The 72,089-nt window shown below is 35.4% G+C and overlaps 4 protein-coding genes across 5 annotated transcripts; 3 read left to right on the top strand and 1 right to left on the bottom strand.

Moving 5' to 3' along the window:
* Positions 1-21,956: 21,956 nt before the first annotated feature.
* LOC133311329 (deoxyhypusine synthase) lies at positions 21,957-25,642 on the bottom strand. 2 transcript variants are annotated; one of them, XM_061512352.1, is made up of 7 exons: positions 25,383-25,642; positions 24,864-25,031; positions 24,219-24,437; positions 23,515-23,601; positions 23,166-23,271; positions 22,842-23,077; positions 21,957-22,281 (listed from the first exon to the last, which is right to left on the bottom strand). In XM_061512352.1, exons 1-7 carry the CDS (start codon positions 25,626-25,628, stop codon positions 22,207-22,209), a joined length of 1,137 nt encoding a protein of 378 aa, XP_061368336.1. In that variant the 5' UTR covers positions 25,629-25,642; the 3' UTR covers positions 21,957-22,206. The 2 variants fall into 2 exon arrangements, with proteins under 2 accessions (XP_061368336.1, XP_061368337.1); XM_061512353.1 differs by having other exon boundaries at positions 24,864-25,027.
* Positions 25,643-26,906: 1,264 nt separating this feature from the next.
* LOC133311330 (large ribosomal subunit protein eL31) lies at positions 26,907-28,049 on the top strand. Its single transcript, XM_061512354.1, has 3 exons — positions 26,907-27,001; positions 27,122-27,229; positions 27,616-28,049. The coding sequence occupies exons 2-3, from the start codon at positions 27,147-27,149 to the stop codon at positions 27,893-27,895; spliced, it is 363 nt and encodes a 120-aa protein (XP_061368338.1). The 5' UTR covers positions 26,907-27,001; positions 27,122-27,146; the 3' UTR covers positions 27,896-28,049.
* Positions 28,050-42,881: 14,832 nt separating this feature from the next.
* LOC133311331 (probable ubiquitin-conjugating enzyme E2 25) lies at positions 42,882-56,007 on the top strand. Its single transcript, XM_061512355.1, has 8 exons — positions 42,882-43,103; positions 43,235-43,340; positions 50,683-50,823; positions 50,921-52,039; positions 52,119-52,182; positions 52,553-52,692; positions 52,785-53,096; positions 55,493-56,007. The coding sequence occupies exons 1-8, from the start codon at positions 43,048-43,050 to the stop codon at positions 55,802-55,804; spliced, it is 2,250 nt and encodes a 749-aa protein (XP_061368339.1). The 5' UTR covers positions 42,882-43,047; the 3' UTR covers positions 55,805-56,007.
* A 1,950-nt stretch (positions 56,008-57,957) lies between these two features.
* Positions 57,958-58,810, top strand: LOC133311337 (translation initiation factor IF-1, chloroplastic). Its single transcript, XM_061512365.1, has one exon. The coding sequence runs from the start codon at positions 58,075-58,077 to the stop codon at positions 58,522-58,524; it is 450 nt and encodes a 149-aa protein (XP_061368349.1). The 5' UTR covers positions 57,958-58,074; the 3' UTR covers positions 58,525-58,810.
* The last annotated feature ends 13,279 nt before the right edge of the window (positions 58,811-72,089 follow it).

The raw sequence follows: 72,089 nt of genomic DNA, 5'->3' as shown, positions 1-72,089 counted from the left end.
TCCCATTGCCCCTGACGATATCCAATTAAACTTCTACAAGGAGCTAAATCTTTATCTCCATAGAGCATGAGGTTGTTATGTTTGTTGTGCCCAAATTCATAATATTGCTTGCAAACTAAAGACTTCTTGAATGAAGGATCATTCAGCATGACATCTTTGGGTAGAACTTCTGCTTTGTTAGACATATTATAATTTCTATTAATCAACTTTCCACCGAAATCACTATAAGAGATTTCTTCCGCCTCTAGATTATCATCGTCTTGCTCTAAATTATACTAACTCGTCATAAACTAGAGCATCCATAATAGGATTAATCATCATCTTGCTCTTTATGGGATTCATCATAGATAGGGACCTTATAATAGAATGGATACATTGTTCTTCTCTTCTTTGGATTCATAATAGACAGTGACCTTCTGGTCTTCTGTCAAGTCTCTGGTGTCAGAGACCCTTTCGACGGTGTGTAGCCAGTCGATAAACTCATCTAGATGAGTGGTGCCCTCGAATTCCAGGATTTCAATCTTCAACTCACTTTTAGCAAAAAAGGATTTATTGTTAGCTTGACTTTGTCCTTGTCGCTCCTAGTTCCAGAATGAGTTTTCGCTCCTTTCCTCTCCATGAGATGATCTTTCAGACTCTCTTCCTTCATCTGACTCGTCCAACTGGGTTTGGGAAAGTAGTTGTTCGAGCTCCTGAATTTGTCTATCTTATTCTGCCATTGCAGCTACGATTATGACGTCTCGCACGTAGATGTGTGGTTGTTCGCCGTCCCCGTTAAGGGTGTTACCACGCCGTCACCTCGATCCCGTCATCCACGATCTCGACCTTGACCGTCATTGTTCTGTTCAGCCATTTATATGACAACCAGAGCTCTTATTATCAAATAATGCCGAAGCAGTACCATATTGGCTAAACATAAAGAAAGACTGAAAACAAGGATTGCGAGAAAATACTATTTCTCTTTTCTTAATTTTATGGGATAGGTTATTGTGCCTACTCCCATTTTACCTACATTTGCCTACCCCTTTCATTACCATCCGATTACGATCTAATCCAATGGTTCATATTTGCGAAATAAAATAAACATTTTTTCTCCTTTCTTTCCCTTCCTTCCTCCCACACATTTTCTCTCTCTTCTCCTTTCTCTCTTCCGCCGTACTTTTTTTTTTCCTTCATCGCCAAAAACACAGTCATGTTTCACTCCAATGAAGGCAGATAATCTATCAAAATTACTGCTAAAGCATAGGCAGAACTGCTTATATTTTCATATATGCTAATGCAAGTCCTCATAGTCCCCTAAGTAATTTCCATTTCTTTTCTTTTTTTGTCCCCATGTGTAAACCCTATATTAACACATGAATGAATAATCAATCAATGCTTTGCAGGATTACTTATTTTAGAAGTTTAGAACAGATGAAAAAGAATCTCTAGTCGACTAAGTTTACATGAATTGGGCTGTGTTAATTTCATCTTTACTTTTGTGGAAATAAAGGCTCCAAGATATATGAACATAACTTGATGTCACAAGCTATAAAAAAAATTGTTCGACAGACACAAGCGATTAACGGGTTTGAAGAAAAAGGAAGTTTTTTTTTTTAAATTCTTTTTTTTGAAGTTGAAAAGCTTCTCACTTGACGTGGAGTTGGAGAAGGTGGAGGGTTAAAGAGGTCCAGGCGGCAGACACCAATGATGAAGAAAAAAAAATAGGTATGGATAGAGGAAGAGATAAAGGGGAGGAGAGAGAAAGGGTGTGGGAGTAAATGAGGGGAAAGAAAAGGGAAAAGGAGTTTATTTTATTTCGCAAATATGGACCGTCGGATTAGATCGTAATCGGATGGTAATGAAAGGGGTAGGCAAAGGTAGGTAAAATAGGAGTAGGCACAATAACCTATCCCTAATTTTATTTAACCAAAAATAACCTAAAAGCAATAGTGTTCTCCAAGCCTTAAATAGGCAAAACAAAACAAAATAAAACGGAATCAGAAAGGAATCATGCGCAATCAAAGGAGATAACACACAATCAATGCACACTCAAACATAATCTTAAAATAACAAAAAGAAAAATAACTAGCAATTATTGAAAAGCCCTAAACTATGAGAAAAAATTATAGAAAAGTCCAATCCAAATCAATCAGCTCGGGTACATCAGTGTACTTGCCAATAAATTTGCCTCTATCTCTCTCAGCCTAGAGATGCATAAAGCACTTGAAAATATAAATTAATGTTGAAGTAAAGAGGCAATTTTATTCCAGTAAATATCCTACATTTGAAATTTAGTCTCTAAATTTATTTGTGTACATAAATGAGAGGAATAATGTTTCTCATAAAAGATAAATTTTATTTCCTATACACATACAAGTGTGTGCAGTCCATTTTTGTCTCTCCCATTTTCTCACATAGCCCCACATGGGCTCCACAAGCTCATTTTTTGTGCTCCAGGAGTACATGCTTCTTGCCCAAAAATGGATAAATGTGGTATATGGGTGAAAATAAATATAAAGGGAAGGGTAGTGTAAAAGTTTTACTTTTTACTATACTTGGTAAAAAGGAGTATCGAGTACTATGTGCTCATGGAGCATCGAAAATATTCCCGGGCTCCATATACTTGTACAAGTGTGTAAGATAAAATTATCTCTTATAATATGAAAAATATTAATCTCATAAGCAGATCCTTGAAAGTTTATCTTTCCTATGCATCTTCATCACTAGAGTCAACGGTAATCTTTGACATGGCAGTTTAAACACCTAAGTATACTCCTAAATGCAGAGTGGTTTGTTACTTGACCCTTCTTTTTGATAGCATATCATTTTATTTTATTGCCATAACAACAGTGTGGCGGAGCCAAAAAAAAAACTCCGCTAGTGTCAAAAGACTTAGAATCTAGTTAGTATCAAGGTTATATTTTATTTTATTTTAGTATCAAGGTTTTTATTTTTAAAAACCCAATAAGTGACAAGCATGTACCATAATTTAGGGTTGTTTTACGATGTTGAACAAGATACCAAAATCCAGCTGAAGATGATGACGACGAAGATATGCGCTCATAGTTTAGGGTTGTTTTACGATGTTGATGTATTTTGATATTTAATTTGTATGGTTTATACTAATGTTTATGTACTAATTTAGTGTTTAAAATAAAATATGTTAAAATTTTGATGAGACGTTAATTTTACAATTGTAGTTCATCAAAGCTCTCGCGCTCCTTGACAATTTGGGTTTGATTCATTTCCTCCAAATCTTCTATTTTTTTCTTGCAATTCATCATTCATTTCTTTTATCTTATTTTGGAAAGGTGCATCATCTTCATCTCCAAGATGCTTTATAACTTTCAATTTCCCTTTTATCTATTCAATTTCCCTTTTATCTATTCAATTTCCATGTTTGGCATCTAGCGCTTTTTTAAACTGAAGTAACTTTTTCAATGCCTCCTCTCTCTCGTTGAAAATTTCGAGATACACATCATCAGAAAGCACTCGCGCATAACAATTAGGGCTCATTTGGCCGAGGTTTTTTTTTTTTTTTCTAAAGCTGTTTTCTTTTAAGAAAAAAAATAATTTTTATTTTAAGTTCGTTTAGATGTCTGCTTTTAAAAAAAAAATATAAGTCATAAAAAAAGTTAAAAATTTACTTTTTTTTAAAAGCTAAATTTTTTAACTTCTAACAAAAGTAGAAATCAAAAGTCAAATTTTTTTTTAAAAAACTAAATATTTTTATAAAAACATAAATAACTTTAACTTTTATAAAAAATACTTTTAAAATAAAAAAAGATAAAAATTACTTTTTCTAAAAGACAAAACAAACGAACTCTTAGTGATAGACAACATATGCTACATCCGGGAGTGGATCCTCTCGTATGCTAATTAATATGACTATGTTATGTGGAACAATCATAACCATACATGGGTGAGTTAACGGTGATAAGAGAAGAGAGAAAAAAAATATAAAGATAAGAAATTACACAATCATCACCATTCATCGTTGATTTAATTATTAATAGTTAAAATCTTTCCACATAATATGATCATATTAAATTATACATGAGAGAATCCATTTCAGCTGCATCATAATCTCATGACCAAGACACTGAATAAGAGGCAAACCTTTTGCTCCTCAATAAGTCTTAAAATTTTCTCATGAGCGATCTTGAGCTCCTTTAAAGCCATACACAGTGAGTCAGTGACTCATTTCTCAAATCTTTCTAGAAGGACAAACAGACTTTATAATGAATCCTTTTTTTACAATCGACGCAAACATAGAATACCGTGTGGATGGTAATAAATTTTTGGTGCTACTGTGCATCAAGATTCAGTGTATCACACCAATGAGAGCATTATACATCATAGGAGAGAAAAAAAATTTAGCAAAAAAAAGAAAACTTTAACTGACATATAATATTTTTATTGGTGAGATGTACTGAATTTTTGGTGCAAAAGTAATATAAATTTTTTTTTCAGTCGCGTGACCCTCCTTCTTCAATTGAAAATAGAATATCGTGTTTTTCTCTTAATATACTTTATGCATTTTTCAATTTTTTATTTGTATGTTTTTTTCACCTTTCAACTTTTTTAATTAAGAGGAGAAAGGAAGAAGGAGGGTCACATAGTTAATTCCATTGAGAAAAATTATAATTTTTATTTTTTGATAAACCACATGTATTCTTTATGAATGACAATATTGTTCGAGGCGAGTCCAGGTGTAACACCCCGTATATGTCCGGTAATATTATCATACTATCGTATTAAGCTGCGCTTAATTAAAAAAGGCGGAATATCTTTTTCTTTTCAATTATGAAGTCATTATCATTACCAACTTGCTTATTAATCAATTAATAAAACACCGCCTGTATGCAATTGTAATAAAACAGTTAACTGAAATACCTCATTAATTAAAATAACATAATGTATGTCTCTAGTCACGGAACTACACACGTAGATCGGACCAACTAGCAGTTTATACAACTCGACTCAAGAGTACTAACAACATAGTAGCATGGACAACTCTCATGCTCACCCAAATAAGGCAACAAAGCCCAACATAAGTCTCAACTCAAAACATAAAGAGCAGGAAACATAAAGCATCCAATCCAGTCATGCTAGCAATACAACATAAATATCATCAACTAAGCTCTGGCCTCCTGCCGCCAGAGGCATCAGTCACCATACTACCTGAACCTGAAATAAGCATTCCCCAAACGTGGGGTGAGATCTCTAAACAAGAAATCTCAGTAAGACAAGGGGTCCTCAAGGATCTTCCACCCCAAGCTCACTTATATGCGTAATATAAGTTTAAAAGCAGTTCTTCAATATCATTTCTAAAACAGTACAATGAAGCAGATAATCATGTCATGTGTGTCAATACTATTCTACTGACCAGAGAAATGCAGGATTTATATACGTCTAATACCCACACATAGTGCAAGACGCCACTTGCATCCACCCCGGATCACCTTCTTGTATGACGCCACATACTCAGGCTTACCATCAAGATGGAACAACACATGCATACTTAAAGCCATTAACACATAAAGCTCAACAACATTTCATATATCAAAAGCATGTAACACAACATGCATATAACCATACCCCCATGGGACATGGTGGAATCACAACATGGCTAAACCGAGGGTACAAAAGCTTACCTTGCAAGCTAACACCCAAAGCCAAGAGTCCACAGCTCAAAGTCCAAACACAGCAGATTCACAATCTGTTATGGACCAACAATACATCAACAATCATACTCTACAAGTATACAACATAAAGACAACGCCTTTTCATTACGTTTTACGTCTTAAGGCTTCTCACCAAGCCATAAGCCCTTAATCACATGATTCTGACTTACATTAATTAATTACAGAAGTTCAACTTCCTCAAACTAGGGTCCCCAAACCCATAGATCAGTTCTTGATGAACAGTACGCTACTGTTCCTCGCAAACCCAGAATATCCGGATATTCCTCGGGGACATATCCGGATATCTCACAGGCAATATCCGGATATCAAATATCCGGATATCACTCTGGCAATATCCGGATATCCAGATCCCCATATCCGGATATTCATATCCGGATATCAATATCCGGATATTCCACGGCAAATATCCGGATATTTCGCGACAGAATGCAGTTTCTGCATTTCGCGAAGATATCCTTCCAAGGTTCCATTTTTAAGACTTTGAGAAGCTTAAACATGCATCTTAAGGTTCATTGAGGTTTATATGACAGTTGGTTACTTGTTTAACCATTAACATGCCAAGACTTCATCTTTAAGCAACAAAACTCAAGACCAAGGTTGGTACAACTCACCAAGGTTCAAAACAGAGGCAAATGGCTGCTCTTGGAGCTCACACAACAGCTCCAAGGTATTGACTTCAAGGGTGCACGAAAATGCTACCAAAGTTTGGCCCTTTCTTCACAAAGAAGGTTTCTTGAAGCTCCAAATGCCACAACAATGGCTCAACAACCTCAACCTCCCAAGTCAGCAACCAAAAGCACTCAAGACAACCCACCAACTCAGAAATGGGGCTAACAACACCCTCACCAAAGTATTTCCCACCCACCCAAGGTGTTTACAAGGAGAAAGTGTGAAGAAATCAAAGAAAAGAGGTGGCTTGAAGGTGTTTCATGCAAATGTGACCAAGGAGAAGGGTGGAAGCAACCAAGCTCTCAAAATGTCATGTAGGAGGCACCATTTCTGACCTAGAAATGTGTGCCATGGCCTTATATAGGCCCACTTAACCAATTAACACATAGTATTAGATTTAATTGCTACGCTTAGCATTTTAATCCCAAACTTTGGATTCTTAACCTACTCAATTTTACAAGAATTATCATATTTTTCTTATAATTTTTGGAGCACCTTTTCGGTAGACGCTTTTCATAGCCAGTACCATTTTATGGCACTAGTTCTCATAATTTTGACCTGAAACTTATTTTACAAGTCCTACATATTATTCTAGTAATTATCATGCACATATTATAATTTTTCGGGATACTTTTTCGGTTCGCATTTATACCGACTAGCAGGACCAGTATCTGCACTTTTCTTCCGAAAAGCGACTTTCAGCATTATTACTCACTTACTATAATATTAGAGACTCATAATAATGATTAGGGTCAATTATGGAATTATTTCCTAATTTCACATAATTAATTAATTAACTTCATTAATTAACGGTGCGGGTTCTTACATTCACCCCACCTTTTTAGGATTTTGTCCTCAAAATCAGAATATAACTGTCTCGGAAGTCGAGATATTGCCGGAGAAGCTCGTCCTCTCGCTCCCAGGTACACTCCTCAGGAGTCCTTCCTGACCATTGCACTTTGACCATCGGAATGATCTTGCTCCTCAGTTGCTTCTCGCCACGATCGAGAATCTTGAGTGGTCCGACGAGAGTTTTCAAGTTCTCCCGAACCTCCACATCATCCGGCTGCACCACGTGCGAAGGATCCGCTACATACTTGCGAAGTTGAGACACGCGAAACACGTCGTGGATGTTGGCTAGGTTCAGAAGCAAGGCAAGCCGGTAGGCAACAAGTCCTACTCTACCAACAATCTGGTATGACCCAATAAACCGCGGGCTCAGCTTCCTTACTCTGAGTGCCCGTCCAACACTGGTGACAGGTGAAAGTCTCACAAACACGTGCTCACCCTCACTGAACTCCAATGGACGATGCTTGACATCGTAGTAACTCTTCTGGCGATTCTGCACCTACTTCAGCTTTTCCCTGATCATCTGGATCTGCAGGGTGGTATCATGGACAAAGTCCAAGCCAAACAACTCTTTGTCTCCAACCTCAGACCAGCAGGTAGGTGTACGACACCTCCTACCGTAGAGCGCCTCGTAGGGTGTCATGCCCAGGCTAGCATGGAAACTGTTGTTATACAAAAACTCCACCAACGGAAGGTACCTATCCCATGCCGAGCCCTGCTCCAACGTGCAAGCCCGCAACATGTCCTCCAAGGTCTGGATAGTCCGCTCAGTCTTTCCATCAGTCTGACGGTGATAGGTTGTACTCAGTCTCAACTGAGTCCCAAAAGCTCCCTGCAGCGCCTCCCAGAACCGAGATGTGAACTTTGGGTCCCTATCACTGATGATACTCTCGGGCACCCCGTGAAGCCTCACGATCTCGCGAACATACATTTTGGCCAACTGCTTAGTAGTGAAGCTCACCTTCACTGGAAGAAAATGGGCAGACTTCGTCAGTTTGTCCACAATGACCCATATCGAGTCACAGCCAACCTGAGTCTTCGGCAAACCCACAACGAAGTCCATGAAAATGCTCTCCCATTTCCATTTCGGAATCTCAAAAGGTTGAAGTTTACCAGACGACTTCTAGTGTTCAATCTTTACCTTTTGGCAGATCAAACACTTGGACACATACACAGCTATGTCCTTCTTCATTCCTGGCCACCAGAAATTCCTCTTCGGGTCTTGGTACATCTTTGTAGCACCAGGGTGAATAGTAAATTGTCCCTTATGGGCCTCCGCCATAACCTCTTCGGTCAAAGGACCTCGAGGAATCACAACACGCTTCTGAAACAACAGAAGTCCATCCTCATTCCAAGACACAATGTCTTGGTTCTTCACGTAGTCGAGACACTCTCTCTGCACTTGCGCCTCTTGGATCTTGTCCATAAGCCCATTCCTGACTCTCACAGTCTCCATCTCGAGAAGTGAACCCCCAAACAAGGTTGTCACCTTCAGATCTCTAAACTTCTTTATGAGGTCGAAGTCACCCATTGTCAAACTGGATAGACTCACACATTTCTGACTCAAAGCATCAGCTACCACATTGGCCTTTCCAGGATGGTACTTCAACTCAAAGTCGTAGTTCTTCAGAAATTCCATCCATCTCCTCTGCCTCATGTTCAGCTCCTTCTGATCAAACAGATACTTCAAGCTCTTGTGGTCACTGAACACCGCAAACTGCATACCGAACATGTAATGCCTCCAAATCTTGAAAGCAAACACAATCGCAGCCAACTCCAAATCATGAGTCGGGTAGTTCTCCTCATGAGGTTCAACTACCTCGAGGCAAAAGCAACAGCTCTACCAGACTGCATCAACACACAGCCCAACCCCTTTCCAGAAGCATCACAGTAAAGCTCAAACTGCTCCTCAGGATCAGGAAGAACCAACACAGGTGAAGTAGTCAATCTCTCCTTCAACTCTTGAAAGCACGCCTCACATTCGTGAGTCCACACAAATGGAGTCTCCTTTCGGGTAAGGGCAGTCAAAGGGAGAACCATCATGGAGAAACCCTTGATGAACCTCCGATAGTAACCTGCCAAACCTAAGAAGCTCCTCACCTCCGTAACTGTCTTGGGCCTCTCTCAATCCAGCACGGCCTCAATCTTGTTGGGATCCACTGCAACTCCATCCGCTGAAATCACATGTCCCAGAAACTTGACTGATTTGAGCCAAAACTCACACTTAGAAGGTTTAGCATAAAGCTTTTTCTCCTTCAGCACTTGCAGAACAGTCCTCAGATGCTCCGCATGCTCCTCCTCAGTCTTGGAGTAAATCAGAATGTCATCAATAAAGACGATCACAAACTGATCCAGATACGGCTGGAAAATCCTGTTCATGTAATCCATGAACACTGCCGGTGCATTGGTGAGTCCAAACAGGATCACCAAATACTCAAAGTGACCGTATCTCGAACGAAACGCGATCTTAGGGACATCCTCCGGCTTCACTCGAATATGATGGTATCCGGACCGGAGATCAATTTTTGAATACACGCAAACACCCCTGAGTTGATCCAATAGATCATCAATCCGAGGAAGGGGATACTTGTTCTTGATCGTCACCTTGTTCAACTGCCTGTAGTCGGTGCACAATCGCATTGTCCCATCCTTCTTCTTCACAAAGATGACCGATGCTCCCGAAGGAGACACACTCGGCCGGATGAAATCTTTCGCTGAAAGATCTTCAATATGCTTCTTCAGCTCAGACAACTCCGGTGGCGACATCTGATATGGAGCTAAAGAAATCGGCCCCACACCAGGCAACAAATCAATGGAGAACTCTATCTCCCGCTGTGGCGGAAACTCAGGAATCTCCTCAGGAAACACCTCGAAGAACTCCCCCACCACAGGAATGCCAGTGATATCCTCCTATGTCCCACTCACCAAACCTCCCAACATGACATACCCAAATGCCCCTGCTCTCAAGGCCTTCCTAGCCTGCAGCAATGAAATATATGGTGAGGAACTAGCTGTGGAATCACACTGAGACATCACCACGCGCTGTGCACAGCAATCAATCAGTGCACAGTTTCTAGACAACCAATCCATGCCCAGAATAATCTCTAAGTTGGCCATCGGCAATCCTATCAGATCCATCGAGAACTCACGGCCATCCCACTGAAACGCTACATCACGATGTACAGTGGTAGAATCACATATTTCTCCAGTGGCGGTAGTCACCCGCAACGGTGGAGAAAGCACAGACATGGGCAACTCAAGTCCCAAAGCAATCGGGGTAGCAACAAACGAATGCGTAACCCCAGAATCAAACAATGCATCAACAACAATACCACCAATAGACACAGTACCTCTAACAAGGTTCGGAGCGCGGTCCGAATGCTGCCTATCCAAGGTGTACACACGCCCAACAGAAGGTGGCACCGCAGGTGCCGAAGTAGAAGCCATCGGACCATCTGCAAGGGATCTGCCTGAACAGATGCAGCTCTCACCGTCGACGACGGACAGTCTCTAGAGAAGTGGCCCTCCTTGCCACACTAGAAACAAATCAACTGACCTGAAGCACAACAACCAGCATGCTCCTTTCCGCACCCCGCACATCTCGGAGTGGAAGGAGGCCTAGCAAAGCTTCCTTGCTGTGAAGCAGTCCTCTTGAACTGACCAGACGCCTGCCTAGTCGCCAACTGTTTACCTTTGCCCTTTCCAGCAAACTTCCTGTCCTTCCAAGAAGTAGGAGCACGAGTGGAACTAACAGTCCCCTTGGTCTCGTCGACCTTGGCCCTCTTGGACTTGCTCGCTATGCAGACATCTTCAATATCCTTACACTGCTGAACCAGTGTACCAAAATCCCTCGAAGCAGCTCCAACAATATGCTCAGCAATCACCTCACTAAGTCCTCTGCGAAACTTAGCAGCCAGAAACATTGGAGTAGGAGGAACCATCCGGAAGTGCGCAAACTTCACCAACTCATTGAACTTGGCCAGGTACTCGTCAACAGACATCGAGCCCTGAACCAATCGATCAAACTCCCCTTGCTTCCTCTCATGTGCATCGTAGGGAAAGTATGTGCCCAAGAAGCATTCCTTGAAGAATGGCCACGTCAAAACACGACCCTGCATCCCAAAAGCACGAGAGGTGTTCGTCCACCACTCATGGGCATCGCCCTCTAGCATGTAAGTCGAGAACATCAGCTTCTGTGGGTCTGTACACTGCATGACCCGAAATATCTTGTCCAGTGATTCCATCCATCTCGCCGCAGCAATAGGATCCAAAGACCCTTCAAACATAGGTGGCTTATGCTTCCTGAAAGCATTCAGCCGGCGATATAACACATCACGATACTCAGCAGGCTCTACAAGAGTCTCTCTCGTCTCAGCGACATGAGCAGCACTGCCAATGTGAATCAGGCTCTCATCCTGAACACTAGGTGGAGGCGGCGGTGGTGGTGGCGGTGGTAACTGGCCTACAGCAGGACCAGCCCTCAACTCCTCCAACATGACTCTCATCATCGTTATGTTCGCAATCCTGTTCGCCTCGAGGACATCATCAGTGGTCCTCTGGTTCGCTTCACGAACCTCCTCTGCGGCTATCCGGTTCGCCTCGCGAACAGCGTCCATCATTGCCGCGTTGGCCAATCTAGTGGCCTCCTGATCGGCTAACCTAGCCGCCTGCATCTCAGCCAATGCAGTCAAGATAGGATCGGGTTGATCCTCAGAAGTCTCTCGTGTTCTCCCGGACCTTACCATGACTCTGCACAAGTTACACAAATTATGAGTTGATCAGGCCCACACAATGTGATTACATATGCATTATCAAAATAAAATTCGACGGAGTAAACACACAAGACATACGCAACCAAACATCCTAGCTCTTGCAATACATACAGGCTTTTCCCTCGAACCATTGCTCTGATAACATAAATGTAACACCCCGTATATATCCGGTAATGTTATCATACTATCGTATTAAGCTGCGCTTAATTAAAAAATGCAGAATATCTTTTTCTTTTCAATTATGAAGTCATTATCATTACCAACTTGTTTATTAATCAATTAACGTATGCAATTGCAATAAAACAGCTAACTGAAATATCTCATTAATTAAAATAACATAATGTATGTCTCTAGTCACGGAACTACACACATAGACCGGACCAACTAGTAGTTTATACAACTCGACTCAAAAGTACTAACAACATAGTGGCATGGACAACTCTCATGCTCACCCAAATAAGGCAACAAAGCCCAACATAAGTCTCAACTCAAACATAAAGAGCAGAAAACATAAACAGCATCCAATCCAGTCATCCTAGCAATACAACATGAATATCATCAACTAAGCTTCGACCTCCTGCCGCCAGAGGCATCAGTCACTATACTACCTGAATCTGAAATAAGCATTCTCCAAACGTGGGGTGAGATCTCTAAACAAGAAATCTCAGTAAGACAAGGGGTCCTCAAGGATCTTCCACCCCAAGCTCACTTACATGTGTAATATAAGTTTAAAAGCAGTTCATCAATATGATTTCTAAAACAGTGCAATGCAGCAGATAATCATGTCATGTGTGTCAATACTATTCTACTGGCCAGAGAAATGCAGGATTTATATATGTCTAATACCCACACATAGTGCAAGATGCCACTTGCATCCACCCCGGATCACCGTCTTGTATGACGCCACATACTCAGGCTTACCGTCAAGATGGAACAACACATGCATATTAAAAGCCATTAACACATAAAGCTCAACAGCATTTCATATATCAAAAGCATGTAACACAGCATGCATATAACCATACCCCCATGGGACATGGTGGAACCACAACATAGCTAAACCGAGGACTCGAAAGCTTACCTTGCAAGCTAACACCCAAAGCCAAGAGTCCACAGCTCAAAGTCCAAACACAGCAGATTCACAATCTGTTATGGACCAACAATACATCAACAATCATACTCTACAAGTATACAACATAAAGACAACGTCTTTTCATTACGTTTTACGTCTTAAGGCTTCTCACCAAGCCATAAGCCCTTAATCACATGATTCTGACTTACATTAATTAATTACAGAAGTTCAACTTCCTCAAACTAGGGTCCACAAACCCATAGATCAGTTCTGGATGAACAGTACGCTACTGTTCCTCGCAAACCCAGAATATCCGGATATTCCTCGGGGACATATCCGGATATCCAATATCCGGATATCTCACAGGCAATATCCGCATATCCAATATCCGGATATCACTCTGGCAATATCCGGATATCACTGTCTGGATATCCAGATCCCCATATCCGGATATCCATATCCGGATATCAATATCGCGAAGATATCCTTCCAAGGTTCCATTTTTAACACTTCCAGAAAGCTTAAACATACATCTTAAGGTTCATTGAGGTTCATATGACAGTTGGTTACTTGTTTAACCCATTAACATGCCAAGACTTCATCTTTAAGCAACAAAACTCAAGACCAAGGTTGGTACAACTCACTAAGGTTCAAAACAGAGGCAAAGGGATGCTCTTGGAGCTCACACAACAGCTCCAAGGTACTGACTTCTAGGGTGCACGAAAATGCTACCAAAGTTTGGCCCTTTTCTTCACAAAGAAGGCTTCTTGAAACTCCAAATGCCACAACAATGGCTCAACAACCTCAACCTCCCAAGTTAGCAACCAAAAGAACTCAAGACAACCCACCAACTCAGAAATGGGGCTCACAACACCCTCACCAAAGTATTTCCCACCCACCCAAGGTGTTTATAAGGAGAAAGTGTGAAGAAATCAAATAAAAGAGGTGGCTTGAAGGTGTTTCATGCAAAGGTGACCAAGGAGAAGGGTGGCAGCAGCCAAGCTCTCAAAATGTCATGTAGGAGGCACCATTTCTGACCTAGAAATGTGTGCCATGGCCTTATATAGGTCCACTTAACCAATTAACACACAGTATTAGCTTTAATTATTACGCTTAGCATTTTAATCCCAAACTTTGGATTCTTAACCTACTCAATTTTACAAAAACTATCATTTTTTCTTATAATTTTCGGAGCACCTTTTCGATACTCGCTTTTCATAGCCAGTAGCAGTTTCTGGCACCATTTCTCATAATTTTGACCTGAAACTCGTTTTACAAGTCCTACATATTATTCTAGTAATTATCATGCACTTATTATAATTTTCCGGGATACTTTTTCGGTACGCATTTATACCGACTAGCAGGACCGGTATCTGCACTTTTCTTCCGAAAAGCGACTTTAACATTATTACTCACTTACTATAATTATTAGAGCCTCATAATAATGATTAGGGTCAATTATGGAATTATTTCCTAATTTCACATAATTAATTAATTAACTTCATTAATTAACGGTGCAGGTTCTTACACCAAGATTAATGCTTTAAACCTCTCTCCAAAATAGTATTGAGAAGGATCTAACACATATTTTTACCCTCACCTGCTCAGTACTTATGCGGCAACTAAACTATTATCATTTGGTTATTATAATTGACAATGTAGAAAACAATTTCAGCGTTATGTTTGTCCTTTTCGTTGGATACTTGAGGATAAAGAGGGGCTAACGATTTTTTTTGTTGGAGTTTAGTATAGTTTTGCATATATAATCATGTGGCTATGTATGTTTTGTTGGGTTTCCTCCTTCAATGCTAAGCCCAAGCCCATTGAGGGATTTTGCAAAAACCCTAAACCTAAATTCCACCTCCTATATATATTTATTAGTAGAGGGTGGAGGCTAAGTTAGAAGAAGAATTGAGAGAGAAAAATTTGAGAGATAATTATTTGATTGTTTGAGCAAAGCTTTATGCTTTTTATTTAAGAGATCTCTAGAGAGAGTTTGAGTGAAACATCTCTAGGGTAGTTTGATCTTCACCATTGTTGGAGAGGTTGAGTTAATCACCACATTGGTGTATTTGATTCTTTGTAACCATTATTTTCATAGTGGATTCTTGATCTGGACTAGGTCCCGTGGGTTTTTACTTCTTCATTGAAGAAGGTTTTCCCACGTTAAATCTGGTTATGTTCTTCTTCTTCTTCTTCTTCTCTCTCTCTCTCTCTCTCTCTCTCTCCTGTTTTGTGATTTTTCGTTTTGATTTTCCGCTGCGCTGCCTGACCTGGTGAAGTTCAGGCCGAGGTATTGCCGAGATCCGAGATCAAGGATCTTGTTGATTGACTTCCGCACAAAGGCTGTTTAGCCGAGCTTGAGGGAACCGAGTTCCCAACAGTGGTATCAGAGCCCGAGTTCGACGGGTTCTGAGGGAGACGAGATGGAGACCAGTGGCATAACCAATGATGGTGACATGTTCAAGTTGACCGCAGATAATTTCACCTATTGGAGACCGATGATGGAAGATTATCTCTACTGCAAAGATTTACATGAGCCTATTATCCTTGATGAGAGACCGACAGGAAAAACTGATAAGGAGTGGGAGATCCTGAGTCGGAAGGCGGTAGCCACGATCATAAAACATATTGATAAAAGCCTCTTTGAGCACGTGTACGAGTTCACGAACGCGTATGAGTTATGGACGAAGCTGGAGTCCATGATTCAGAAGAAGACTCCCAGGAATAAAGCATACCTGGTTTGCCGACTTGTGAAGCTTGAATACAAGGACGACATGAGCATGATTGAACACCTCAACACCTATAAAGGTATTGTGAATCAGTTGTCAAAAGCTGAGATGAAAATTGATGATGAGATGCAGGCTTTGCTGCTGTTGAGCTCGTTGCCAGAAAGATGGGATACTCTGGTGGTGACTTTGAGTAATTCAGCTCCAGAAAGAAAGTTGAAGATGGATGTCGTGACGACAGCCTCCTGAGCGAAGAAGTCAGGAGAAGAAAACGAGGTGTTTCAAGCACGTCTGAGGCCAACATTGCTGAGAACAAAGGGAAATCCGACTCCCGGGGTAGAAGCAAAAGCTGGGGTCGAGATCGTGACAGAAGAGGAAAGTCTAGAGGTCGGTCAAAGCCAAAATATGAGTTGAAGTGCTTTTACTGTGGAAAGACATGCCATAAGAAGCCAGACGGCTGGACCCTGCAGAATGACAAGAAGAAGGGCTATGTGAAGCCGGATCAGATTATTCCCAAGAAGAGGGAAGACAAGAGCACCACTGCGGTGGCTGCTAACCCGGATGCCGAGATATTCCTCCTTGGTGAGGATAATGATTTGAATGTTGCATATGATGACTGCACCTGGATTGTTGACTCTGGTGCCTCCTTCCACGTTACTCCACATAAAGGTTTTTTCTCCTCTTATCGAGGTGGTAATTTTGGAGTCGTGAAGATGGGAAATCAAGTGACCAGCAAGATTGTTGGTGTCGGTGATGTAACTCTGACCACAAATGTCGGATGTCGACTTGTATTGAAAGATGTAAGGCATGTTCCTGACATGCGATTGAACCTAATCTCGGTAGGCAAGCTTGATGATGTCGGGTTAGTGAACTATTTCGGTAGTGTTAGATGGAAGCTGGCCAAGGGAAATTTGGTCGTGGCCCGAGGTAAGAAGAAAGGCTTCTTGTACGTGATGTAAGGAAAGATCAATGGCGGAGAAGCCAATTCTGTCCGAGATGAACCTAGCTTGGAGCTATGGCACAAGCGCCTCGGCCACATGAGCGAGAAAGGGCTCCAGATTCTGAACAATAAAGGATTACTGACCGGGTTGAAAGGCCAAGCGTTGGAGAGTTGCACGTATTGCCTAGCTGGAAAGCAGCACCGGGTTTCTTTTGTGAGACCGGATCAACCTAGACGCAGGTATATTCTTGACCTCGTCCATACTGATGTCTGCTCCATGTCGGAAAGATCCCTTGGAGGAGCTCAGTACTTTGTTTCATTTATTGATGACCATTCCCGCAAAGTGTGGGTATATTTGTTGAAGTCTAAAGACCAGGTACTCCAATCCTTTAAAGAATTCCATGCAATGGTTGAAAGGGAGAATGGCAAGAAATTGAAGGTGGTCCGATCTGATAATGGTGGTGAGTATTGCGGCCCATTTGATGCATACTGCAGAGCGGCTGGGATCCGACTTGAGAAGACGCCCCCCAAGACTCCACAGTTGAATGGACTGGCTGAGAGGATGAATAGAACTATTGAAGAGAAGGTACGAAGCATGTTATCCAATGCCGGATTACCGAAATTATTCTGGGGAGAAGCCGTCAAAACAGCTGTTGACTTGATCAACCTCTCACCATCACAGCCACTTGAAGGAGAAATTCCAGAAGAAGTCTGGACAGGTCGGAAAGCGGCCTATAATCAACTGAAAGTGTTTGGATGCCGAGCTTTCGTGCATATCCCTAAAGATGAAAGTGAAAAACTTGATGCAAAGACAAAAGAATGCATCTATCTTGGTGATGACCAAGACATTGAGGTCCGAGTTGATGATGAGATCCGGGATGAAAATGATGAACCGGCTTCTCAAGCTGAAGAACAGCCAAGATATCCAACTCGAGAAAGAAGACCCTCTAAGAGATACCCATCTGATGAATACATTGTTGTTGCTGAAGACGGTGAGCCTCAGAGTTATGATGAGGCTGTAACGAGCTCAGAGAAAGAAGAATGGAAAAAGGCAATGCAAGACGAGATGAAGTCTCTGCACGAGAATCAGACTTATGAGCTGACCGAGTTGCCTAAAGGAAGACGAGCTTTGAAAAATAAATGGGTCTACAAGATTAAGAATGAAGAGAACGGGAAAAAGCCGAGATACAAAGCCCGGATTGTAGCGAAAGGCTGTAATCAGAAGAAAGGAGTAGACTTTGAGGAGATTTTTTCTCCTGTGGTGAAAATGACCTCGGTCCGAACTGTGTTAGCCATGGCGGCTTCGATGGACCTCGAGGTAGAACAAATGGACGTGAAGACGGCATTTCTTTACGGTGATTTAGAAGAAGAAATATATATGGAGCAACTTGAAGGATTCCAAGCTTCAGACCAAGAAGACTTGGTATGCCGATTGAAGAAGAGCCTCTATGGCTTGAAGCAAGCACCTCGGCAGTGGTACAAGAAGTTTGAATCATTCATGACTGATCATAAGTTTGAAAAGAAAGAAGCTGACCACTGCGTATTTGTGAAGAGGTATGAGGTCGGAGATTTTCTGATATTGTTATTATATGTTGACGACATGCTTATTGTAGGGAAAGACAAATCGAGGATAGCCACCCTGAAAAAGGCGTTGAGCTCGTCCTTCGCAATGAAGGACCTCGGCCCTGCAAAGCAGATTCTTGGAAGAAAGATTATCCGAGATAGACAGAAGAAGCTACTGTGGCTGAGTCAAGAGAAGTATATTGAGAAGATTCTGAAGAAATTCAGCATGGACAAAGCCAAAACAGTGAGCACCCCCTAGCCGGACACATAAAGCTGAACCAGAAGTAATGTCCGAGATCTGATGAAGACAAAGATGAGATGATGAAGGTCCCGTACCAATCCGTCGTCGGAAGCTTGATGTGTGCTATGGTTTGCACTAGACCTGACTTGGCGTATGCTGTTGGAATGGTAAGCCGGTATCTGTCAAACCCCGGCAAAGAGCACTGGGAAGCAGTGAAGTGGATCTTCAAATACCTCCGAGGTACGACCGACTTATGTCTCTGATTTGGAGAAGGCAAAGCCGAGTTGCAAGGCTACTCGGATTCTGATTTAGGGGGAGACGCCGACTCGAGGAAGTCGACTACAGGATATTTGATGAGATTTGCCGGAGGAGCTGTCTCTTGGCAATCAAGACTTCAGAAATGTGTTGCACTATCGACAACTGAGGCTGAGTACATTGCCGCTACTGAGGCAAGCAAAGAGATGCTATGGATGAAGAAATTCCTCATGGAACTCGGCCATGATCAAGATAAGTACGAGCTGGGTTGTGACAATCAAAGTGCAATCTATCTTGCGAATAATTCGACCTATCACTCCCGCACTAAGCATATTGATGTCAGGTATCACTGGATCTGGGATGTAGTGGAAGGTGGAGAGCTCGAACTCGTCAAAGTGCACACTGACCAAAATTGGTCCGACATGATGACGAAGCCGGTTCCAACAAGAAAATTTGAAGACTGCTGTGAAGGAGCCGGGTTGATGCTGAAGCCGACGCATTGAAGTCGGAGAGGGAGATTTGTTGGGCTTCCTCCTTCAATGCTAAGCCCAAGTCCATTGAGGGGTTTTCCAAAATCCCTAAACCTAAATTCCACCTCCTATATGTATTCATTAGTTGAGGGTGTAGGTTAAGTTAGAAGAAGAAGTGAGAGAGAAAAATTTGAGAGATAATTATTTGATTATTTGAGTAAAGCTTTATGCTTTGCATTTGAGAGAGAGTTTGAGTGAAACATCTCTAGGGTAGTTTGATTTTCACCATTGTTGGAGAGGTTGAGTTAACCACCACATTGGTGTATTTGATTCTTTGTAACCATTATTTTCATAGTGGTTTCTTGATCTGGACTAGGTCCCGTGGGTTTTTACTTCTTCATTAAAGAAGGTTTTCCCAAGTTAAATCTGGTTGTGTTCTTCTTCTCTCTTGTTTTGTGATTTTTCGTTTTGATTTTTCACTGCGTTGCCTGACCTGGTGAAGTTCAGGCCGAGGTATTGTCGAGATCCGAGATCAAAGGTATTGTCGAGATCCGAGATCAAGAACCTTGTTGATTGACTTCCGCGCAAAGGCTGCTTAACCCAGCTTGAAGAAACCGAGTTCCCAACATGTTTCACATTAATTTCTTGTTTCGCTAAAAATTTGTTTCATTTCTTTGTCAGAAACAAGGAAAATGCAGCGTAGAGCTCGTGACGAGGAACGAAGGATCTTGGATGACCAAGAAAAGTTGAGAATTGAATTGGAGGGAAAAAGGCAAAAGCTTGATTCCTAGAGCAGCCACCTAAACAAATGTGAGGTTCTAACGTTTATTTTTTCATTTTATAAACAGCCTTGTCATGGTTTGTCCTTTCATTTCATAAGCAGCCATCTAACATAATCTCTTTGTCCTTCTAGAAAGATTTGAAAAATGAGTCACTGCGTATGGGTTCAGAGGAGCTGAAGATAGCTCATTAGAAAATTTTAAGACTTGTTGAAGAGCAAAAGGTTTGCCTCTTAACCTTTTGGATGAGTTTTTTAAAAAAATGATTTTTTATGCATTATTTTTTTTGTAAAGAATTTTTTTTAAGAGATAAAGTTATTTTATGTTTGGATGTATGATCTAAAAATCACTTTTACATAAAAAAATTATTTGAATGTTAAAATAAAAAAAAAAGCATTTTTTATATGTAAAATTATAATAAAAGAGAGATAAAATAGCACGATTGTGGAATAAGGAGAGATAAAATAGGTATGTTAGGATGAGGTTAAAATTGTATTTTAAAAATTTATATTATCTTTTTTTCAAAAAAAAATTATATTATCTTTTAATTTTTGCTTTTTTCAAAAGCAACCAACTACTGGTTAAAAAAAATAGTATTTTAACTTTTATTTTAAATTTTACTTTTTTAAAAGTTGTTATCCAAACATCTAAAAATTCTCAAAATGACTTTTATTTTTTAAAAAGCAATTTTTTTAAGAATAAAAACTCATCCAAACGAGCACTATGCAGCATATCTTGTGTATCACTAATTCTTATACATTGCGAATGCTTTGTGTATCCTGAAATTCGCAGAGATAGAAAGAGGAAACCTTGAAAAAGTTACTTCATTTCGAAAAAGAGCTAGATGCTAAATGCCAAACAAAATTAGAAATGGAAATTAAAGAGTTAAAAGGGAAATTGCAACTTAGGAAGCATCTTGGAGATGAAGACGATGCAGCTTTCTAGAATAAGATAAAAGGAATGAATGATGAATTGCAAGAAAAAAAAAAATAGAAGATTTGGAGGAAATGAATCAAACCCAAATTGTCAAGGAGCGCGAGAGCTATGATGAACCACATTTGTAAAATTAATGTCTCACAATTTTAAAATTAATGTCTCATCAAAATTTTAACATGTCATTTTTTTTTTTGAGTTATACACTAAATTAGTACATAGACATTAGTACAAACCATCATATTAAATATCAAAGTACATCAACATCGTAAAACAACAATACAAACATATAATAATAGTAATCTACTGTGCATCTCCTCATCATCAAAATTTTAACATGTCATTTTTATGAACAGTGCTTAAACTAATGGTAAGAGCATCCTTAAAAGGTGGATCTTGGTTAAACTACAACCAAACTTTAAAGGTGGTTTAAACTGCAACGAAATTTTGTGAACTTCAAGAGGAAATTCTTTGCACTTGAAAATAACTAATTAAGGATTTCAATTTTAAAACTTTCAATTGAATATCTAAGCTTTATTAAATTACCATTTAAGGACTTCAACTTCAATAAGAAATAATTTAATAATACTTGTAAATTGAAAAACAAATCTTAGGACATATTTGCCATGTGTTTTCTTCATAATGTAACTTGCTTTAATTTATCAAGATAAAAAATACTTTTACCTTCTCATCATTTTATTAGTAAAAAAGCATTTCAATTAAGAGAAATCATTCTCTCATTTTACATAAAATAGTTATCGCATGCTCTTCTCAAATAAAAAATTTCACCTCCACTTTTTTTTCTTTTTTTATAATGGGTGGCAAACCCCAACATATCATGTGTCTATTGATAGAAGATATCAATCTCCAACAACACGAGAAAATAGAACACTTTAATTAAATCAAAGTCCTTAAATGATAACAATAAGAGTTTAATCTTGTAATTTATTTACTATTTAAACAAAAAAAATTGTACATACAAAGTACAAGCCCAAGAAAAATTGCTTATGAATAGAAAAATAAAGATATTACAATCATCCCCATCTCATAAACTCAGAAAAAACAGTTCCAAAGAAAATGAGCATTACATCTATAATTCCTGACTCCCAATGCTATTGGGATTAAATTTGAATGGTAAAAAAATGCTATATGGTATACTCTGCTAAGGGGACCATAGGAATCAAATGATACCAAATCAAATACCAATAAAATTAACCTGATGGAAAATTTGTCTTAACCTCTATCTATGGAGATTTCACTCTTGAGGCAAACGTTTCAGCAACCAGCAGGGGGAAAGCTATAGTTGCATCACAGTGTACCTGATTTAATGAAATAAAAAGACTTTTAAGGTATATATAGTATTGTTAGGTGTTAAGTACCTTTGTTTTAGTACCAGTATCAAAATTGAGTTGTCAAAATTTATTGGTTGTTTATTTTACAACAAATGTTTAGAACTACGTAAATATAACTAGCAACCAATAATTATTCAACAACTTACTTTAGGTTTGCTATTAGAAGTTATGTTGGAATTGCATAATCTAAAAATAGATGAACCTTTGGCCTTTTCAAGCATATTACTAAATGAAGATGCTGATGTTCATAGCTACAATAATGTAAATGAAAAAATATTTCTGCTTTTGCAGTAGAAAATTTTTCTCTACCGCACTCCTATAAAAGCGAGTGTGTCTCATTGTAAAAAGAAGAGAGAAAAAAAAAATTAATGGGGCCAGAGAAAATTTTTCAACAGTAAAAGCAGAAACATTAAACCATAATGTAAAAACTAATGAACCTCTGGCAAAAGCATTGATGGTAGAAGTTTAGAGAATTCTGAAAGGAAGAAAACGAGTTGTTAAAGTATTCTTATGAGTCTATGACATACCTTAACAGTCTTTGCAGATCCTCGGATTTTTCCCCATGAAACAGCCTCATCTGGACGAGCTCCAGAATCACTACCATCAAATTCTTGTGCAGTATTGATAAAAACAGCATAGTCTGCACCATTACGCATCATATTGGCATTGCAAATGTGATGTTTTGGAAGGCCACCCCCTAAAATGATCATGCCTGTTTTTCTAGGACTTGCATGTACAGCTTCACCATTCATGGCCCTTATATCTGTTGCATTGCTAATTACTTTAGTTATGATTCTACCTTTTTCACAATCATCCATGCAGTAAAAAGTAGAAAGAAAGCAGAAAAAAACCTTGAACTATGTCCACAATCAGACCAGGGCTGCGGAAGGAATGGAAGTACAACATGTCCCCCAATGATCCATCGGTTAGGCCTGGACAGAAAACTGGAATGTTGTTCTGGAAAATATCAAAGAAAATAATATTATCAGCTGTTTTCTGAAACCTACATTGTTCAGTAAATCGAAAAATCGACACAAATAACTAAATTGCATTCGGTATATAGTATATACACGCCACATGAAATATAGACAAATACAAGTAGAATGATGGGAAAAGAAACTAGGATAAAGATTTGTATCAGAAACAAAGTGGAGGGAATTGCATGATTTACGGAAAATCTAAGCTTGGAGTCATTCTTGCCTTGTATGCCCAGTAAAGGTAAGAGCTTTCATTGTTTATCTCTTTTCCCAATCGTGATATTAACTTAGATGGTGTCCACATAACATTCTGTGAAGAAAGAATAAGATGAAGATGTGTCAGGAAAACTGTTACAAGTGAAAACTGGACAAAATTAGTCTTTTAGTTGATTTTGGTTTAGCACAAACTAGACAAATATTAGAAGTAATACAAATACAAAAAACAATAATATTGACAAGGCAAAAAACAGAAAAACAAAATTGAAATCGTCATGAACCAACTATTTTAAAAGCTTAAACTCTTAGGTTAAGATACATAAATGGTTTTATATTACATCTCCAACATGTCCCCTCTAGCAAGAGTCATTGGGGGTTGAAGTTTGGACAATGTATAGCCCACTAACCTTATGCTGAAATTCAACAATTTTATTAGAAGAATGGGGATGGAAAGGATCAAACTCTAAACCATTTGATTACAAAGGCTCTAATATCATGACATAAGCCAACTATTCCAAAAGCTTAAGTTGTAATGTGAAAACATATGAATGGTTTTATATTACATCTTTAACACAAATATTTCTCAATCAAGTAGAGTAAATCTATTATGCAAAATTTAGCAAAACCAATAAATGTGACTCCAGGAATCCACAAAAACTGAACCATATAAATTTTATAATGCACTCAATAGAGAAGTATAAAATATAATACCTCATTGTTTTGTTCTCTCAACATCTGATCAAAAATAGGAATAATCCAGTCTTCAAACTTGCAATAGTTATCATTAGGGACCAATAAATTACCAATTCGATTCAACCCTTTTGAGCGCAGATAGGCTCCAGGTAGAGAGAAATCTCCTTTATACGTTGGTGCAAGGCACTTTATAAGATCTTCTTCAATGCCACCTGTAGTTGTAACAACTACATCAACCTACAAAATAGATGCAACAAAATTAAGAACATGACTAGAATAACTTGAATTTAATAATCAACAAATATTTGCTTTAGCCACTTACTTTTCAATGGATTAATTACAAGCTATCATTGTTTCACAAAAGCCATCAGGAAGTTCAAATACATATCTAATAAAGGGATATTTAAAGAACAAATAAATGCGATGCTCAGCACCATAGTGATGAGCAATCTCACCGCACAATCTTTTCATGCTCGATCCACATACTATGAAAAACTTAGTAGTGACAAAAATATATAGAGTTATACACCAACTAAAACACCCTTTTCACTTCTAAAAATTATATTTTTCATCCTCAATACAGCAAAACATAAGTTACTACGTCAATGGCTAAAAATAAAATCTGAAAAAAAAAATTAGGAAAGCAAGTTTATGGAAACTCACCATGTGATGCTGAACAAGATACCGAACAGTATCTCTAACACCAGAGGAGATGAGATTAGAAGTAAAACCCAGAAACACTTTACATGTGACAGATTTTCGATAATCCAAATCCCTCTCGTCATCACCGCAGTCCTCGGTTATGGGTTCATCAGCCAGTCTCCAATCTAGCTTCAACCCCATATCCCAAAAAATGCAAAGATGAGACTTTTATAAGCAAAAAGGCACAAAAAGGCAAAAATACAGAGATAGGGTGGAGAAAAATGAACCATTTGATTAACAACTTAGATGAAATAGCTTCAATCCCATATCCCAGAAAATGCAAAGATGATAAATTTATGAGCAAAAAGGCACAAAATGGCAAAAATAAATAGATGGGGTGGAGAAAAATGAACCATTTGATTAACACCTTGGATGGACTAACTTCAATCCCATATCCCAGAAAATGCAAAGATGAGAAATTTATGAACAAAATGGCAGAATATGACATAAATAAAGAAATGGGGTAGAGAAAAAATGAACCATTTGATTAACAACTTGGATTGCATCGGCGAGGTTGGAAGCCTGAAAACCAGTGGTGAGCATGGACCTAAGAAGCTCGGGATAATTGACGCCATGGTTGAAGTCATAGCCCTGAATCTGGAGGCACTTTCCATCGAGTTTTTCTGATTCTTTGAAGACGGTGGAGTGAACTGAGTTCAGAACTTCATCTTCCTTTGCATCACCCATTCTCTTTCTCTTTCTCACTCCCAAGACATAAAAGTACATAACAAAAAGCACCACGCTTCCAATTAGTGCTTTAAGGTAGTACCTGTTCCCCTGTTTTAAATATAATTATTCTATTTTATTTTACTTTTTTCCCATGACCAAAGAACCCTCCATGTTTTTTTTTTTTAGTGATCTGCTGAGGAATTTTGAAATATGGGTGATTTTAGTTTTTTGAACGATGAAAATTAGGGTTATAAAGATTAGCCCTAAAATTAGGTATTAAAAGATTCAATCTCGGTAATATTATCCCTTAATAGATCTAGTTACATCTGAAGTTCCTGAATGTATGATTTGTTAATCAAGTTAATTTGTGCGCTAGAAATATTGAGAATTAATTTCACATTTGTAATACATATTTAGGAATTAATTTAAATGAGAAAATACATAGGTATTGGATTGAGATTTAAAGAATTTTAATAGATTAATTTTGGATAAAAAAATTTATTGGTATTTAATTAAGATTTTAAAAAATTGAAAAAAAAAATCATGTGCAATTAATTCTATTAAGATTTTAAAAGATGAGATAGATTATTCTATTTTTTTTTTTGTCTACCACTCTAAAAAAAAACTATAAACTTAATTAGCATCTATCTTTCTCTTCCTTCCTTAGATTCTGATCTAATAATGTTCGAGAGTAATAGATAAAAATAGACAGAAAAAAAATAAGTAGATAAATAAAAATTAATATAGCCCAAAAATAAATTAAAATTATAATAAAAAATTCTACAAATCCAAATGACATTGTTTTGGGTTAACAAAAGAAACACTTTAACCTAAAAAGTAATATAAATAGACAATGTAAATAGAGAAAAAATGGTTTCAATATTATGCTATTTTATAGGAAGTTAGAGAATTAATTGATAGTTTTGATATCTAAGCGAAGACTCAGGTTCAATTTTATTAAGTTTTTTGAAATGATAAAGTTGTTTACATTTTAAAATGAACCGATTTAAAAATTAGTTATTTCTTAAACTGATTAAAAATAATAATTAAGTTCATAAATTAATTAAAAAAATATCGTTTCATAATACTTTGGTGCAATGATTCAACTCGATTTGTATAATTTTGTTCTTTATATAGTCATAAACAATTATTGGGCTTGTGAAGCTTTACCTCAGAAGGTATCATTTTCCAAGTCAATACCGGTTCAATATGAAGAAGAACCGGTTCAATACCAGTGGGCTGCGAACCGAGTCTCAAGTTTGACCCATTTCCTTTTCATTATTGGGCTATTCCATGGAATAAAAAGACCATCAGTTATTAACCAAAAAGCCCATTAGGGTTAGGGTTTTGTTATATTTGAGACTCATATACTTCGTTGTTCACTCTCTGTTGATCGCTGCCTCAAGGTCGAAGCTCGAAACCCTTCCAAGGTTTCTCTCTCTTTCTATTTCACAGATTCTTTCCATGATTCCATGAAAGTGTAATTTACGCCTTCTAATCTCAAAATTTCGTAGCTTTTTTATGATGCAATTTGTGATTGGTTTGTGTAGGTAAGTAATCAATCGGTGGTTCAGAATGGTGGAGAAGGGCAAGGGTAGGAAGGAAGAGGTGGTTACCCGAGAGTACACCGTCAACCTCCACAAGCGCCTCCATGGCTGGTAATCTATTATTTTTCCTGCATCTTATTCATTAGGTTGTTGTATGCTTCTTCTTTTTTTGCATTGTAAATTGCTATTTATTGGATTGAACCAACCCCAATTCTTTATGCTTTAATAATCCCTTTAATTTATTTCATGGGTTTAGTGCTAAAGCCTAAAATTTATAATCATATGGAGAAAAAAAAATTAGTAACCAATCTAGCTAAATGGATCTGAGATTTTGGTGGTTATAGAATAAAAGATATTAGGAACTTGTTGCTTCTTGTTGGGGGATTCAAACGCTGTTGTATATTGTTCCCATTGTTGTGTAATTCATACTGTTTTCTTTGTTGTTATACTATTAGATGTCTTAGTGGTTTCTGTTTGCTTTGTTTTATGGAAAATAGCACATTTAAGAAGAAGGCTCCAAAAGCTATCAAGGAGATCAGAAAGTTTGCTCAAAAAGCCATGGGTACCAATGATGTGAGGGTGGATGTGAAGCTGAACAAGTATGTATGGAGCCAGGGAATCCGAAGTGTTCCAAGGAGGATCAGGGTACGCATTGCTCGCAAGAGGAATGATGATGAAGATGCCAAGGAAGAGCTATACTCCCTTGTTACAGTTGTTGAAATCCCTAAGGAAGAGCTCAAAGGTATGGGCACCAAGGTCATTGATGACGAGGATTGATTTATCAGATATGTTTGAAATCTGGAGACATATATGTAGTTTTTTTTTTGTTTTCGCAATTGAGTCTTGTCTTTTCTAGATTGTTAAATTGCTTCTAATTTTGTTGAGACATAATGTGGTTTGATAATATCAATTTAGTTTTTGCTGCCACTCTTATGTTTGTGTTAGGACGATTGGGAAAAGCATAATCGATTTTGGCTCTCATTTTATTTTTCCTTATATATTGGTTGTGGCCTTGTGGGATAATGAAAATTTGAATGCGGTTGATTGACTCTTTAGTATATCATACAAAAATCACCATGAAAACATGGAATTGAATGCAAACATATCTTTTTCTCATACAAAGATATGATGGGTGTCTCTACACCCAGAATGGTCCCTCTGTAGGACCCTTTTGTTGCTTGTTTATTTCCTTTTTTTTCCAAAAAAGAATGCAAATATATTACGAGCACAAAATGCAATTTTATTCTGGTAGCAGCAGCTACTGCAAATATATTATAGCAAAAAATATAGTTTACTTATAATCAAACAACTTCAGGACAAAACTCAGGCCAGGCAAGAGCAAGAGCAAATTCAACGCTAGAATCTTTTGTAATTGTCTAATTCATTGCTGCCTGCCTCCCCGCTCTGCTTTTTGGTGGAACTTCATTTTTAGGCCAGTTTCTCTGTCAGCATAAATGAACGCAAAGTCAAAAGTTCCTTAACTTATAGCTGCTGCAAAACACAAGGGGAAAAAAATCAGCAGCTAAACACTGTAAAAATGTCAACTTTGAATTGGAAAAAGATCTCTGGCGACAGAATAAAAACGATTACATGTAGTAATATATCCAAAAAATTTAGAGCCGAGACTATGAAATCAATCTTGTGCTCTATTCTAGCTTTTTGATGACTGATAATCCAATGCCATATTGCTGAAATCTCCAAAAGCAATGAATCTTCAGGTAGGCAATTACCCCCGTATTCAGGGTTTGATTGAAGTAGACATGTTGGATATCCATGGAAATTATTAAAGTATAAAAACCTTTCCATATTGAGGAATGTTGAGCTCAGTGAGGAGAAGGCGAGTAGCCAGTAAACACTCCCACTTGTCATTTTGGGATTCAGTCATTCAACAGCTTCAAAAGTATGGTGATTATGAAGCCCCTCAATGAATATGAAAACGAAGTTGAAACCTTTCTACTTTTGGTTCAGTCTCAAATCAAATGTGCAAGTTACAATTGCAATGGACAGAATAATTCTCAAGATGTTTCTCATTCGCATCCCTCAGCTCTTTCAGAGGTTCTAATTGTCGAGGGTAAACAGCAGTCTCCATTATATAATGCCGCCGCATCATTGCTGAGTTAGACGGGCATATATGAACATGCCCACATAAAATTCCTTTGATAATTTTTATTGAAATTTCAAAATACAGAAAATAATGCAAGATACAAGAAAGCAATTATTCAACCTTACAATTTTAAAGACTTCATGAAACTCCCAATCTTTATGTAAGAAATGTAGCATATATACTTTTAGAATCTGTTAAGTGATATTAGCACAAATGATAAATATTATTATACTAAAAAAATGATAAATATTAAATAAACCATATGATATATTTAAAGGATATATGTCTCTTCAGCTGCAGGAAAGAAAAGCTATCTGCATGCAGCAGTCATATGCTTTTCAAGATACAGAACCGTATCCTGAAAAGCATGTGTCAGCTGGAGATAACTTCCTTCCAGCAACAGAAAATTAATAGCGCCTTATATTTAAACACAGTATAACATTCTTTTTAGTTTGTCAACATTGACATGAATATAAAATGAAAACCAAAAAAAATAACATATCTAAATTTATCATTTAAAAAGTTAAAAATACATTTAAAAATGCTAACATGTGAGTAGAGAAAGAGGAGCCTTGACTAATGGATTCCACGCTCGTCGCAATAGAGAGGAGTTCGAAAGTTTAAGAAGTATAGAGAAGGGTGGAAATGAAGAGGGTGAATGTGAGAAATGGGTTGGAGCACAAAAGTGTTTTCAACTAATGATTTAGGCCTTTATGTCGTTCATTCACATTGCATGACAAAACGTTCACATATCCCATATTCTTGCACAATTATCTTTTACTAGTAGTGTTACATGTTTGTCCCAACCATTGACACTACACTCACCAACTGCTCACTCAATCGCATGCATTTTAGAATATTTCCCACAATCATCTATATATGACATATTCATGCTTTAAGACAAGGATATTTTACTATTTGCTCAATTGAGTCTATTCCACCTCTTGCGAATACTAACTTAACACCGGAAACACGATAATAATTAATGGCCAGTCCAGAATAGAATTCAAACAGACGCTCTTAAATAATACTTCCACTCTTTACACACATGATATTTCATGTTTAAATGGATATCCTATTAGATTAAGGAGTTACCACTGGTTTAATTTATAGCTGATGGCGAACATGTAATTTTATTTTAAGGTTTATTAGAACTATATCAAGCATGAGAGGTTACACATTCCAAGCGCTGTTGGCTAAAATATTAAACCTACAAATCTTAAAGGTGATGCTAAGCAAATAAACCCAACATCTATATCAAGTTATTGATTTTCACATATTCACTTGCATAATGGTGAATGATTTTGGTTTTAATTTAGTATCTTACCCTTGTTATATTATCTTGCATTGCAGAGGTCATTTTTGATTTCCTATATAACTACAAATTTTTAATTAATGAAAAAATGCTTAATATATATTCATATAATATTTTTTTATAACTTTTCCTTAATTCAATTCCTACAAGATTAAACATGGCCGGACCTAGGGAGGGGTAGGGTTGGCCACCGCCTCTCCCTAAATTTTCAATTTTTTAAATATATATATATATATATATATATATATGGATCCAAGGAGGGGCTAATATTGGTCGTCGTCTTTTTCTAATATTTAATAATTTTATCATTTAATATATAAAATAATATTTTTAATAATAATAAACTATTAGTACTAATAGTTAGTATTTTCCTCAAAAATATTTATAATAATTGGTATCTCCTATTAGTCTTAATAATACTTATAATTTTAAGATTTCATTTTCGCCCCCTATTATAAAAAATCTTAGGTCCGCCATTATATATATGTGATAGGATATTCTTATATCAGTATAAGAATAAGAAGTAAATAGAATTATTTATCAAATTTAAGAGTGTAATTACACTGATGTAAAATGATCATGGCTAAATAACTTTAGTAATACCCATAAACTATCCAATTATATATATAAATGGATTAATGTTTCTCATGTTGTATGAGATACTTTTATCTTCTACACACACATAAAAGTATGTGCCTATATTTTCTTTTTCTCTCTCTTCTCTTCTCTTCACATGGACCCTACACATTTTTATATGTGTATAGGAGATAAAATTATCTCCTATAACAGAGAAACATTATTCCTTATATATATATATATATATATAGGGAAAAATATTTCTGCAGTTAATGGAGATAAGTTATCTGCATTTATTCTCAAAACGACATCGTTTTGGTATTGAAATCTTAAAAAGTTATAAATATAAAAACTATTGTAACCCTGAAATAAATTAAAATTTCAAAAACAACATGATTTCCGCCCCAAAACGACGCCGTATTGGGCTTACTGCAGATTACTTATCTGCAGTAACTGCAGAAAAAATGAACTCATATACATATATAGGGTTTGTTTTTTCTGATGTTACTTTAGATAACTTTATCTAATGTTCATCAAAACGACATCATTTTGGGACGGAAATCATGGTATTTTTGTAATTTTAATTTATTTCAGGGTTATAATAGTCTTTATCACTCTAATTTTTTAATTTTTCAACCCCAAAACGACGTCGTTTCCATGAACATTAGATAAAGTTATCTAAAGTAACATCGGAATTTTTTTTCCCATATATATATATATATACGACTTTAATATTTATATAGTGAATGCAGATAGGTTATCTATATTCACTACCAAAACGACGTCGTTTTGGATTGAAAAATTAAAAAGTTATAATGAAAAAGACTATTTTAATTCTAAAATAAATTATAATTACAAAAATACCTTGATTTCTGCGTTACGTTAGAGATACGACGGAGTACATTCTTCAGTAGATTTAGATTATATTACATTAAGGTAGTAGTGGCACACAAACTATTTAATTAACTGAGCTTAATTTCTGCTCTTATTTATTTATTTATTTTGAATATAAGGAAAAATTAAAAAACAGAACTAGTAAAGCAAACTACACATTCTTAGGCTACCTAGCCCAACTTCATCCTTACGAAGGAAAGACAAACAACCCGCAGGGGGATGGTCTAAAATACATAAGTTCCAATTCTCATGGTCATGGCTGAATCTTGCAACCGTCCCTTAGAATCGACTAACCCACGTGCAAGTGTCGTTTACATGGAACATTTTTCCTCTTCGGCCTTCAAAGTTCTCATTTAAATATTTGCTACTATCACCAAGATCTGCACCGATGACCACTCTGTCCAGGTTCGCGCCCCGAGTTTTGCAGCGACCATCACGCCCTCCTACTCATCGGGGCCTGGCCCTTGCCCCGACGGCAGGGTATAGTAAGTACGAACATGAGTTTCAGCCCTATTAGTCGTCCATAGTGAACAAAATAGTTTCTATGCCGCCTCGATAGAAAATTATTGTCATTTCCCATACTCCCACCAATATACGGAACTCAGATTTTTTCTTCATCTGTTGAAACCATTATACCCCAACCGTCATCGATTATGCAAATGCTCGGCATTATTTTCTTTAGAACAAGTTAGCATACAAATTATATAATGTGACATAAATTTCAGTAAAATTGAGATTTTCAAACTATAACTAATGGAAAATATAATTCTCTTTTATTTTTATTTAAATAATAAATGTAATAACAAATATAATTAAGAACATGCAATACTTACCTGAAATTATTAAATGTCCAACCTTTGAGGGTTTCAGAGTATGAAAGATTATTGAGTGGCTGAGCTCTTAGCCAAAGTAAATCATCTCTTACTACATAATTTTCTGATCCCAAACTTCCTTGGTTCAATTCTCATATAAATTAAAAATATTATATTCTTTAAATATTCATTTGGTATCAAAGAATTATAAATTTAACTAACAACATTTCTAGATTAAGAGGAGCATAATAACATAGCACCAAAAAATCCAAAACTTATATATTAGATAAGTCATAAGAAATAAAATCAAAAAAGAAAAGGAAAATTAGGAGATTGATTTTTACTCCCAATATTATCTTTCTTAAAAAAATACTGTATTCTTTCTCTATAGAAAACTCTCTCTTTTACTCTTACTCTCTTGCTCCTTCTCTTTCATTCGTCTCTTTTTTGTTTTTCCTTTCGATGTATTCAACCTTTTTATAGAGGATTCATTCTATTATTTTATTATTTTTTAATTATTATTTTATTATAATAATACAATATTGTATTTAACTTCTACACGTCAATTACGTGAAAATCCTAATCTATTTTTTTAATTATTATTATTATTATCATAATAATATTTCTCCAGTTACTTCAGATAAGTTATCAGCATTTACTCCCAAAACGACGTTGTTTTGATATTGAAAAATTAAAAAATTATAATTATAAAAACTATAATAACCTTGAATAAATTAAAATTACAAAAACACCATAATTTTTGCCCCAAAATAATGTCGTATTAGACTTACTGCAGACAACTTATCTGCAGTGACTTTGCAGAAAAAGCGAACCCTGTTATTATATTATATTTTTACTTTATGATATAGTACTTAGTTAGTTGAGTTTTAATTGTTTCATTGTTTTCATTTTGTTTATTTCTCTCCTTCCTTTTCTTTTGATATTTTCCCTTATTATTATTATCTATGTTTCACCGACTCCGACACTGGACACGAGATACGATACGACATGACATTCTCACACGTTAATTCTAAAAAATGTTAAATTTTGACACAATTGGACACGTTTTGATATTATATAATATTTTTAATTTATGTAGTGTATATTATATTTAGTATTCAATAATTTAACAAAAAAATAAAGCTAAATTTATAATACCCATCATTTTTGCAAACATAATATATCCCAAATATTTATATTAAACTCAATAAAATCGTAATCGTAATCTAATGAATCTAATAGTTGGAACTCAAAATGCAACGCAATGTAACCTTTGAACCTTTTTGAGTCTTTACAACGAGTATTGGAGTGTCGGGAAGTGTCGGTGCTTCGTAGATTTTATGGGATAGAATATTGTAACAACCAATTAGGGTTACTACCAATCAATTTCACCGTTAGATCGATTATATTGATCCAACAGTTATATTTATTTCCATCTTTATATGGTTATGATTCCCTGTATTTAATGTGAAAGCATTAAATATGGGAAACTATAACCGGTGAAAATAAATATAAAGTATTAAATATGGAGAATTATAATCATACGAAGATAGAAATAAATATAACTGTTGGATCAACATAATCGATCTAACCCTAATTGTTTGTTACAATATCCTACCCCTATTATTATATTATTATTGGGTTTGTCATTTCTTCTGTTACAGAAGATAAATTTATCTCTTGCAATCCCAAAACTACGTTATTTTAAGGGTTAGGGATATTAATGAAGGATGTTTTGATAAAATCCATAATAATAAAACAAATAAAATTATCAAAATACTCTTTATTAATTCTCTAACCCTCAAAGCAACTTAATTTTGGGATTGCAAGAAATAACTTTATCTCATATGATAGGAGAAACGATAAACCCTTAATTTATATACAAATCTACAAATTCTCATATATAAATTTAGACATAATTGATTAAGCCTAATTTGGCTCCTGATAGTGCGATTCATCCAATTTCGATACCGGACGAGTCATCCAGCTCGTCCAATAGTAACTCTATTTTATTCAGGTATGTCTATCATTTTTCTGAGCCTGACTTTCCTTGTTCCAGGTATTATAGAGTCATCTTCTGCAAAAGTAGTAGCGGAAACACACTATGCCGACTCAGATTTCGAGCAACCCCATGCTGATTTGATAGCAAGGCACTCTTGGGTTGCCTATGAGGTTCTAAATACGATATTCGAGATGATTTCGGAAGACGTAGTCGAGCTTTTCGTCAGCGAGATGGAAGGTTATGACGTTATTCGTCCTAGGGAGAATGAACTGATTTGTTCTTGGAGGAAGCCGGATGAGCCCTCTTTTTTCTATTTCTATCGATACCTGATCGTAAAGATCGATATTCGGTTTCCTTCATCCAAGTTTCAAGTAAGTGTTTTGAATCATTCATATAGCCGCTAGCCAGCTTCATCCCAACAATTGAGGTTTTGTTAAGGCCTTTGAACAATTTTGCACCTATTTAGCTTTACCTTGTACTGTTCAACTTTTCTTCTATTTCTTCTCATTTTCTTTCACCGGGCTTTTGCTCTTGCTCCGGCTTCTTTGTTTTCTTTTATTATTCCTTTATCCTTATCTTTTAATCATATACTGGCGTGGCTTACCTTCCCCAATGAAATTTTCAATTGCATCTTTGAGGTCTAGGCACTGGTCAATAGTGTGTCCGGGTCTATCATGAAACGCACAATATCTAGACTGATTTAACCCAGCTTTGTTGAATACAGGCCGAGGCCACTCTACCTTCTTCTTCTCGGTCATGGCTATTTCTCTCCAAATTTGGTGCTGAGGTACATTCAAAGTGGCATATTTCTCTTATCTTCCTATTTGAAATCTGTCATCTGAATTTCTACTCGAGAAATCAGGTTGTTTCTTATTTCCTGGTCGTTCTTTCTCTCTTTGGGCTAGACTCTTCCTTCTCATACTTCGGCCTCTGTTCTCTTTACTTTGAGCATTTTCTATCTCCATTTGTTATAGCTCCAAATACTTCTTTGACCGAGATCTAAATTCTTCCAATGTAGTAATCAGATCCTTGAAAATTGATTTCACCAGCGAGATGAACCAACCAACCGGGCTACAATCAAATGCACATGAGCATTTTCTTGTATCCCTGGAACTTGCAGGGCTGCATCCACAAAATGATCCAAGTATTTCTGGAGCGTCTCGCTTGGTTGCTGTCTAATTTTTTCGAGTGCGAAATCAGATTTTGGGTGTTTTTTTCTCACAGAAAATTCAGCAAAAATTTATCTCCAAACTCTTCAAACGATCCACTTGAATTTGCTGGCAAAGTTTTAAAACCATGTCTGTGCTATTCTCGTTTGAGTTGTGGCAAATATTCGAGAAATGATTGGCTCATCTATTCCCCTTATATGTACATATCCGTATTAAATGTATCTATATGGACCTGAAGATCCTAGCTTCCATCATATTTTGGCAAATATGTCGAGTCAAACTCCTCTATGAATGGCACATTCACGATCTCATCCGTGAAATGGCTATTGTTGTACTGCCCCCTTTAGCACTTTCTTCTATATATGTCAGCTTCACCGTGACCCTGAACCTGAACATCCCGGTTGCGATCAGCTTCACCCCAATTCTGCTCCACATTTCTTACTCTTTCAACATTTTGATCTCGGCCACCGTTCACAATTCGGCCCTGATCAACTATACTTCAACCATTATTTCCTCTAACTTAGGGCTGATTGTTCACTTCATTTGTAATTCTGCCCTCATTCTTAGTATTATTATCAGCATTTCCACCATGGTGAACTCTTATACTCCTTTCTCTTTTTCTATGTTCTTCACCTCAAACTTGGCCTTCAATACGCTCTGGGTTTCTCCATTGAGGCAATCGCTCTTCCATCTCTTGCATCCTTCGAGCGTCTTCCTGTCTTTGGAGATTATTAAGGTTTTCCATTTCTTCCATTCGTTGTAAAATTATGTTGAGGGCAGTCTATGCAACGTGGATATCTGCGTATGCAACTGGGGGTTGGTGAGGTGCTGGCTGACCAGGAGGATTGGGTGCTGGTGCCGAGGTGGAAGTCGTGTCCGAGATGTCATCACTGATGCTTATTGCATCATAATCAGGCGCAACAACACAATCAGGTTGATTGAGGGGTTGATCCACCTCCATCAAATAGGATTCGCTGGAGGGGGGAAGTGGCTATTACTTCTAGTATTCACCATATCTGGTCATGGGAATAGGAATTTACCAAGTTTCCCACAGATGACGTCAATGTTCTGTCCTAGGGACAAAGATGTCTAATCAAGAGACTAGTGAATTAATCTTGGATCTAGATGCTTTCTCAGATATCTATGAATTATATACCTTTGAGTGTAGCAAATCACAATGCACTGATAATAACGGTATTAGCCAAAGAGGTGGTATGTGTGCACAGTGACAACTTAACAATAAAGAGAATAAGTATCTATACTTGTATATTTTACCTCTTATTTATAGGATTTACCTATGGGTAATGAATTTTGAACCTTCGGTGCCTCCTTTGAAAGTCTGTGTCTAAGTTAATTGTTGTCGTATTAGGATTAGTATATTTGATTGCTATTTTTCTTCTTCTTATTTTTTTTTAACAAGGAGGGCATAGCCCAAAAACAAACAAAAATAAACTAAGACAATGCTATCATATCAAATTCCATAAACAGTTGAACGCCATCGGGAATTGAAAAAAAAAAAACAATTCTAAATCTTAGTTTCTCTTGATAGCAAATGATGTCATCCAATCAGCACAACAATTTGATGCTCTTCCAATATTATTGAACTTTGCTTTAGTTATATTATTTTCCTTTTTCTATTGTCCATTATTGGGCTTTATAGTATGAGCCTCTTATATGGGTCTATATTATAAAATTATCACTATAAAATAATTTTAAATAAAAAATTATATTTATTTATAAAAATACCTTTAATAAATTCTCATAATCATAGATGTATAACCGCAAAAATAATTTTCAAGAATACCTCTAAATTGTCTATTTTTTAATTTTTAAAACTAAAAATAGTTATTATTTTGACAATTATTTAACAAAACATTACTTTTCAAACAAATATGTTTTGAAAATCAAAACAGTAAATATCTTTTTTTTAGAAATAAAAATCAACCATATGTCACTAGATTGTTGAAAAAGGAAGGCAAATTAACATTAACTAGCACATGGTTTTGCGTTGACTCGAATCATTAGTCACCAGCCGTCGATTGGAATATAGACGGTCAAGATGAAAAATAAGCTTAGGGTGGTGGTGGACCTGGCCCACCGCAGTGGTAAAAGGAAAGTGTATTTGTTTTTCATTTTGGTATAAAACTTAAAAGTATAGGGTATGTTACTCTCATATAATACTAAATATCTTGCCTTATGTTATAAATATAATTATGTGGACCTACCAAAAAATAAATATATAATTATGTGGTGAAACTCATTATTTATTTAAAAAAAAGAGGGGCACATAAATTAATGGGTCTGTGAGATGTTATATTACTCTCCTATTAATGGATGAGAGTAATATAACACAAAAGTATATTTGTTCCCTTTTTTTTTTAAGTTCTATTTTGGAAGGTTGTTATTATATTTTGATTTGTAATATCGGAGTGAATTTTTGGTATACATGGTGTACTGAATTGGATATATTTATTTACTAAAACGGATAATTTTTTTACTTTAAGTTTAACACTTGTTTTTTTTGTTTAATATTTTTCTCTATAAATTTTCCCCATTCAGTAACAGATGTACCGAGGTGTGGGAAATTGAAGAATGATATAATACTAATAATGGATAATAATAATAATAATAATAAATCTTGTCTTACTTCTTTTTGTCAAATGTAACGTACACATAAGATGTGACGATGGTGTGAGATCAGAGATAAACGAAGAAGGCAGAGAGGAGACATCATCACCCGTATTCAAAATTGGGAAAATTAATCGAATTTTATTTTAATTCATTATAAATGTTTTATCTTGTTATTCAATTATATATTTTTAGGATTTATATTTTAATTATTTTTCATTATATTTTTTTATCTTATTATTTAATTGGATATGATATTGTGCTTATCTTTTTTATGTCTATCCAACTTACTTATATCCAACATGGTTATATCATAATTCCAACTAACTTTATTCATCTTTTTCTTATTTTTAGATTCTAATCTAACATTATTGGAAATAAATAGACAAAATATATATAAAAAAAGATAGACATAATATCTTATTCCTATTTAATCATGTAAAGGATGTCAAAAGGTACAAAAGGCCGTTGATTTAAATAGTACATGCTTCAAGTCCTTGGATTAAAATTTATAGATTGAATCATTTCTCCAACACGTTTTCGCTCTTCTCTTGATATTCTAATCTAATAATGTTATAAAGGAATAGGTAGAGTAGATATATATATATATATATATAACTGTAAATGGGTCAAGTCAGACTAATAATTAGATTCTACTATGCTATCGGGTCAGGCCAAATTGAAATTTTTTGACATAGACTTCACCTTTTCGGGACAAAGTTCGGCCTTACCTAATCCACTTTCACCCATATATATTACTAAAGATTTTTAAAAAGTTTGATTATCATAACAATTATATGAAAATTGTAAATATTTTAGTGAAACAAGGAGTTAAATATCAATGCAAAAATCAATCAATTTTAAACACAAATTAATATAAACAAAATATATGAGTGTGCTTTTATAAGTATTTAAAATTTCTAGACTGTCTACAAATTAAATGAAAAATTACTTTATATGCATATTAGTTTTACTCCCTACTTTTTTAAAAACGGAATAGGTTTTTTGAAAAATCATTTTCAGCAAAGAAATCAAGCACATGGTATAACATCCTAAAGAAAAAAAATCTAGTAAGATATAAAAAAAATAATACTAAAAAATAAATAAATAAAACTAATAGATATTAATGAGATATTACAATTTTAAAGATAACATTTGAGGTATATGTAATTAAGAAGATGTATGAATATAATTATTAATTAATAAAATAAAAAATAATCATTTTAAAGGCATGAAAATATATTAATTACATCTTTTAGTTTTTATAAAACTCATAAAGAATATAATATTGGAGAATATTACTCTCATGTCACATGAAAGTAATTCTCTCATGTTATGAGAGAATTTAAGTGGGGCCCACAATTAAAAAGAATAAAAAAAAGAGGTGCAATTTTTGAAGTAAGAGAACATAAGATAATTATATCATGTAAAATAAGAGTAATATTTAGGTGTAACATTATGAAAAAGAAGAAGAGAGTTATCCAAACAGAAACATAACCGAGAGAGTAGTATACCTTAGTACTTCGTATAGTACAATGTCATAAAGTAATAATATAATAAGGGAAAAATATTTGTCATTTTAAATGACATAATTTATATCATTTCACTCTCACAAAGAGATTAGACCCACACCTTTATTTTTTTACCATTCTCTCCCCCATTATCTATTTCTTTTTCTCACTTGAAACATCTTTATATCTTTTAAAATGACACACATTTTTTCGTATAATAATAATAAAAAGAAGAGAAAGTAATGAAATGGTAACAGTAAAATCATCGAAACACAACTAACTAGTATAATGTCATAAAATAATAATAAAAAAATATTTTTTCAGAAGATATAGTTATCTCCTTCAATTTCAAAACTACTTATTTTGAGGGTTGGTGAATTAATGAAGGGTATTTTAATAATTATATTTATTTTATTACTATATAAATTTTAAAAATACCTTTCATTAATTTCGTTAATCTCCAAAATGACATAATTTTAAAATTACAAGAGATAATTTCATTTCTTATAACACTAGGAGAAGCGATAAACCCATAATTTATATACAAATATACAAATTCTCATATATAACTTTAGACATAATTGATTAATCCTTTAATATTCTTCCTTTTAATAGATACAATAAAAAGATAAGCACTTGGTGTGGAGGTTAATTTATCATTTGATTCACGTACAATTTAAAAATTTTAAATACACAAAAAGAATATTTTTATGATTTATAAACTAAAATTACTTTGGGTTTAATTTTATTTTATTTTTATAATATTATTTTATTAAAATAGTTGAGATTTTCTTTTTTATAATCACAATAATTCTACAAATGTTTAATTATATATGATTAAATAATAAGGCTAAAAATTTATAATGAAATTAAATTAAAATTAAATAAAAGTTTGATGTTTGTCCTTTAAAATGATATAAGTTATGTCATTTTAAGAAAGAGATAAACACAAGAAATGAAAATCATAGGAGAGAAAATGAGTGTTTTTTTTAATTTAAATTTTAAATAAAAAATATTATTTTGTGTCTATCTCTTTTTTAAAATGACATAATTTTATATTATTTAAAATCATAAATACTTTTTCCTTAAATTAAAATTTGGGATTGTATGCGTAATATCTCCCTTATTTCACATCAATAATTTTTTATTTTATTTTATTGAAAACAACCTTCCTTAAATTTTGTGCTTACGTTACTTTGACAAAAGAAGTAAGAAACGACAACATTTATCATTATCCATTATTCTTATTCAAATGTTCTACTTCTCATATCTGGCATTTATGGGGCCCACCTCCTGGAATGTTACCAATCGAAATATAATAGCAACCTTCCAAATTAGAACATTAAAAAACCCAACAGAACTAACATACTTTTATACCAAAATGAAAGACAAATACACTTTATAGTTTCCACTGTGGTGGGCCCGATCCACCTTCACCCCAATTGCATTATTTCATTTACAATAAAGATAGAAAAAATATGTGTCATTTTAAATCACATATCTTATTATATCCTTTCACTTTCGTAAATAAATGGAACTTACATCTTTAAAACTTTTTTCATCTATTCTCTCTCTCATTATTTATTTTTTCTCTCACTTAAAATGACATACCTTTATATCCTTCAAAATAATACATACTTTTCCTATAAAAGATATGTTATTTATCTATTTTTTTGTTGCCTATTATTTTTTAATAATACTATTAGATCATAATTTTAACTATTTTTATCATTTCTCTATTCTATTAAAATTATGATCTAATGATATTGAAAAGTGGTAGACAGAAAATGAAATAGATAGAATAACTTATTTCTAATATAAAACATTAAATCAAAATATAAAAAAATATAGACGGTCAAAACTTTCAATTTTAAAAATTAGAGCACATTGATTTCATTAATATAATATTGATTTAATTTACAAAAAAAAAATAAAAATTGATTTACTAATGATTTGCAAATATCCCGTCGTTACTAAATGTTAATTGAAAAAATTTCAGCATTAATTGAAATTTTAAGAAAAATATTTTAAATAAAAAATTAATTAAGGACTAAGTGTTTATCATTTTAAATTACACAACTTAGTGTCATTTTTAATGAAATTACTTCGTTTTAGTGTATTTTTGGAAAAAATATTTATTATTTTAAATGATATAACTTTATGTCAATTTTAACAAAACTACGTTGTTTTGGTGTGTTTTTGCATTCTCTCTCCTCTACTTTCTTTTTTTCTAACATTATAAAAAATATCAAAAACGCGTCAAGAAACATAGTTTCATTAAAAATATCACAATGTTATGTTATTTAAAATAATAAATCCTATTTCCATTAATTTCCCATTAATTAAAGAGCTTAGTGTTTGTCATCTTAAATGACATAAATTATGTCATTTTAGGAGAGAGATAGACACAGAAAACGGAAATCATACGAGAGAGAAAATGAGTGGTTTTTTTTAATTTAAAATTTAAATAAAAAATTTATTCTGTGTCTATCTTTATCTTAAAATGATTGTTATTTAAAGTTTTAAGTGTCTTCTCTTAATTAAATAGGATTTTGTTCGACCGAGCGCAGAGGAACAGTGCCAAACAAACACAAACTCACTGACTCATGTGAACTATAGTGGCAGAGTCGTAAATTACTGAAAAAGCGTGTCCTTTTGCTATAAAGGAAATGAGGAACACACGGTGTCGTCGCAATACATGTTGATCTCCATAACAAGGCGCGAACCCCATATGATAGAGAACCTTTCTCCTTCTTCGTCTTCGTTCATCTCATATTTACTCACTCTTTTCTCTTTCTCTCATTTTCTCTTATTTTCTCTCGTTTTCTCTCTCCCCAAACGCAAGGTTTTCTCCTGATTCGCCTTTGTGAACCTTTCAGCGGCTAATTAGAGTTCCGAGCTGTCCTTTCACATTCGCCATGAGCCGATCGATCGAGCCGCCACCGTTGCTCAATCATTCATTTCGGAATTCACAGTAATTATTTCTCTCATTTTTTTTTTTTTTTTTTTCTCTCTCTCTCTCTCACTTTCTTTCCCTTCAATCGCGGTGAACCCTGCATGAAAACTCACTCTCTTTCTCTCTCTCTCTCTCTTACTGTGTGACAGGATGAGTGTACATTCTGGTAGCAGTTCTCATCGCTTCTTGGACCCTGACGTGATCGAGATTCCACCCCCAACTCGAAACCCTTCCAATTTGATGAAGCAGAAAGAGGTATCTTTTGTTATTCGATTTGTTTCTCTAATTTTATTTTATTTTCCTTACAAAGAATTGGTTTGTATTTTATTTTCTATGCCAAGTTCTTATTTTATTTTATTTTATTTTTTAAAATCTGGGGTTTTGGAAATGATCGTTTTTTTTTTTGGCCGATCAATTGGGTTTTCAGTTGACCCGTTTATCCGTTTTGCTTTAAAGTTGTGGCTTCTGATGATCTTGTCATCGCATGCATTTCGTGGACTCTGATGTTTCTTGCTTTTGCGTGCTATGAGCTTTGCTATCTAGCCTTTTGTTGTTCGAGACGGTTTGAAATTGGTAGCATTTAGTGAGGCGAAAACGTTTTGACTGCAACATTGTAAACTCTTGGTGATTTTACTTTGGAAACTGCTCAGCTTTTTTCGCTTTGTTTGTGATTTATTTTTATATCGTTTTTCACATATTAATTTTGGGTTTTCACTGATGCTTACACTGTTGTTATGTTTCCAATAATAGTTGAAGTTTAGGGACTTTTTGATACATTGACGGGGACTTCAGTTTACATAGGATATCACTGTAGTCATGATCAAATCTTTTTTCTTTTTATAATTATATTGTTGGAGCTACACAGCCAGAAAAAAATAGCAAGAATTTTTACACAATTATGCTATTTCTGGATGTAATAAAGTGGTTGGGTTGGGACTATTCACCCATCCAAGACTCAAAAAGCATGCCAAATTATTTTATAAAAAATTCCGCCATAAATTTGCTTGCTGTCTAGCATTTTTCTTTTTCTTTTTTATTCTTTTTAATCCCTTTTGGTATTGTTATATGGAAGGCTGTCTTTGTATTTAAATTTGACTTATTTTCAATTTGTAATAATCAGTAAACTTAACGCTACTGATTTATTATGGATAATGAGGTCATGGAAATCTTTATCTCCTAATAGATGTCTCCTGATTGCTATTATTAATGGTGTAGTTGTTTATTTTCCAGTTGTACTATTAGTGGGAATATGTGCCCTGACATGTTGAATTGCGGGTGAATACATTTTTGTCTACAGACCTTGGACAAGCTTTTGCTGATATGATTGATTAAGAGGGAGAGTAAGATTGTTATTATGCTTTGTTGGAAGGGAAATGATGTTTATGGCTGGATTTGTTTCTTAGGATCTTCTAGGATGATTTATAGGACACTGCAAATTAACCACGTCAAAGGGTTGTGTCTAGATAATAGATGAATTTCGTGAAGGGTGACCTTGTTATTTTGAATTTCGAAAGTTTTGTTTTTGTTTTTGTTCTTTTAAATATACAAATACTCTTGAATTCTTCTCAATCTCTTCCAAAAAATTTCTTCTCAATCTCTTCCAAAAAATTTCTTCTCATCCTTAACTGATAAAATTTTCTGTCCAATAAAAGACGAGAAACTGCTTTAGACTTGCTAATATCAGTAATAGAAGAGTTTGTTGAATACTTATTCTACCAAGAAATTCATTCATCATAGAAATTTAGACATGCAGCCTTTTAGGGTAGTGCAGGATCTTCAAATTCATAGTGTTGTGATTTTGACATGTTTTTTCTTTCTGGTTCTTGTTTTTCTTGGGAATGTGATACGGTCATCCAACCCAAGAAAATATACAAAGGAGATAGAAATAAAAGAGTTTGGGTTAGGGTAAATTCCCATATTGTCCCCCAACAATATGCTGAGCTGGAAGCCGTTAGTTAAATACAAGCTTGGTGCTGAAGGGAGGGTATTGGATAGCCCATTCTGGAATTGGAATTTGGGAGAGTGTGGAGTCTCTCAAACTACTCCTCATCTATGTTGCACCGATACAGTCACGGGATACAACACGACACTATGACACGTTAATTCTAAAAATGTTAGATTTCGTCCTGTTAGGACACATTTTGATATTAAATAATATTTTTAATTTATGCAGGGTATATTATATTTAATATTCAATAGTTTAACAAAAAAATGAAGCTAAACTATCCATCAATATTGCTAAGAAATATAAGATATCACAAATATTTATATGAAACTCAATAAAATAGTAATCGTAATCCAACGAAACTAATAGTAGAACTAAAAACGCAACCTTTGAACCCTCATTTGAGTCTTTGCAACGCCTGTTGGAGTGTTGGGGAGTGTTGGGAAGTGTCAGACACGGCTCGTCAGGCTTTTTGAAGTGTCGGTTCATTATAGCTCCTCATTATCTGTTTTTTTTTTACTTTTCTGCAAATGATGGTAGCTCACTTGGTGCATGAGAGCTGAGCAGGTGGGGGTGTGAGCATGCATTCGATCCTCCCCAATACCATCTTTTGGAGGGGTTTAAAGCCTTGATCCTGGACCTGCCCGAACAGAATTGCCTCCCATGGAGGAAACTTGTAGTTTATCCAAAAAAATACAAGTTTTTTGATTCAATGCCAACATTATTGTGTTCTGTTGTTGTTTCTATTCCTAATAATTAAGGGATCCTATCAATTGGTATTAGAGCTCTCGATTCGGGAGCTTTGGTATTCAATTTCAAGATGATTCTAGTATTTGATGGAGTGGAAGCATATGGATGGCAGATCCAAATGGAGCAATACTTTAAGGTGAAATAAATGCCAGAAACTAAGAAAATTTCAGAAGTTGCGAAGGGACTGAAAGGATACGATCGCATTTGGTACCTTTTTTGGAGGGGGTCGAATTCGAAGGCAAGTTGGTGGGATTTCTCAAAGGCGATGTTAAAGGAATTTCAGCTAGAATACGATCCAGATTTATTTCTCTGTGACGAAGAGGAAGAGAGGCGTTGTTTGAATTCAAAAATGGACAGGGAAGGGAACTTCGTGATAGAGAAGAAGGATATATCGAAACGGGAGAAGGAGGATGATGGTGAAGATATATCGGCTAGAGCGAGGCTGATTTTGATGGAAGAAGCTATACAATTGCTTCCAAAACCAGAAAAAAAGATGCTGAAAGAGAAAGCGGTCAAGGTTAGACAAAAAAAAAATGATGAGAAGGAAGCTATGGATGAGAGAGGATTGGGGAAAGGCGACACAATAGTCTTCGGTGGTGGTAATTGACCCGTTACCAGGGCTGTCGGATTTGTTCATTCACAAAGGGAAGGACACGTCTTCACGCGATCATGAGAAGAAGTTGTAAGAACTGATTGCAACTTAGTAGTGGCTACCTAGGTCAGGAAAGGAATTGCAGATGTTGGATCATGTTACAGACGCAATGTGCAAATTAGCCCAGCCCAATCAGATTAATGGGGGTCAAGATGACCCGCTTCCATTAAGTCGAGAATAATGGGTTACCAATTTTGTAAGAAGCCTCAAAAGAAAACGATCTCCTTCCTAGCGTCCCTAGTGCTACCGCAAGCAAGGAGACTGTAAAACCTTAGAATAACAGGAGACAATGGCAACCATGGATTTAGGGGCGGTGGGTGGCTATTTTCGAAGGAGGAGGTTCAGAAGAAGTCGCAGAATGAATTATTCTTCAATGTCGATGATGGGTGGAACCCAAATCACTGATGTAAGTTTCGTTTGTTCTATTTGCTGATACCGGAGGAGGAGAACGATGGAAACAAAGATCAATCCTATCCTATCTCTATTTTTGTGAAAAATAAGCGCACTGTTCAGAATATGCTATTGATATTAGTGATTCCGGTAAGATCTTTGCAAACTTATCTTTTCTCAGTTTGAGTTGGGAACGTAGCAAGTGTAAGGGACTAGTGTTTTGGGATTATGCTTTTGATATTGGGACAGATTTTTTGTCTTGCAAAATGAATTAGGATTGTGCATTGTTCAAACTACTGGTTATGACTTTCTCGATAGTTTGAGAGGTGATACCTATATGCTACTTGTTTCTACCCTCAGGGTTGATCTAAAATTCAACTTTATATATTTTAGCATTGCAGGCATGGAAGTAAGTGGCGCAAGCCACATGATATTTGCTTTGAATGGATGCCTTATAGGTACTTTAGATAGAACCAATGTTGAAATCAGGGTGGATATTAGTGAGGAGAATTTTTTTCTCTTCAGTACAAAAGCAAATGCCTGTAGACTGATGAAGGCAAGAGAGAAGGGATTGTTCAAACATATAAATAGTTATTAATAGCGCTGCTTTAGCGCGCTTTCCCGGAGTTGCGGTGCGGTGCGGTGGCTATCCGCCACAGACTGCGCCGCTACAGTAGGCTGAAGTGTAGCGGCTGTTGCGGCCGCTATAGCGGCGAAATAGCGCTTGAATTGCGCCTGAATGCGCAGCTACAGTAACCCTAAGAAAACTATCGAGGAAGAAGAACGCAGGGAAAAAGAAAGGTCAGGGACTTTTTTAACTTTTACCCTCTTAATGCTATCTGATTCATCTAAGGTAAAAGTAAAAAGTAAAAGTAAATTTTTTTAAATCTCATACATTTTAAAAGAGGTAAAAGTAAAAAGTAATATTTTAAATCTCTTTTATTTTAAGAGAGGTAAAACAGTAAAAAAAATAAATTTACCCTCATTAATCAATTAGACAATCAGATGAGATCAAAACTTAGACAATTAGACACGATAATAGACAATCAGATATGAGATCAAAACTGAATCAAATTTTTCTATAAATTAAATCTAAATCATCACATACTCTAAAAAATCACCCATAATTCTAATTTTTCCATACATTCAAAATCCTCCTCTCCTCCTTCTCCCAAATCATTCGACTTTGTTGAGCAAAACTGGTTAGTTTTCTATTATGTTTTGTTTTTGTTTTTATTTTACAGCAACTGCATTTGTTTTCTTTTTTCTTTTTTTCTTTTTTGTATTAAGTTTCAATTTTTTTCTCTTTTTTATTATTCAATTATTTTTTCTCTGATTATTTTTGTTATTACATTTATGTTTTATATTTATGTTTTTTTTTTGTTAGACTTTTAATTTTCTGTTTTAACTTTTATCTACATTCTGTAAGTTTTTTGATAATTGATTTTGACATCTCACTTAAGTGACAGTTTGAAGTTTTTGCCACTTTATTTTGTTGTGTTACATTATTTGAGACTTTAGTTCCTCCAATTTGCTTATGATTTGAATTTTAATGTTTGAAATCATTTATGTTTGAGTTTGACATCCTTCAAATTTGTTTTTTGTCACATTTTCATTTTTTAAGTTTTATATTTATGGAGTACAATTTAGTGTATCACTTAGGTACACTTTGCATAGTAGCGTTGTAGCGCTACACGCTATAGCAGTTTGGAGGGTCGGCCGCACGTGCCGTTATCCGAGATTAATAAGTATATATAACTAAGCGCCACCCACTACTCATTTTGCTTGATATTGGTGCAATGACTATAACCTCTAGGGAAAGGAGAATTGCAAGGGATGTATTTGTTAATATGGTTGAGCATTATGGTGAAGCTTATGATTCTTACCTCCCACCATTTCTTGAAGCTTGCAAGGAGGAATACCCAAATTTTCCACAAGCTGCTGCCAATGGGGAGGGTGTTCGTCTTAAGATGGGTGGATATATTTTCGGAACCTTTAAAGATTTTGTTGCCTTAGCTCAATTTTTAATTGAAATGACCGTAGCTGCATATGCCATTGGAAAACAATTAAGGAGGTGTGCCATTTATTCCAAGACAAGTGATAATGGGATGTCTGCTGCCAAGCTTGTTGGAGGAGCGGCCATGCACAATGCTACTATATCCTTGTCTGAATTTTATTCTTGTGCTTTTTCTGTTGCTGCAAGACATCTTATAAAACTGTTTGTGAGGATTGAAGAAGGGCAATGGGATCCTGGGGGATGTTGCTGTGCTCCATGTATAAGTTGGTCCCCGGAGAATGTTTTTGCTAGTTAACCATTCACCTTGAGGACAAGGTGAAAGTTTTGGGGTAAGTATTGATACGGTCCAACCCAATAAAATATACAAAGGAGATAGAAATAAAAGAGTTTGGGTTAGGGTAAACTCCCATATTGCCCCCCCAACAAAATGCTGAGCTGGAAGCAGTTAGTTAAATACAAAGCTTGGTGTTGAAGGGAGGGTATCGGATAGCACATTCTGGAATTGGAATTTGGGAGAGTGTGGAGTCTCTCGAACTACTCCTCATTATCTGTTTTTTTTACTTTTCTGCAACTTTCGGTTGTTTTCCCTATAATTCATTAGAGTGAGGATATTCTGACTACCAAAAATTCTTACTACTAGCTTACTACCTATCACATCACCATTGGATCAAAGAGAGAGAATGTTAAAAAGTTTTTGAAGAGAGAGAAAATGTTAATCTAATGGTGATTAGATAGGTAGTAAGTTGGTAGTGGAAAATTTTGGTAGTGAGAATATCCCTCCTCAATTCATTATATCTAAAATACAAGTTTTCTGATTCAATGCCAACATTATTGTGTTCTGTTGTTGTTTCTATTCCAAATAATTAAGGGATCCTATCAGAATGTTTTGTGTTCTTGAGTAAGTTAGGAGAACTGATTTGCTTGTTCAACTTTGCAGAGAGATGCTGGGTCTTTTATCAGCATTTCCCAGTTGTCTATGCTCCTTAATGATCAATTGGATGTTTCTCTACTATTTCCCCATCATACATAGGGTGATTTTCGTCCTCTGATTGTGATAGGCCATTGAGTTGTTGTTATGATGACATGTTATGACCAGTCAAGGCCACTTTTGTGTGCTATTATGTGCAAGTCAGTTGCAGATGAAATGTACCATGATGTAGTCTCAACCTAGTTGATTAGGGTCAAGCAATTTTCATTGGTTGGTTAGCTGTATTCTGTTTCTTTTGTTCCCCCCCCCCCCCCCCCCCCCCCCCCCTGAATATTAGTTGCCCTAATTTGCTGTTTTTAAAGAAACCAATTCAACCCAAAAGCTTAAGCTAGTGGGTGAGGGCTTTTTAGTGGTTTATATTATTCTCTAACACGCCCCCTCACACGAGAGCCCACTGGGCTTAAAGGGTGGACAATGCACAGGCCCACTTACCTGTGCTAAGAAAATTCCACAAGAGAAAGTGGGGGCGATGAGGATCGAACCCGGGACACGAGGCTCTGATACCATGTGAAGAAACCAATTCAACCCAAAAGCTTAAGCTAGTGGGTGAGGGCTTTTTAATGGTTTATATTATTCTCTAACATTGTTACACTGTCTGTTTTCTCTGGGCAATAATATATCTGTTTGACTTATTTACATTGCTGCTTTCTTTCCTATTTTTGACTTGGAGATATTCGAATTGACTGCTTTACTGTTGATTAGATTACATCATTATGTCCTTGACATTCATTTCAAAAGCACAGTTGTTCTATTTGATCTAATTTGCTCTGCTTACTTGTTTCTCTAAGATTCTGCACTGTCTCTGTGAGACTATCTTTTCCTTACTCATATATTAATCGTATTTTACTTTTATAGGCCATTTTGCATGATGTGATTGACATCAACGACAATGATAACACTGCGGATTTAGTACTAATTGGTGAAAAAGTTGGCACAAGTAACAAGGGGAAGACAATTGAATCCATTCATGACGGTTATGGTGACCATCAACTAATGGTTTGTGAATAGGTTTTGTTATTTCTTGCAGCTGATCGATGTTATCTTTTCGAACATAAAAAGAGAATGTAACATTCTGGTTCAAATTTTTTTTCAGGGAGTGTTTGATGATATATTTTGTCAGTCTGTTTTGGACAAATCCGGACCAGGTAGCGAGGTCATATCCTCCAGTGGTTATACTTCAGTATCGCATAATTTGAGCAATGTTGATGGTCATGGTTCTGACCAATCATTTGATGATGATGACTACTCTGGTCTTTTTTTGGAAGATTATATGGATGTAGATAATTATGCTTTACTAGAGGCACATTTTGATAATGTCAACATACCTCCTGGAATTGAGGCACCCATTCCTTGGTTGGCAGAATATGGTCTAGATTTGAAGAAGACTGGAAGTAGTTCATTGTATCCTTTGTGTCATACCCAGTCCGATGCTAAAAATTCTAATGTGGTATACTCATCTCAGCCTTCATGGTCATTGGAGCCTACTATCCCAGAAATTCAAGGACCTTCAGCTGGTAATTCTAATTTGCAAATCAAAATGGATGCTATTGGTCACCCTTCTGGAATAGAGTTATCTTCTCCTCAGTTATTTTCTCAAACTATCCCTGGTCTGAAGAAATCAGATGCCTCACAGAGCAGGAGGCGTCAATTAAAATTGGCATTAGGCCAGGAGACATTGAAACCTAATTGGTCTTTGGACCCTTCTGACTCTGAGAGTAAAATTAAGCTTAATGCTTTTGGTGCTTCATCTAACAATGGCTTTGTAGACAATTCAGAGGCCATGAAGCTGACTAATGGAGGTGAGCCACCATATTGGGGACAATCTGAAAGTATGAAGAAGGCAGCCGGAAGTAGCAGTTCATATCATTCAAATTTCGTTGGACATGTAGATGGATCATTTTATTCTCCGGGAACTGAATTAATGAATCCTTGGTGGATGAAGAATAGCTTTCATGTTAAGCCATTTACTAATTATGCAGCTAATTCAAGTTTTTATAATCCATTTGTTCCTCTTCATCCCGAGCAAGTGTTTGATAATACTTGGGCTGCGAGAGATGGAAATAATGGAACAACTGCTGATACTACTGTTGTGACTATCTCTGATGAAGTCAGAGATGAAATTCTGAGGAAATTTCAAAATTTTAAACAATTTGACACCATTGAAGACACTTCAGACCATTTCTTTGTTCACGCTAATCGTGCCATGAAGCAGGTAGCCTTTTTTGTAATGCATTTTGTTTCAGTTTTAATCTTAATTATTTAGGTTCATCATCAATTTATTTCCTAAACAGCATTCAAAGAATTGGGCTAAAAGAATCCAGGAAGAGTGGAAGTTGTTGGAGAAGGATTTACCAGGTGATTATTTGTTTAGTATTCCTCTTACAAATTGGCGGTTATATTTTCCTTATTATATCACTTTTCATATTTGATTTCTATTTTCAAGATGATGGATCTGTACTCTGTGATTATCTCATGATTGTTATTTATATGCTAAGGGAGTGCTTGTTGGACTCAAAGGCCATTGGCATGGCTCTGTTTTCTAGTATGTATCTTTATGAAGCAGTACTAAAATAATTCTTTCCCTTGGTGGAGTCCAGATTCTTGTTCTAAAACTGGAAATTAAAAATAGCTGTAAATTGTGTTTTGAATATCATAATGTGGCCTGCTACTGGGTTTTGCCCAATTTCTTGCTGTTTCTTTGACATTTCTTTTTTGTCTCCATCAGATTCAATATTTGTCAGAATTTATGAATCAAGAATAGATCTTTTGAGGGCTGTGATTATTGGAGCAGAGGGAACTCCTTATCATGATGGTCTTTTCTTTTTTGATGTGTTCTTTCCCAGTGGCTATCCCAATGTACCACCAGTATGTGATTGATGATACTGTATCCAACTTACATTATTTTCATGTTCACTCTTTAATTTCAAGTCTGACTCAAGGGTCATTTTTCAATGCAGCAAGTCCACTACCACTCTGGTGGACTTCGGCTCAACCCTAATTTATATAATTGTGGCAAAGTATGCCTTAGTCTACTTAACACCTGGTCTGGCAATAAGAATGAGAAGTGGCTCCCAGGTGTTTCAACAATTTTACAGGTTCTAGTCTCTATACAAGGGCTGATCTTGAATACAAAGCCTTACTTTAACGAGCCTGGATATGCACGTCTGAGTGGTTCAGCTGATGGTGAAATGAGATCTCTGCAGTATAATGAGGACACATTCATCCTATCATTGAAGACAATGGTGTATCTAATAAGAAGGCCTCCTAAGGTTTGATTCCAGAACTATCTCTTGGTTCAATTTTTTATATCTCAAACAAGATATATTGTTTTAAGAAGTGTGCTATGTCATGTTTGGTCATAGCGCCTCAAGGAAATGATGTCTAGGAATGCTCCTGTTGTGCCTTTTGGCAAGCTATGAAGAGAAAGCGGAGGAAAAAAATGATAAACACTGTATGAGCCAATTTAGGAAACAAATATAACACGTTAGAACAATAGACTGAGCAAATATAGGCAAACAATTTTGAGTATTTCGATTCAGTCCTTTCTAAAGTATATTGAAATTATATATACTTTCATTAGCGAATAGTTGAGATCTTACCATTGACCATTGTCCATAACTCCATATGATTTAGATGCATTAATCAAGATACTTTAAGAATTGGCGAAAGATACTCGATCTTCCCCCAACTTTTGTTAATACAGTTTGTTGCTTTCTCCAAGTTAAGTGGATTTTTTTTTGAAGAGGGCGAGTCTAGACTAATGGGAAAGCTATTCCTTTGTGACTGAAAAGTTATGAGTTCGAATCCGAGAAATAATCTATTTGCAAATATGCAAGGGTAAAGTTGCGTGCAAGAATTGCCCTCACCCCACCCTTGCTAGTCGGGGTTTAATAGATAGTGGTGTTTTTTTTTTATTCTTTTGTACAAGAAGATTAGTTATTGAGAGAGAAATAAGACTTGGTGTGCCTTGGTATAGAATATTTATTTGGCATGAAATACATGCCTTCCTTCAGTCAAGCACTTGTCTCTATGCTTTGTTGCGTTTAGGCTTTACAAAGATGTTGATACTTTTGTGTATTGTAGACATAGTTGTCAATAGCAGTTAGCGGCCAGTAGCGGCCGACCCCGAAATGGTATAGCGGTGTAGCGGGTAGCGGTATTACCGCTACGGTGAAGTATTAATTCCACATATATTATACTAACAGTCAAGAAACAAGGCAATACCCAAACACATAATTCCACAATCAATGTCAAATACAAGGAACATAAAGGAAGGATCCAAAATTAAACACAACTGAACAATAAAATTGTCAAATAGCCAAGTACAAGAAGTGAACTAATAAAGAAAATCATCATCATCTTCGGATTCTCCATCAAATTCCAACATGGGAGTGGTGTAGCGGGGTAGCGGGTGTAGCAGGTAGAGGTATTGCTGCTACGCTATGCCGCTACCTTCCGCTACAGCCAATGTCGCGTAGCGTCGCGGTTTGTAGCGGCCGACCGCCGCTACCCGCTACGGTAGCGGTTTAGCGGCGCTACGGGCCGCTACTGACAACCTAGATTGTAGACATTTAACTACTATTACAAATCATCACTAATGATGCATGTGCATCCTTTGTTTGATAAACTCTGATTTTTACTGGATTAACATTTCTTTTAGCTGAAATCCTTTGATTTAATTTATACTCGTCAACTTAGGCACCCTGTTGGAATATGATGGTACTGGAAGAAGAGAATCTGTAGTAAGATCAGGAAATTGGGACTAGCCCTTACAGATAAGCTTCTACTAAGATAATTACCCACAAAAACAGAACAACCCATCAACAATATGCAAGTACAGACCCTATTGAACAGTAAACACAATATCATGGCTAAAGCAACAAGAAAGAAATTAAAGACTCCATAATCCAGCTCCCTTATAAGGAAATCAGCCATCCTCATAGAGTTCCCACTCCTTATGATACTAATAAATTCTCAGATGCCTTCACTCCCATTGTGCCTCCCCCTATAACCAACTCCCCACTCTCCTTTCCTCCCACATCTCCTTCTCCAGTCAACGCCAGCCATTTATATTCCCTTGTAACAATCTCACGTTCATTCCCTCCCTCGGTCCCAATTCTGTTATGGCGGTTGGCAGTTGCTACTTCATAGTGGGGCTGATTGCAATTAGACTGATTGGCTTGGGCCTTATTCCTTACCCTCTTGCACTCGTACACAAACTTCAGTGGCCCATCAGAATATTTTATCATGTAGGGAAGCCCATATTACATGCATTGCATTAGTTTATTGTGGAAGACCATGGACAATTGATTGTTAAATGTTTATTCATCAACATATGCATCAATTCAAGAGCATACACTAATCAATTAAAACTACATGCAAATTGTTTCTTATCATCCTTCTATTTTTTGCCACCCTAGGTTATTTTATCCCTCTTCCTCCTCTTTAGTTTTGCACCTTGGGTTTCTGTATTTGTGGTGAGATATGTTCACTGCAGTTATGAATGGAGTGTTAGTTTAGCAGATAGCTCCATGAACTCACATGAATGATAAACAAGACAGGTTCTAGAATGTGCAAGGAGTTTATTTAGTATATATAACTTCTGTGTAACTGTCTTATGTTTTTTGGGTTAAAAAATTGACTATTCAGGTAATTTTGGTTTCAGAATTTTGAGGACTTCGTTGTTGGGCACTTCTGCAGCCGAGCTCATGATATTCTGGTGGCATGTAAATCATACATGGATGGTGCTCAAGTTGGGTGTTTGGTCAAAGGTGGGGTTCAGGATGTTGATCAGGGTGACAAGAGCTGCTCAAAGCATTTTAAGAATTCCTTAGGTGCTTACGTGGGTATGCTTGTTAGAGAGTTTACACAAATTGGAGCTAAGAACTGTGAGAAATTCTTGTCTCCGTCAACTGCAACAGCAACAGCAGGGAACAAACAATTGGGTGAATTGCCTGTGGCTGCTATGTTATTTTGACAAACCCAATTTTGAGACTTACAAAGGCACATTGCATTTAATTCATACAGCTAGAAGGTTTATGTTTTATATTACATTGTTGAACTCGTTATAGACTCTTATTCTCATGAACAATGTCTGCACATAATTGTGGATATTGTATATAGTTGCAGATGAATATTTAATGCGTTGTTAGGATTGCATAAGATCCGCGATCAGATGATTCTGGCTTGTGTTTCGTTGCTTATCTTTCGCTTGTCTAAAGTTATTTTAGATAAATTTGTTTAATGTTTATCGAAATGATGTCATTTATGGCAAAAATTATGGTGTGTTTGTAATTTTAATTTATTTTAAGATTATAATAATCTTTATCATTTTAATTTTTTAATTTTAAAATTATATCATTTCGATAAATATTAGATAAAATTGTCTACAATAATGACAGATACTTTTTTCCCATTAATTTTTAACACACTATTGTTGGGTAGTACTCAATGACTGCCACCATCTTACGATAAAGAAAAGTCAGAAGTTTCACTCAGTTCTTGCTATAACATTTTGTTGGGGGGAGTGAATTTGACATTAATTAGATTTTAAAAAAGGATATTTAGTTTTTTTAATTATATAAGTGATTTAATTTGATACTTAAAAAATTAACATTAATTTATTTTTTCGAATGAAATACCAATTCAATTAATGGGTGTTTATTCTAAATTCTAAATTCTCAATTCTCAATTCTATGGTTTCTCACAATGAGTCTATGACTTTTTATATTTACTTTTTCGTACACAGTAACAAGTAGGATAATAATTCCTTATCCACTCATATAGTTATACGATCAGTTTCCCTGGAAAACCATGAATCGTTATCTATTTATTCATCGTTGGTCTGATTGGAAGGAAGGAGCTAGTCCGTGAGCCAATCTGGTGCTTTCTCATGATAATTTTTTACAGTAAGTCAATCATGGCTGATAATAGATAATGACCTTAACCTTCTTTTTTTGACCAATTGAAGTTTCTAAAGACAGCTAGTAGGATTTGTCAAATACTAGATCGAACAAAAAATTATGCTGTGTCTTTGGCAACTTGTCCTGTGCTCTTTGGCTTTAGCTGTTTCTTAGCTTCTTATTAATGTGCATCAAAATGCAACTTGTGTGTTATAAGAATATTTTTTTTTTTTTCAAATTCAGGTAAAATATAAAAATATAAATACAATAAAAAACATTTATGATTTTTTTGAATTATAAATAATATATAATTAATTTAAGTAGAATGCAAAAAATTAAATAAAAAATATTGGAAATTATACATATAATATACATAATTAATTCAAAGAAATCAATCTTAAAATTTTAAAAAAGAGACATTAAGTTAAAAAAGTCTAAAAATGACACATAATTTTCTAAGAGAGAGTATAATAAGAAAATTAAACATTTCATTAAAGTGAATTTTTAAAGGGTAAAGGATTTCTCCGGTCAATGGAGATAAGTTATTTCCGGTGAACCCAAAACGACGTTGTTTTGGGACGGAAATCAAGGTATTTTTGTAATTATAATATATTGCAGGGTTATATTAGTCTTTGTCATTATAATTTTTAAATCTTATAATCCCAAAACGACGTCATCTTAAGTTCACTGGAGATAACTTTATATCCAGTGACGACTGACTGGAGAAGATTTTTTTAAAGTACAAAATAAAAAATATTTAAAATTCTAAAAAATACATAATTACTTAAAAAATTAAACTTAAAAATTAAAAAAAATTAAAATTATTTAAAAAAGAATATACGAAAAAATAATAATTTAACTACAAGTAAACCTTATTTTAATGAGTTCACTTTTTTCTGCTGTTATTGCAAATAAGTTATCTGCAGTAAGTCTAATACGACGTCGTTTTGGTGCAGAAATCATGGTGTTTTTATAATTTTAATTTATTTCAAAGTTATTATAGTCTTTATAATTATAATTATTTAATTTTTCAATCTCAAAACGACATTATTTTGGGAGTAAATGCAGATAATTTATCTGCAGTAACTAGAAATATTATTCTGTATTTTAATACATATAAATGGATAATCACATTTTACATTTACATTTATGTCAAAAAGACTTTTCTTTAAATTTGATTTGTTTTCTCAAGTGTTCCTCCTCCCTCTTTACAAAACCTTATCCTCCTCACACCAAAAATCCCGTTTTCCTTGTTATACCAATCTCTTCAAACTTGAAACCCACATTACATTACATTCCTCCAAAGCCACTCACTCAAACAACAAGAGAAGAGAAGAGAAGAGACATGTTCACCTCATCTTCCTTCTCATTTCACTCCCCAACCCTTCTTCATCATCATCATCATCATCATCATCATCATCATCGCACCTCTTACCCTCTCACTCTTTTACGCTTCAACCCCGTTCCCTATTCTCGCACCCTCTCTTTCCTCCACCCTCCACCGCTACAACCCTTCCCGCCGGCGACCCTCTTCGCCGCCGCATCAAAATCTCCGGCCGCCGACAAGTCCGGCGAGCAGAAATGGGTCCACGAAGGCCTGATCATGGAGTCCCTCCCAAACGGCATGTTCCGTGTTCGCCTCGACAACGAGGATTTGATCCTAGGTTACATTTCTGGTAAAATCCGAAAGAACTACGTTCGGATTTTACCAGGTGACAGAGTCAAGGTTGAGGTTAGTCGCTATGATTCCTCCAAAGGACGCATAGTTTATAGACTCCGTAACACCTCCTCTTAGCTTTACCCATCAAAACACGCTCCAATTGGGTTATGACGAAAACCCTCTTTTCTTTCTTTCTTTCTTTCTTTCTTTCTTCTTTGTTTGATTTTCGAGCTTCTTTCAGTAGAAAAGAACCAAATATTGAGTATATGGTTGTTTGTATTCAAAAAAAAAAGAAAAAAAGAAAGCTTAGTATGTGGTCTGGTACTGTTTATTTCAGGTTCATCTTTTAATTGCTGTCTTATTGGTAGTTCTTATAGCGATACAATACAAAGAATTGTTCCAACTACTAATAACCATTCTATATAGTGATAATGAGTTTGCTTGTATTAACCAGATTTCTCGAGTTAGAATCTTGTAAATCGACAAAATTGTCACTAGTTAAACGGTGCTTAAGCTAGATTAGTTGGAATTCTGATGAATAATGGTTAGGAAACAAAAATAAATTGTTCAGACGCAGCCTAAGTGTCCCTCCATATGTGTCAAAAGCAACCTAAGTGTCGTTAACCAACTGCTACATGACTTGGTTGGAGTCAAATCGAACCATGGAGATCAGACATGTAAAGATGAGAAGAAAGAGTTGCATCCTCCTGATTAGTAGTTATAGACTTATAGCTATAACTTTTGGCCTAGTATGGATATAAAGAGGTTGTTCAACTCTATATGGACTGAAGGAGGTAGAATGAGTTATATATTTTTTTTGTTTACGTGAGAATTGAGTATATGATCTCTACCCTCACCCCTACCCATACATAGATCCAGTGACATAGAATTCACTATTTAATATGACTTTAACTGCTACGTGTAGCAGCAGCAATTACTAGGGAGCCGGCTTCTATTCATTTTGAGAAACACATGAGTATGGTTGTGGACATTTCCATGGTCATTTCACAGAATTGATGGTATCTTTTATCATCATGGATCCAAACTTTCTACCATTTTTGATGTCCTGAATTTCTTTTTTCTGTCATGACAGCCCCTTAGACTATTCACTCTTGAACACACCACTGTTATGGTTAGTAGTTAACATGAAGTGCTTGTTTCCGAGCCAGGACTGTCCACAGAACTTGTCCAGTTTCTGAAAACAATCAAATTTTATAGCTGCATCACTGTCTCAAGTGTAAAGCTACAGAACTGAGAGGCTGAAGGCTTCTGTCAAGTTGTTAGAGAAATATAAGAACCTTGATGGGCCTTTATTTACAAGTTTAAATTTTTGGGTTGAATAGTTTTATATGGTATAAGAGCCAAGGTGATCACAGGGTCACGAGTTCGATCCTCACCATCCTCACTTTCTAGTAGAACTAAGTTAACATGAGATAGAATAAAAAAATTGGCACTTGTAATATTCATGCTTCAAGCTCAAAGGACTCTTGCGTGAATGAGAGTGTTAGAGAGATATAATATAAAATCATTGAAGGTACATCACTTATAAGCTTGAACTGTTTGGTGAAATGATTGCTTATCATGGTATTAGAGACTATGTGACCATGTGTTCACGAGTTTGATCCTCACTGCCCTCCACTTTCTAGTAGAATTAAGTCAACACAAGGTAGAATAAAAAAATAGGCCTTTACAATATTCACTTTTCAAATTCAAAGGGCTCTTGCGTGAAGGTGTGTTAGAGAAATATAAAAATATAAAAATCTTGATAGGCCTTCACTTACAAGCTTAAGCTATTAAGTTGAATGGTTGTTTATCACAAGTTTTGTTATTCTAGGAGCAATTTTCTGGCATAAGAATAGAATGCTTTTCTTTTTATTTTTCCTTCTTATTTTTTCTTCCAAGTTTAACTGGGAGGCTTTCATGGTTGGATCTGAGGTAACTTACTTGATCTTTCTGTTGTTTTTAAACTGGATGTTAATTATGAGGTACCATCCCTAGTTTGGTTAATGTGGAACTTTATACAGCTCGAGTTCCTTTCATGACCCGAATCATCTTTACCCCAATTCCCTCCTGAGGTTCCCTAAATGGCACATCGAGGTTAGTATGTGTTCTCGGAGAGTATTTACCCCCTAGCTTGCAGCTGAGTATGAATAGAAATATCTGTCTGTTCAGTACTCCCATCTGCCACTGTATTTGAATTGGTGATTGCCACACTGAATTTAATTCTCTTGGCAATAGGATTGGACACTAACCTAGTTTCTTGTAATTGCATAAACCTCAATGCTCGGAAGAGAAACCATATCTTGGTTTCTCATAGAATTTGGGTGCAGTAGGCATGTTGGGTACATACGCAATGATGATTTCTTCCACCACAAAAAAATAAATAGCTGGGCATAAGAGCAATAGATTATCTGCTGTTGCTTGCTGACTACTATATACAACTTTTTGGAATGAGTTAAATGTTGGGGGATTGTTCTTTTGGAATAAGCATGAGGTTGCCTGGTTACTTGTCAATCAAGCTCACTAGGAGCATCATTTTGGGGAAATTCGGGTTACTTTGAGGATCTTCTTCCAATGTTCTAAATTTTTAGCTTGAGTCTTCCGGGAGTTAAATGTGTGTACTGAAATCAGCTCTAGAAAGAGGTTTGACAGAAATAGACGGGAGATATCCTTATGGGTATCCATAAAATTTGAGTTTTGATGTTAGTTAGCAAAAGTATATCTCTAGGAGAACATGGGTTTCATATTCCCTAGTATTTTTAAGGAGTCAATTGTGTGCATGGTCTTCTTCTGTTGTGCCTCTTTGTCCATATGAAATCTCAAAATCGTTATAACTTTTTGCCCTACCAAGCAAGATTTCTTGCCGCCGACATAATGTAAGATTGTTTTGTTTATGCGTATGCCGAAGAATGTCAAATTAATACACCTTAAGGCTTGATCTTTGTATATATTGAGTAAAGGTGTCAAAATGGATCAACACGACACGAATACATTAGACACAAACACGATATAAATTTTTATTCGTTTCAAAATTTTCAACATGATACGAATTTTGTGTGGGTTGACACGACACGAATGACACACAAACTAAGAGTTAAAACGATAATTGACCAAAAAAATATATTAAAAAATGGGTCAAAATCTAAAAAAAATAATAATAATCAAATATATTAAAAAATACGGGTCAACCCGAATTTGACGCCACGAATTTTTTGTAGGTTATTTTTTTCAACACGAACACGACACAAATTTTTTTATGAGTCAATCCGAACATGAATTTTTGTATTGTGTCGCATGTCATAACTTGTTTTGTCATTCTTGAGGCTTTAAAGTTTGATCCACTTTCCTTTAAATTCTTATTTTATCTAAACCAGAATCACTTTCCATCAGCGAGGTTGTAATTCCTTCTTAACATGAGTAATTCTCAAGGACTCCCCATTTTCACAAGGAAAAAGTTTCAAAAGGATCACAAACTGATATTTACTTTCCAAATTCTCGTTTATTTAGTTGTAAAGTCAACATCAGGCTGCCATAGACTTATTATTGTTAGAATAACAAACACAGGGAAAACTGTAATAATTAATTTCATTATCTGTGGTACATGTACAATGGAATGGTAGCCTTATATGAGCAACCGTGAAACAAGGAATAACATAATTGATAAAAACGTGAGCATATGGGCTCATAACAGAAAGGCAGTACAATTGTACTATAAAATAACTAACTCTTAAAAAATAAAAATTCTATATTTTAATACTCCTCCTCAAGATGGAGAGTGTATATTGTGCACTCCCATCTTGGAAAACAGTGAGGAAAACTGAGCAGGATGAAGAGCCTTAGTCAGGATGTCAGCCAACTGATGCGCAGAAGCAATAGGAAAAGTTTGAAGACTGCCTTTAACAATTTGTTGTCAAACCAAGTCGCAATCAATTTCGATGTGCTTTGTTCTCTAATGAAAAACAGGGTTGACAGCTATGTGAAGAGCAGCAGTGTTCTCACAAAACAAATGAGCAGCAGCAAAATGACTGATATGAAAATCCTTGAGCAAAGAGAACAACCAAATGAGTTCACAAGTTACAACAACCATTGAACGATACTCAGATTCAACGGAAGACCTGGAAATAGTAGCTTGCTTCTTGGATTTCCAACTAATGAGAGAATCTCCAAGAAGACATAGAAACCAGAAACAGATTTACGAGTATCAAGGCATTAAGCCCAATCCGAATAAGAGAAAGCATTCAATTGAAGCTTGGAAGATGAGGAAAATAATAAACCTTGACCAGCAGTGCCCTTTAAGTAAGACAACACTCTATGAACAGCATGCAGATGAGGAACTCAAGGAGTAGCCATGAATTGGCTAAGATGGTTAACATCATAACATATATCAGGCCTAGTAATGGTTAAATAAGTCAAACGCCCAATCAACCTTCTATACTGTGTGGGATCAGAAAGGATATCACCTGTAGTTGAAGAGAGTTTGAGGTTGGGTTCCATAGGTGTAGATTTTGGCTTGCAGCCAAGGTAACCAGCATCAGAGAGGATTTTCAAAGTATATTGTCGTTGACAAATTGAAATTGCAGCAGATGAACGAGCCACCTCAATACCCAAAAAATATTTCAAAGCTCCTAGATCCTTTAATTTAAACTTGCTTTACCCGGATGCTTGGTAAATATAGAATGACCAGATTCAGAGTGAGAAAATCCAAGAGAAAGAAGAGTTGAGGAAAGCTTAGCACACCATTGGCTGGAAGCCTATTTTAATTCATACAATGACTTGTGAGGTTTACAAACTGCTTTAGATGGTAAAAACTCCCCCTGTTTATGATAGCCAGGAGGCAAGGACATGTTAATCTCCTCAGAAAGCTCCCCATGTAAAAAAAAATTATTGACATCTAATTGAATTAGATGCCAACTATGAATTGTAGCAAGAGCAAGGAGAAGACGTATGGTGGTAATTTTAGCAATTGGAGAAAAAGTCTCCATAAAATCCAGACCTTCTTGTTGGATGAATCCCTTTGCAACTAGATGGGCTTTATAAAGCTCAAGAGAGCCATCAGCATTATATTTGACCCGATAAACCCACTTACAAGCAACATGGTGTTTACCTTTGGACAGGGAAACAATAGACCAAGTCTGATTATGTTCAACGACAGATATTTCAGAATCCATGGCAGCAGACCATTCAGGTAATTGAGAGGCTTCAACATAAGAGGAAGGTTCAAAATATGAGGAAATTGTATTTATAAAGGCATGGTAGGAAGGGGATAGTTTGTTGTATGATAAATAAGCTGAGATAGGATGGACAATGGAGGTGGAGCAAACATAATCTGAGAGGTGGGTAGGAGGTTTCTTTATACGAGAGGGTCTGGCTGTGGTATGAACAGGAGCTTCAGTAGTAATGATAGGAGTGGATGGAAAAGGTAAAGAAGTTAAAGGGGAAGAAAAAAGAGCATAGGAGAAAAAAAGGAAAAATAGACTCATAAAACACAACATCCCGAGAAATGACAACATGATTGGTGTTCAAGTCAAGAAGCTTATAAGTTTTATACCCAGGGGGATATCCCAGAAAAATAGCAGGACAAGAACGAGGGGAAAATTTGTGCCTAACACGAGATAGTGTGGAATAAAAACACAAACAGCCAAAGACACGAAGCTGAGAATAAGAGGGAAGTTTCTGACAAAGAAGCTCAAAAGGAGTTTTATGATGAAGAAGTGGGGAAGGAATGCGATTAATTAAATAGACTGCAGTAAGAACACAGTCAGACCAGTATGCCAGAAGGATATATGATTGGAAATGTAGGGCACAGGCAACATTGAGGATGTGTTGATGCTTGCGCTCAACAACAGAATTTTGTTGAGGATGTTCAACACATGAATGGAATAATTGAATACCTTTGGAAGATTAAAAATCAAGGAGATTAAATTCGGGAGCATTGTCACACCGAATGAATTTGATTGAGGATGAATATTGGTTTAGCATTAAAGTATAAAAGGATGGGAAAATGGATGAAAATTCAGATTTGTGTTGTAAAAAATACACCCATGTGAGTCGAGTTGCATCATCAACAAGGGTTAAAAAATATTTAGCACCAGAAACAGAAATGGGGTCGAAGGGCCCCCAAATATCACAGTGTATTAAAGTAGAAGCAGTGGAAGACATCTTGGGTTCTAAAATAAAGGGTAAGCGTTTTTGTTTTGCTAATGGACAAACAGAGCAAGGCAAATCAGAAACAACATCTTTAAAATGTAAAGTACTTTTCATTGAATTTAAAAGGGATGGGGATGGCTCAAACGAGAGTGCCAAAGTACAGAAGAAAAAATTGCAGAAGAACAAATGGGATGGCGAATATTAAAAATGGGAAAAAATTTGAAGAATCAAAAAGGTAGAGGTCACCTGTGCGCCTAGCAATCCCAATCGTCTTGTGTGTTATAGGTTCTTGAAGAAGGCAAAAAGAACCAAAAAAGAGAGCAATGATATTAGAATCTCGTGTAAGGGCACTAACAGAGATGAGGTTTATTTGAAAAGATGGAACTAATAAAACATGCTGTAAAATAAGGGATGGGGAAAGGGAAACATTGCCAACAGAACAAATCAGAATATGTGAACCATTGGGAAGAGAAACAGTAGCAGAGGAAGAAAGAGAAGATGAATTTGATAGAAGAGAGGGAAGGTAAGTGACATGGTGAGTGGCACCGGTGTCAAGTACCCAACTAGATGAGGGAAGAAATGATGAATACTTACCACTGAAGCTCACAATCATAGGGTTGGCAACAGGAGAAGTAGTTGTGAGTGAATCAGCTGAGGATGTAGTGTCGGTGGGATTAGGTTGATGGTTGAGAAGGGAAAGTAGCTGAGCGTATTGGTTAGGTGAGAGAGGTGGGGAATTTGGCTGAGATGTGGCCATATGGACATCGGCTTAGTGAAGTTTTGGCCCAATGAAGGTTTGGGGATTTGGTTGAGATTTGGGTTCCTAGGCTTGTAGTCAGGAGGAAACCCATGAAGTTTAAAACACTTATCATCTGTATGGCCCAACTGTTGGCAATGGGAGCAATAAGGGCGTGAGCGACGTTGGTTGTTGACGACGACAGTCATGGGAGGAGAAGTCGGAACAGTAGCTGCAGAAGCTCCAGTAACAGAGTTTGCCAGAGAAGTGTCAAGTGGAGGAAGAAAGGAGGTAGAAATCTGTCGTTGTCGCTCCTCCTGTATAACCAACGAGAAGACACAAGACAATGGAGGTAACAGCTCCATCAGCAAGATCTGAGCTTGGATTGAAGAAAAAGAATCATTCAATCCCATTAAGAACTGCATGGCATAGTCCTGTTGTTGGGAGGCAGAGAAAGCCCTAAGTCCACCACAAGAGCAAGAAAAATTGGGAGAATAATCATGGAGTTCATCCCAAAGTATTTTCAGCTTTGTATAATAGGTATTCACATTGAAAGCCCCTTGATACAAGGAAGAGATTTGTTGTTTGAGTTGAAAAATTCGTGGACTGTTGGCTTGATGAAATTGAACACGAAGATCGTCCCATTGATCGTAAGCAGTGGAGAAATACATTAGACTATCTGCAATCTCTTTGGACACCGAATTAAGAAGCCAAGAGGGCACTATGTAAATATAGTTAAAATAGAGTTGAGAAAAATAATAATTTAAAGACACGATTAATTATATTAATTGGTCAAGTAAGTGTAGTGTAAATTCAGTGGGAATCTCTTCGTATTTTATAGATATTACTTTTGACTTGATAATGTGAATTAAATTAATAGTATGTTATATTTATAGTGTGAGTTGATATAATAAAATTTATTTTTCTTTCTAATGATGATGAGGTTTAACCTATTTGTGCTTCATAATAATTTTTTTTTTTGAATTTCAAATTTTCAATTTATAAAAATACATTTTTATTCAAAATACCTTTATTCATTTTTTTACACAATGATATATACTCGTATTTATGTATACACTATTTTATAGTTATATAATTTATTATTTAATTATAACTAATTTTATTTTGTTTTACTGTGTTTGAATTCTAATTATAGCTTGTACGACACGAACATGACACAAAAAATTCGTGTTCGGGTCGACCCGTTTTCAAATTTGTATCATGTTCGGGTTGGCAAAAACTGACCCAAAAAAATTTGTGTCATGTCACGTGTCAACCCGTAACATGAAATTGATCCATATTAGTTTTATCACATGTTATTTGTGTCGTGACGTGTCGTAAATAGATTATTTGTGTCTTATCGTATCCTATCGATCCACATATTAAGTAATACAATATGAGGTTGATATGTTATTCGTGTTATGTTGTACCGTGTCAACCAGCATAATAAGCGATACACTATGAGTTTGTGGGTTATCCATGTCATGTCAACCCACAAAATAAGTGGGTTGTGTTCGGTCGAAGATTTTAACACGATTATAAATTCGTGTCACGTTCGTGTTCGTGTCGTGCTGATTTGAATTGCCACCTATTCTTTTAACATGATATGTAAATCTATGTAACAAATAATTTTCATTTTAAACATTATTCAAAGATTAGAAGCTCACTTTTTCGATAGATAAAGTTAATTTTGTTCAATGATAAAATACAACCAAAATCATTGTATTATCATAACTGATTTTAAAATTAGTTTTTAAAAATGGGATAACTTATTCTACTTATATCTTTTTATGCCTATATTTGCATACCATTCTCCAACACTGTTAGATCGGAATCTCAATAAGAGAGAGAAATGATAAAGGTATTTGAGATTCTGATCTAATGATGTTGAAGAGTGGTACACAAAGGTAGACAAAAAAAAAGGTAGGTAGAATAACATATCCCTTTAAAAATATATATTCTCACCTCGTTATAAAATTAAAAATAAGTAAAATATGAGAATGATATTTTTAAAAAATTAATAATATTCACCTTTTTATAAAAATTGAAATAAATATAAGATAATATATTTTCAAATTTTGAAAGGGAATTGAGATTTTCTTTAGTCGGGTTAAAAACTAATTTTGACCGGTTATTTTGGTTCTCAAACTCGTTCAATTAAAGTTTTTTTGACTTATAAACCACTCTTAGCTCATAAACTAGTTTTGAAAAATATGAATATTTTGGTGTGATTCAGTTCGATTCTTAAAAGGGTTTGATTCTTTTCTACTTTTTTCATTCCCCTATTCAACACAAATATAGGTGTAAATGGGTCAGGTAACCTATTAGGGGCTTATGGCCCGACCTATGCCAAGTTAGGCCTAATATAATATATTTAGTAAAATAGAACATACTTGGTCCTTAAAAAAAGCTTGTTTAGAAAGTAGGTCGTAAGCCTACTTTTACAAAGCTTGGCTTACAAACTAGTCTATATCATATTATTTATTTTAATTGAAATAAAATAAAATAATTATTTATATAATTTAATTAATAACAATCTTATTTTATATATATTTTTCTAATTTTGATAGTTACTTGATAGGCTTAAACAGGCTAATAGGCCTAGGTTAGATCTTTAATTTTTAAATATAGGCCAGACCAAGACTATAATGCAGTTTACACCAGACTAATAGGTCAGTTTAGACTCAAAACATTTTGTACAGGCCTGACTTATAGATCGAAGCCTAGCTCAACCCAGTATATTTACACCCGTAATTACACAAATTTCGTTTTAAGTCTTGGCTAACTTTTAGTGAACATTTAACTTTAATTTTCTCGAAGAGAATTAGATTGGACCTACTAATGAACATTGTGAGGATAGATTGACTTGTCAATCATCATTTAGTGGATATATGAATTTGTTTATTGCATGAATCTAAAGATCTGGTATAATGATCCTAGCCTATAATTAATGAGTTTATGAAATTATTAAAGAATAAAAATAATTAATGAAGAATTAATTAGAGTAGTAGTCTGATGAAAAGATTTAAAGCCACATTGTTGAAATGAGTTAAAAATGACAGTTAAGGGGTAAAAATATGGGAAGACAAAATTACCCGAAAAGTGAAAGTAAAATTATGAATATTACCCCGTAATTATTCCAAGTCAATGTGTAAGTTGGAATGAGAGTTAAGTGAGCATGGTAGATAATTTTTTACCTACTTGGACATTTGAACCTACTTAAGTGTTAAGAAACACTTCTTTTGCCCTTCATTTTTCTCTTCTCCCACAGATTGCCCATTCCCTAGCCGGAGGTGAGCTTCTCTTCTCCCCACCATCTTGCTTCTTCATTCCTTTCATGAAACAAAGAGAAATCCACTCTTAATCTTTTTCTCCACCACATTCCCCTATTGTTACACTTGGTAGTTGTGTTGGAAAGAAAGAAATAAGACCCTCTTGACTGCCATTTTCGGACTGAGCTTGGGGAAGGAGTATTTCTTGGTTGTGAAGCTTGGTTTGAATTCCTTTTGGTTGATTGAAGCCCTCTAGGTAATTATCCCAACTCCTTCTTGTGTCTTTGGAGAAAATGCATGATTTAGGGTTTTGTAAATTGGGGTTTTGATGTGAAAAAGATTAAAGTGTGTACCCATGGCTAAGAATAACATGAAATATGTACAAAAGTCAATTTGGTGATGCCATGGACTTGTAGAAGGGTTTGGTACCCCATTATGCAGTAAAACAAAGTATTTTTAGCTTCTGCCTAGAAAGTATTTGAATACTTTCAGGAAGTATTCGAATTCTTTTCGCGAGAGAAAACATGGTTCGGGAAAATGACCATATCTTGGGCTACGAAGCTCCAAATTTAGCGCAGTTTGAACCTATGTGAAGCTATCACCCTATAAATTCAGAGCCAATAGATAAGTGTATCAATCATAGTTTAAGTTTAAAGGTACTACCTAGTCTCTAAAAATACAGTTTGCAACAGTCGATTTGCGAAAGACATAACGTGAGTTATACAACTCCAATTGAGACATAATATGTTGTTGGAAAGCTTGAAAAGTCTAGTTTAATATAGTAAAATCTTAGAATGCAATGGACTAGTATATATACTGATTGTCTTCATATTTCTGGAATAGGTTGTGATACTGAGAAAGTATTGTGATTTCTTGGATACTAGGAGAATATTGGAGGACATTGCTTGACAGGTAAGTTTTCTATTCTTGGGGTTAATCACCGTTTGTTCACCAAACTCCAAGAGAGGTTAGTTCTTTCATATGGTATGTGGATATAAATTGTTATATGGTGCATGCATATGTATGTATATTTGTGTGCCACACAAGAGGAGTTACTTTGTGTGTGAATCATAAGAGGAGTTACCTTATGCGTAGTATAGGATGAGTTATCTTGTATGGGTATGTTGCAAGATGAGTTACCTTGCGTAATGTATACATGTTTTATTCTCTGGCCAGTAGGATTTATTATCTGCACACTACATTGATATACATATTCTGATGCATGCATGGATTTTATACTGTGGTTATACCAGAAGTGAGCTTAGGGGTGGAGGAGCCCTCCAAAGGTCCCTATCTTATTGAGTTAATTATATTATCTCACTCCGCGTTATGAGGACTATCATTTCAGGTACCACATTATATTACTTGACCTGATAGTCAGGATTAGTTTGCTATTTTGACATGTACATGACATGTTATTATTTTGAGTTGTATATGCTATGTCATTCTTTTTGGTGAGCATCGGGGATGACTATACCATATTGATAGTTTGTATATGTCAACAGTGATGTACACCCAGGTCTATGTTACGTATTTAATTGCATCTCTTTTGTTTATTTGATGTAGTTATATAAGTAATATCATGGACATTATTTTGAGACCTGATGGTTGTGAGATAGCCTAGGCCAAGGATAGCCGTGCAATATGTTTCATCTATGTTGTGTTATGATCGTGATATGTTTAAACTGGTAATCAGGTGAAAATTATGATGTAAAAAATATCCCCAGTGGTCCAAAATACATATGAAATATTATTCGTTTTATTTTGGCTATGGAAGTGATAAAGTTTACAATACATAAGCAAAAAGAAAAAGTTGACCAGTTAGCTTTTGCATTTAATTTATAAAGTATGCTGCACATCATATAAATATTAACTAATTGGCTACAGACGAGGCGATACATCTGGTATGAAAATGGTTACTTAAATGAAATTTGATTTAGGAATAAAACAAAAGTAATTGAGACATAATGTTTTGTTAGGAAACGTGAGTTGCTATAGCAATTTGGATAATTGTTTTAAGTCGTTGTAGTAGAAGTGAATCTATGTCGTTCATACTTGTGTTATCAAGGAAATAATACGTAATCCTCCTCTTTAAATCTAATGTACTTTGTCAATTCTTCCTTTGTTACGTAATCAACAGTGTCACTTGACATATACACTTAGAGGGCAAAAAATTTAAATATTGTTTTTTTAAGAAATAATTACGCAAATGTAATCGTTTTGAAACTATTTACATAGGTATAGTAGTTAAACACGCCCCACAAGGGCGTGACCGGTTGGAGAGAGACACTTCCCATTCGAGCGTGTTTGAGGAGAGAGACACTCCCATGTGGGACGTGTTTCACCACGTGGCACAAAAATCAACAGTTGACTGTAAAACTTTGGAAGTCTATAATTTTTGACTCGTGTGTCCGAATTAGATAATTTTTGTTTGATTCCACATAACTTTTCGAGATCTACATAAAGACACCTCATTTGATATATTTTGTCTTTCACAAAAAAAATTGAATTTACAATAATGATACCATAGGAACGTTTAAACCCAAATTAATAAACAGAAAAATACTGTTATGATTAGAAACATTCATAGTAAAGATCCTTATAATTATAGTAAAAATACATCAAAATGACATAGTTTTATTAAAAATGACATAACTTTGTGTCATTTAAAATGATAAATATTTTTCCCATATAAATTATATATTTATAAAATTTTACTTTTTGTAAATATAAATTTCAGTTACTAGAATATGGTATCTCATCGAAAGAAAAGGGAAAATAATAATAAAACAACACTACCATATCGTTTATATTATAAAACAAAGACAGGAAAAAAAAATTATCTCCACCTTAATATTCACTTTTATCTTTTTTCGTTAATAAAGTTCTGTTGTTCTTAACTTTTTTTCTTTATCTACTTTTCTTTTAATAGAGTTTCCTAAAAAAATCCCAAGACTCCCCTCTTTTATTCCTTCTCTCTCTTATTTCTCTAAAAAAAATTCTTTTTGATAAAGCTTCCTTACTATTTATTAATTTTATATTCTTTATTCTTTCTCTCATTCTTTTTTTTGCTAGAACTTTCTCTCATTCTCTAATAGTAGAGATTCCACCAAAATTCCCAAGGTCTCTTTCTTTCTTTTGCTCTTGTAAGTTTTTATATGTATGAGAAGAGATTTTTTTAACTCCGGTGTAAAACTAAGCCGTCTTACTCTTTATTTTAGCTATTAATTTTTGTCCATCTAATATTTATAATTTTTTAAGTTATATCAATTAATTAATTCTAAATAAAGTATAACCATTATATAAAAGGAGATTAGCAGCTAAAATATAAAGTAAGAGTTATTAATTTTATACGGGGGTCAAAAGATCCCTATTATATATATTCAAGATGTTACATTAACACTATCGCTATTGTCTCAACTAGATAAATAGATAAGCGAAGAGATTTTGTCGAGAAACATGCATGCGTATGAGGCATAGCTTCTTTTTTTTGGAAGAATATGAGAATTGACGAGATAACCCATCTGGATCTGGAAACTACAACT

Source organism: Gastrolobium bilobum, unplaced genomic scaffold (assembly GCF_033153095.1).
Source record: "Gastrolobium bilobum isolate Gb01-03AN ecotype WA unplaced genomic scaffold, APGP_CSIRO_Gbil_v1 utg11809, whole genome shotgun sequence".
Lineage (NCBI taxonomy): Eukaryota > Viridiplantae > Streptophyta > Magnoliopsida > Fabales > Fabaceae > Gastrolobium > Gastrolobium bilobum.
Note: the sequence above shows the minus strand (reverse complement) of the source record. Positions and strands in the feature narration are given on the sequence as shown.

What these genes read in the sequence shown, in the direction of transcription:
- LOC133311329 (XM_061512352.1), bottom strand. Translation starts at nt 25,628, where the DNA reads ATGTACTTTTATGTCTTGGGAGTGAGAAAGAGAAAGAGAATGGGTGAT. An exon ending in TGAGAGAACAAAACAATGAG is followed by an intron (nt 23,602 to 24,218) that starts GTATTATATTTT and finishes CTTTCTTCACAG; the next exon opens with AATGTTATGTGGACACCATC. An exon ending in GATTGTGGACATAGTTCAAG is followed by an intron (nt 23,078 to 23,165) that starts GTTTTTTTCTGC and finishes GCAATGCAACAG; the next exon opens with ATATAAGGGCCATGAATGGT.
- LOC133311330 (XM_061512354.1), top strand. Translation starts at nt 27,147, where the DNA reads ATGGTGGAGAAGGGCAAGGGTAGGAAGGAAGAGGTGGTTACCCGAGAG. An exon ending in CACAAGCGCCTCCATGGCTG is followed by an intron (nt 27,230 to 27,615) that starts GTAATCTATTAT and finishes TATGGAAAATAG; the next exon opens with CACATTTAAGAAGAAGGCTC.
- LOC133311331 (XM_061512355.1), top strand. Translation starts at nt 43,048, where the DNA reads ATGAGCCGATCGATCGAGCCGCCACCGTTGCTCAATCATTCATTTCGG. An exon ending in CATTCATTTCGGAATTCACA is followed by an intron (nt 43,104 to 43,234) that starts GTAATTATTTCT and finishes ACTGTGTGACAG; the next exon opens with GATGAGTGTACATTCTGGTA. An exon ending in ATTTGATGAAGCAGAAAGAG is followed by an intron (nt 43,341 to 50,682) that starts GTATCTTTTGTT and finishes TTACTTTTATAG; the next exon opens with GCCATTTTGCATGATGTGAT.
- LOC133311337 (XM_061512365.1), top strand. Translation starts at nt 58,075, where the DNA reads ATGTTCACCTCATCTTCCTTCTCATTTCACTCCCCAACCCTTCTTCAT.